The sequence below is a fragment of the Xiphias gladius genome, chromosome 20 (genome assembly GCF_016859285.1).
Source record: "Xiphias gladius isolate SHS-SW01 ecotype Sanya breed wild chromosome 20, ASM1685928v1, whole genome shotgun sequence".
Lineage (NCBI taxonomy): Eukaryota > Metazoa > Chordata > Actinopteri > Istiophoriformes > Xiphiidae > Xiphias > Xiphias gladius.
In genome coordinates this window covers 24,307,896-24,378,789 of record NC_053419.1, presented here as the reverse complement: position 1 = coordinate 24,378,789, position 70,894 = coordinate 24,307,896, and the positions used below count along the sequence as shown (strand labels likewise).

The following is a 70,894-nucleotide window of genomic DNA, read 5'->3' as shown; positions in this document are numbered from 1 at the left end:
ATTAAACTGGTTTATGCTTCTGTCTAGACTCTCACAGCACCTGGTTCAGGTTCGGGAAAGATCCCGGTCTCGGGTTTAATACAGAAAAAGTTCACAGTGACTTCAGACACAACCTGATCACTCACATTGAACCAGAACCACCATCTTTCCCAAACCGGAACCAAAGGCTGCGGATGTGAACCCTGGTCTCTGGTGGGACAGTCGTGTGCTTTGTGCACCTGCCACCCAACCCCATCCAGCTCCTGGCGACTCCGGTGCCGTTGATAAATGTAGCGTTTCGTTCAGTTAAAAAACAAACAAAACAAAAAAAACCCCACATTTCTGGGATTATTGATATATTGTAGTATTGATTCATGGGAGTTCTGAACAGATCATCCCGTGTCCGGTCTCATGGCCCTTCTGTTCCGGGTCACGTAGCTGCTCCAATGTAAGAATTCACAGCTATTATTTGTTATGACTGAATATTTATAGATTTTCAACCGTAGATCAGTCAAAATAAATTTCATGACGTCACTTGGGGCTCTGGCGAATTCTGATGGACATTTTTCACTGCTCTGACATTTTAATATTATTATTCACATACTTTTATTCAATTTTCAGCAGCATATAAATCGGCAAACAAACCATACTCATACGTACAAAACAGAAGGACACTGTAAAATTATGCACATTGATAAGCATTAAAACCTTTTCCTTGATCCAGAAGTAGTCTGCTCCAGCTGGTGGAGTTATAGGTCTGCTGGTCTTCAGGTCTTCAGCCCAGCCAGGGTTTATGAGGTGGTGCTGCATCTTTTCCCATTTGAGAAGAGTCAGCAGTCGAGGAAGCAGTGTAAAGTAGGACACAACTGCAGCTTGATTAGTGGAGATCTTTAAGTTCTCGGGGACCAGCCTGAGTATGACTGGATCAAATGGGTTTGGATCAATAGCTGTGCTTCATACATCAGAAAGGGTTTTTAAGAAAACCCCTGTCCACAAATCACAGCTGAAGGCAGGACCAAAACATCTGGCTGTGGGTTGACAATTCTCAAAGGCTGCACCTAACGTTTATTTTCGGTGTTGATTATTTGTTTGGTCGAGGACAATCGCTCACAGTCCAAGCTCAGGTCATCAAATCACCAACAGTCCAAAACCCAAAGAGAATAAATGTACTAAAATTTAACACAAGGAAAAGCATCGAATCCTCACATTCGAGAACCTGGAACCACCAAATATTTGTCATCTTTGCTTTAAAAATGACGTTTTAAAGATTATTCGATTACCGATTATTTTTCGATCAGCTAATCAATTCATCAACTAATTGTTACAAGTCTGCAGTTCTCATCTACTCGTGAAAATAGTTTTGCCAATTTACTGCGGGTCAGATGGAGCCTGTAAGTGAACTCTTGTAGTCTAATGTGCCTATGTACATATTGATGAGGGATGAACCCAGTGGTTCATCCAGAAAAGTTGCACTTGCACCTTTACCACAAAGAGCACTGAGCTTTACTGTTTGATTAGCATCTTTATTGACTATAAATAAAATTATACACTTTATTACAGAGCCGGTGATTCGCACTGTAACTTTATTGTACGAATCAGGCACCAATAAAATAATTGCTACTGATACAGTGGAAGAAAACCAGGCTATGGGGAACAAGAGAGTAACATCTGGACATTTCAGGGCGAAGGAGAAATAAATGATCCTCTGGGTATTTTTGTAAACACTGGACACCTACCGGTACAGTGCTGGGAAACAAACGTGAAGTTTGGAGAAAATTCTTATTGTGTAACTAAAGAGTAAAATAAGAGTTAAAATAATAATGACTATAATCCTCGTCAAACAAAGATTAGCCATGTTTGATTCGCCTACCTCTATATGTTCTATTAGATTACATGACTCTCTTATAGTTTCTCTCTCCTCACATGACACTAAAAACCTTCCCCAGCTGTGTGTGTGACACGTTTTGGTGTGTTTCCGCTCCAGAGCACCTTTTATCAGCTGCTGCAGTGCTGGACCTAGATGACTGCTGGGAACACATTTCCAAAACTAGAGGGCCCTTTCTTGACTTGTCTTTATTCCAAATCATACAGCGCAGTAAAGACGGGATAGTCCCAGGCTGTATGATGAAGCGTTGCGCTTTTTTATTTTTATTTTTTTATTTTTTTATACGAAAAAAAGGGGAAAGATCCGGTCCAGTACTTTTTGAGCCCTGAGTGCTGTCTGCAGGTATTCTTTCAGGCTGCAAACAACCCCAGCGACCTCCACGAATAAGCAACCTGTATGTAGCCTGAGGGTGCAAAAAAAAAAAAAAACCCCATGGCAAAACATCTGCAAAACCACTTCCTGCTGCTCATTAAGCTCATGCTTTGAGCATATGGTAATAATTGATGAGCGCATCAGCATTTTTATCAACTACTCTCTTCTCTCGTCTAAATGATGACGGCTGGACAGTAGGAGGACAGTGTTTAGAGAGATGACAGTATCAGTAAAGTCAGCGTGAAAACATAAAAAGTGAGGGGCACATGTTCCCCCGCATCCCCAGTGGAAATTTACACCCTCGAATGAACCAGACAAGCTGCGAACTGAAGAGACATTTCTGATAATCGTGAGCCCAGTTCCTCTTTATTTGTCCGACATTTTAAGAGGCAAACAGATGAACCGATTAATCAAGAAAATAATCCCTAACTGTATCCATAATGAACCCAACACATTTCTCAGTCGGAGGGTTGAACGATGTAAACTGCTCCTTCTGCATGACTGGCTGTCCAACAGTGATGGTCAACGGAAAAATTAGCGTCGCGCTGGGTTCGGTTTGCTGTCCGCTGACAAGCGGGAGGTTATGGGTTTCATTAAGCCTAAAAGGAAGGACACGCCAAAATAGTCTGACTAGACCTTCACAGAAATCCTCGATAAAATCGAACAAGTGAAGAAAAGGGGAAAAAAACATGCATTGTGTGGCGAAAACTGCATCGGCAAAGGAATTACGGCCTTCAGGCAGGAATTAACATGTTCCGATATAAGAAAAAGATACGTCCTACAGTCGGTACACACACCAGTCAGCGAGGCAAACACCACGAATACGGCTCAGGGAGACTCGCGTCTCAGCCTTGAACAGTGGCTCTCTGCACATAAAGGAGGTGGTTGATGGGATCTGTCAGCCAACATTAACTTCTGCCCAGTCTGACTCCGCTTGTCTCTAAAAAATGTCCGTTGTAATTATGTAATGGTCAGTGGCCAATGTCAGTCAATGGTACAAAAGAAAACAAGCATGTAATTTGGTGTAAACTATGATCTGCTTGGTGCTAGATGGACTCAGTCCTGCTCAGTGTCCGATTCCGGCTCTGGACCTTCGTCTGAGGGGGTCTACATGGTCTCCCCTTGTTAGTGGAACTGCTGTGGTTTCCTTCCACATTCTAAACACATGCAGGTTCAGGTGAGCTGGGAAATTACTTTCCATGTGGCGCCACCTTTAGGTTCATATTAGAAGTTTTGAGTGAAATATCTCAACAACCTTTGGATGGATTGTCATAAAATTTGGTTCAGACATTCTGACGGACGATTCATTCCCTCAGGATGAAGAATGATAATAATTATAACTTTGCTGATCCTCTGACTGACCAAATACCTGCAAAGCCAACCACATTCCCATCAGCCTCAGCTGTGCTTTGGTTTAGTACTTTAGAATGCTAACATGCTAAACTAAGATGGTGAACATGGTAAACATTACACCGGCTAAACATCACCATGTTAGCATTGTCATTGTGAGCATGTGAGCGTGCTGATGTTAGCAATACAGCTCAAAGTACGACCTCACAGAGCCGCTGACAAGTCTTGTTTAACCTTGACCATGATCTCTTCCAACCTTAACCAAGTAGTTTTAGTTGATTAACCAAATCTTCATCCAGTGATCCACCAGTTTTCACTCCTGTAACACTGCCAGACTCGTGACTGAAATCTTTAAAAAGGGATTGAAAATCACTGCAGCAGCTTTTTTCTTTCCCCACATTCTTCTTTCTTGTCAAAACCTAGCGCCTACATTATCCACAATGCAACTGGACTTCTGACAGTTGGGCTTTAGATTAGGGTTTGTTATGTTAGCAGTAGGCAATGTAGCCTGGATCCTCTGTCCTACAGCAGGCTACAGAGGTCTGGTACGTTCCCTTCTTTCTAGCTCCACACCCCCAGATTTTCTTACTTTTCAAAACTTTTTGTAAAATTCTTGCAATCCACAATATTTGTACGTGACAGCTATGGTATGGTTAAGGTTAGAAAAGGATCATATTTAACCTAAATGAACTATAGTTGGGGAATGGTCGAGGTTAGGCAGCTAAAACACTGGGGTTAAGATTAGAAAAATATCATGGTTACTGCTAATGAAAAGGCAAAGTTTAGTTCAGGTCTGTGGTGGGATGTGAACCCCGGTCTCCTCCGTGAAAGTCAGATGTGCCACACATCTGTCCCGCTTGACCTCCCCACATTTTTCTTTTCCACTCTTCTATAGAAAAGGCACAGTATTTCCCGCACTGACACTGAACGTTGGCAAGTCACATAAATCGTGAAGCGCAGGGTCACCCAACGTGGACATAAATCCTGGGGCCACTGGGCTGAGAAAATGGATGGGTAAAGCTAAAAACTAAAAAATGATGCAGGAGTCAGGTTTTTGCGGCTGCACCCTGTGATCACACATGAAATAAAAAAGCGACTCAGTTCGTATCTTGGTTTTGCAGATTGATCGCTGGATGAGAGCTGTAATAGCTGTCACAAGCATTTGTGAAAAGCTCGTCATGCTTCTTTTTAATAATTGGCAGAGTGTGGGAGGATTGTTCTACTTATTCATCTACTCATTTCCACTCTATTTATAAGGACGGAAAGGATGCGTGCAAGAGTGAATGGCAGAGCCGAAAGTGCCAAGGCCAAGCATCAGACCGTGTCTTGACACACTGCTGTACGGTGTTTGTGCAACAGACTGAATAAATGTAGCCCCACATCCGTTCTCAATCCGTCCCTCTCTGGTCTCTCTAGGTGAGCTGCCAATCAGGCAGATCGCTCATCAATAAACATTTGGCTTCTAAAGAAGGAACGACCACAGTTACTTTGGATCCGTGTGGTAATGTGTTTCTATAACTTTTTTCCTCCGTCTTTCACATGTATTCAGACATTTTGTTATCTACCTCCGACTCAGTATCCCGTAAATTAACTGCGGAGACAAGGGCCACAGAAAATATCTTGGTCTTAAAAAGGGTTATTTTATACCCCTCCTCTGTCTCTCTTCTCTCTCAAACAAGCCCCCATGGGTCTTCCTTTATACAGTATGTTGGGAAAAACAGTGGCATTAAAAAGTTTGGGGACCCCTGGAGAAGTTACTGTTACTGGGAGTAGGTAAGTGAGTAGACGATGTAACTGATTTCCATAAAGTTAAAGGTGACACATTTTATTAATATTTTTATCTTTGACAAGTACCACAGCTTGTAAACGCTTTTTGTAGCAGCTAAGAGTCTTTCAGTTCTTGTTTGGGGATTTTCACCCAGTCTTCTAGTTTATGTGTGTCTAGTTCTTGGGCCGCTTTGCAGGATATTTAGGTCAGGGGACTGTGGGGGCCATGGAAGAAACCTCAGCTCGCACCTCTTCAGGTCGTCCATCGTGGGTTTTGAGGTGTGCTAAGGATCCTTATCCTGTTGTAGAAGCCGTCCCCTTTTCAATCCACAGCTTTTTTACAGATGATGTGATGTTTGCTTCCAGAATTTGTTGGTATTTAGTTGAATCAATTCTTCCCTCTACCAGCGAAATGTTCTACTGGCTGCAACACAAGCCCAAAGCACGAGTGATCCGCTCCTGTGCGTAACGGTTTGAGAAGTGTTCTTTTCATGAAATCCTGCAGCCTTTTTCCTCCAAACATACCTTCACCTCATTGTGGCCAAAAAGTTCCATTTTAACTCTATCAGTCCACAAGTTTGCAAACTTCTGATGCTGAATTTTGTGGCGACAACGTCGGAAAAGTTTTCTTCTGATGACATTAAGGTCGTATTTGTCGCTGCACGGTAGAACAGTGTGCCTCTGCTCCAGAGTCTGATAAATCTTCCCGAAGGTCTTTTTTGGTCAAGCGGGGGTTTTGATTTGCCTTTCTAGCAATCCTACCAGCACTTCTCTCTGTTTTCTTGGTCTTCCAGATCAAAACTTGACCTCCACCTGTTAACTACCACTTCTTAATGACATTACAAACTGAGGAAATAGTGACCTGAAAACAGTTTGTTATCTTCTCCTGCTTTGTGGCTATCAGTTATCGTAATTTTCAGAGCTAGGCCGCTAGTTGGAGGAGCCCACGGCTGCAGATTGATGTGACGAGGTTTGATGAGCCAGAGTATTTATGAAGCTTGGAAATCTGCATCACCTGGTCTTTCCTAACGATGACTGTGAACAAGCCTCAGCCCTGACAAGCTGATTAAGGTCTGAGACCTTGGTGAAAGTTCTCTGAGAGCTCAGATCTCTTTTTCTTTTTTCCACTCTAAAGTTGTACAAATCAAAAATAATTCACTAATCTTGCTTAAAATGTTGAAAAGAATGTTTCACCTTTAGCTTTATGCCTTTTGGAGATCAGCCCATCTTCTTGGCACTTGGCTAGGGGTGCCCAAACCTTTTCATGTTAGAATAGGATTATAACAGGGAGCAGAGGGCACATAAGGGGCTGCTGGGCCCCTGGCAGGATTGGCCAGAGGCTTCCTGGCTTTAGTCAGAGACCAAACTGCCACCTGCCGGATGAATGGCTGAGCAGACCCCCCCCCATGTCAGCGCCAATGGCGTGAACACACTCCCCTTGTCGGGCTCTGGAAGATCTGTGGAAGATTTCTAAGGGCTTACGCCTTAAGGCTACAGCCTGACATGAAGATCAAGGCTAATACCTCAGCGGGAGGTCTCTGTGTGCGATCTGATACCATGATACAAGTGGGTGGAACACGGCGCCGTATTTGATGGAAACATCATTAATCATCACGCCCCCTCCCTGCGTAACCAGGACGACAGTGGCCTTCGTTTATCGTGGCATCGTGGCAACTAACACGAAATGAAGCGCTGAGATGACGATCAGGAACTGATCTGATTTATGAAACTTTGTAGAAACAAACGCAGTGTCCAACGTGACAGGGATGCACGCACAGAATCTGAGAGATTCCTGTCCCCCCCCCCAAAAAAAACAAAAAAACAAAAACAAAAAAAAACATGTACGCTCCCAGATCCATTTGCATGCTAATTATGGTTATCTCAAAGCTGTTGGTGGAATTGAGCACAGATTAGCACCTTGCAGCTGCTTTTAGCAACGTAACAATCACCCTGACAATCCTTTTTCACCCAAAACAAAACAATACAATTACACGAATGAGTATTAAAGCAGCATTATTTTTTGCTAATTTCCAGACTTGACTAAACGGTTTCATAGTTGAAGCATCAAAGCAATTGGATTGAGAGGCTTCGGTATTTGTAATCACTTTGTCACCAGAACACAAATCCTAACACAGCTCTCAGACTGGATGTGAAAGTTATCGGCGGTGAGATCGAGATCAGCTCGATAAAAACGCTTCTTTTCCAGGGATTAACATCACAGACTAATTTTAAAACCAGATCAGGCTGCCAGCAGACCTTATTTAGATAAGACTGTGACTGGGGAAACTTTGAAGTAGCATCAGAGGAGGTGGGGATTGTTGTAACTAGAGAGGATGAGGTTGTTGATGAGTATCTTGTTTGATCTCCGGCAGCCTGTCTTCTGCTGTGTGGGATTGCATAAGGCAGAAAAAAAAGGGAGGGAGAGATCATGTGTATTTGTGTGTGTGTGTGTGTGTGCGCGCAGTATCATTGCTGTACTGTTTGTTGAAGACATTTAGTTGTGTACACTCCCACGGTTTCTTGCCTGGCATCCAGACTGCCGTCACTAGATGGAGATGTTAAAAGGACTTTGAAATGACCGTTTCGACCTCTGCAAATCGCCATCAGTGTTTAAAGAGATCTACTTCCAGCTCTCGGTCGGGATTGAATTTTTAAACATTTTAATGAGGCTCAACAATTGCAGCAAATCTCGACACAGTTCCTGGCAAAATGTGGTTCAATAATTCATGAAGAACTGCAGCCCTGCACTTGATCTGTGTTTCAGGATTATAACAGTCTGTCCAGTGTGATGGAAAGTGACGTGTGAATGTGCCATCTGCGTCAAAGTGACAAGCATACCAACAGATTTTCTTGCTCTTTGTGCCGTTTCGTCCTTGGCTTCGTCCTCTCCCATGTTTTTTGCTGCAGCCTCTCTCTCTCACTCCTCCCGGCTTTATATTCATTGTGTGTAGTTATTCTCCTGCGAGCTGTTAAGACACTTTAGATCCAAACAGACATTAAACCTCAAGGATGATTTCACCCGCGCTGACCGACCGGGCATTTCAACAGTCCCTCTCCTACGATGTGGGACTGCCAACACGGACAATGTCGTCTGAATGTGTGCAAAACTAAAAGACACAAAGTCAAAACTAAAATCAGTAGTGAGACTAATGGATCAGCTGGAGCCTTCTGATCATAGAAATCATTAGATATCTGCCAAAGCTTCGCTCAAGACATCAATATGTAACCTCAGCAATGCCTCTAGGACTAGGCCCTTCTTCTCTCTTTCTACATAAAGTAAACCATGATGTAGTTTAATCCAAAAACGGATTAAATGGCACTACTATCTGGCTGTCCCAGTTCCACATTCAGAAAACACTGAAGTTATTTATATCTCTGCAGCCAGAACACACACACTAACCAGAAAACATTATTACAGCGCCCTTGTCTAGGTCTCTTTATTGCCTACGAATGTGCAAGGTGGTGAAAACATTTCAAACGTTCGGATCATTGGATGCCCTCGGCCTACACGAATGCGTCAACCCGCAAAACCTGCAAAACACTCAGATCTCACACAGACTCAACTCGAACACGACGAAGTACCTAGAAAAAGGTCGAGAGGATTCCAATGTAATTAACTGTGGATAGTCACGGTCCCCAGAGGATGAATCCTAGAGTGAAGCCGAACCAATGCATTTGTTAAATCCCTCCCCCGAACAGCAGGTTTACCATTAACGATTAGCAACGGTAACTAGGCTCGGCAGGTGTGTCAGTCACTTCGCGTTTTTCTCCCTGTTCTCCAGTATATGCGGTGCTGTATATGTATATATTCTCTCTTTGTCTATATATCCACACACACACACACACACACACTATTTTTTCCATCTTTGTATTGAAGATTTGTGATGATCCACTCCATTAGCCTTGAGTGAAGCTTTATGAAAATAGATGATTTAATTCTCTCTGTGGCGTAAACTATGAATTTTTAATGGCTCAGAGATAATTAACTCTCTTTTTTTTGCGTATTATATTTGTTTGCTGGTATTTTTTAGGATGACATGTTTGGGAATTGTCATTAGAGATTTTGATATTACTCAGAGAGAGACGCCTGATGAAAGAAGTACTTTTGACTGTGAAGAAGACTTGGCAGCGCGAATACTCTGATGGTTTGTTAGGACATTTAGGAAAAGTTATTAGCCTAATGTCAGAGTTTTTATGGGAAAAACGTAGCAGGCATGTACAGTAAATATGTACACGTATCGTATATGGAATAGCAGAGAGTGGAACGCAGTACACAGGTTTCAGCCGTAACTTACTGCTGCACAAATTCAAGGTTAAATCATTAGATCCCAGCTCATAAACTACAGTGTAAATATGTTGTACATAGAGGATATCAATAAAAGACTTACTGGCTACCTACTCGTAAGTAAGGGGAGAAGTACGGGGGTAACAAGTTTGCATTTAGGAGGCAGCTATGAATAAATAGCACTGTACAAATGCCGTAATTATCTGGTGCACATCAAAAAATTCCAGGGTAGAGACAGGACCAACCAGGAGCGTAGGAAAAAAGGTTTGCAGCTTTTTCTGAGGAATTTACGGTGCAATTCATTTAAAAACTGGAGGACATAATACTTGATTCATGTCCTCTGGATCTATTCAGAAATAGATAAGAAATTAACAGGTGAAGTTTACAAAAGTCTTTGTTACAATGTAGAACACATTTTCTGAACCAAGATTCAAGGAGAACTGAAATAAATTTAAGACGGAGGTGTTATGGGCAGACACAGCCGAGGAAACTGGGCAGAAGTTACAGATGTTTGTTACTAGTTCACAGGTAGTTTGAGGTGGTGACTGGGAGCCAGGGGCTGGGCTGTTACGGGCAGAGGGCCCAGACTGAAGTTTAGGAGAACGTGGAGGTCGGGGAGACGGACGGCAGCATCGGTTCAGCAAGGACAGAATGCTCAGTAGCAAAAATAAAAACTAGTACAAGAAGAGGCTGGAAACGTAGCCATTCTGTGGCAGAGACGACGATGTGGCAGGGTGGGAGCAGCAGAGCTGAGCATATAAAGAGGCTCGATTACGGAGATGGGATGCAGCTGGTGGAGCTCTGCTCCGGCTCCGGCACACCTGTGGGCAATTACAACACCCGCAGGCACGCACAGAACACAGAGGGAGAGGGGGGGGGCACTCAGGGAGAGGCCGAACCGGAGGTGGAGGGCGTGGCTGTGGATGTCCCGGGAGGGGACGCTGGAATCTAACGAGAGAAAGATAGAAACCTGGGATGGCACTCAGTAGACAACACCTCCACCAGGGCCAAGTATCGATAGGAACACATTTCTGTATCCACCCCTTTAACAGGATCTGCCCCAAAATGTAATGGGTTCTTCCCTGGCCCATGGCCCATCCCCACACCTAGTTTGGTGCAAATCGGTCCAGTAGTTTTTGCGTAATCCTGCCGACAAATGAACAAGCAGACCGACAGACACGGGTGAAAACGTAACCTCCCTGGCGGAGGTGATGATGTACAGCAACTACTGTTCAACAGCTAAAGTTCATAAATATGGTCGAAAGATATCAGGCACCTGTCTTAAAAGTGGGTTCAAACATTCACCGATCCACACTTTCTGGGTTTGTTTCCAAAATTCAGAAGACTCGGTTTGATATAGAACGGTGGTTATCAAAGATACTGAGGCTGAAATAATAACATAATATTACAGGATACAGTGAGGTGTCCACAGAGTTGGGTTATTCTTTTTTTCATCCATAGTATTTGAGAAACTTTCACTCAAACACACCCTCCCACACGACTACACTAGGAAAAAGAAATGCAGTGTTATTATTTGGAGGAAAGAAAAGACAGTAGCCGTTGACAAGAATGAATTAACTCAGTTCAAAGTCGTGCGGGGAGAGCTGTGAAGAGCAATGAGTAGCCTCCGTAGGAATGTGGTCTCTAAACTTAAACCCAGTCTGAAGTTGTCTGTCTGTCTGTCTGGTCAGAATCTAAAGGTCCTAGCCGTCATGTCACCATTTCAGTTGGTGAGGGATTAAAGTTGAGCGTATTGAACAGCGATGGACCGTTTTCAGGGACCTGTGTCCACGATGTACGTTTGTGTTCGTTCATATTTTCAGCTATGAAGACACCGAGGGTTGAGCTCGTTTGTTTTTGTGGGGTAAGTGTGTGTGTGTGCAGGTGGTCTGTGTTTTGTCGGTGTGGGAGGTGTATACGATGGGCCGGTTATATATATCAGGAAACTGAGACGTGTGGAGACGGTGCGATTTCAAACACGCCGTCTCAACACAAATACAGCGTCACAGCTGCAGCCGTGTGTCCGGTCAGGTGAGGTAACGTGAGGCCCCCGTCGTCGTCATGGGGTACCTCCCGCCCTCCTCCACCTCCATGCGAGCTCGTGTGCCGCATCTCTTAATAAGCTCATTGAAAACACATTAAATTCAATCAGCGAAATTCAAGAAATATGGTGCACCGGCCAACATGTACAATTTATTCTCTTACGTAAAGTCATCGTTATATAATGCAGAGTTTTGCACGATACCCATGCAGGAACACACATTAATATATTCCGGCTTTGTACCAAAACAAAATGTGCCTGAATGTCCTTGAGAGCTGTTTTGAATTAATATGTCAGATCTGATGCTTGTGTGTTTGTCTTCAGCTTCCCAGTCAAAACACCATCCTCACATCTGGAGCTGAGCGCTGTGTCACGTGGTTACATACAGTGTGTTTATCATCACCCACTTGGATCATGTTTATATGGAAATGGAAACAGTAACCTTTAGCAAATCTGATAAATATCTGAAAAACTTTTCCTGTCTGCCCATGACTCAGTTCTTCATGACAGGACCTGGCTTTGTTTACAGTGGTTTATTTCTTTTTCTAAGCTATTATTAGCATTAGCATTATGGTTAGAAGCGGTAGTCCTTCTCAAAGTTTGGCAGCGATGGCGGAGACGTCTATGACAAAGCCAAGAAAGCAGGGGGCAGGTGGGGAATGACATCTTCGCCGTGCTTCTGGTTTCTGGACCGTATTTTAACCGTCGGGACATTACAGGATGTTTTGTGTCAAAGCCAAAAGAGAAAGACTATTCCAAGGCATAGTGGGGATCACACGGGTGTTTACTTGGGCACAAATGGGACCGTTTGTGCCCGAGGTGAAACAACACTTGAGTCCAGTTCTGGACAGTGAAGAAGAGGACAGTGGAGCTATGTTTGCAATTCTGTTTCCGACAAGTAGGGCAAACTGGTTGAACTGATGCGCCATGGGCGGCCATTGTAGCCCACTTGTGCTCCTGTGTTTTGATGAATTTTTTATTCCACATAACTCACTGACGCAGACCTGTCAACCAGTCCCTGTAAACATGGTTTGTTCAGGGATGAAACATCGTATCATCCACGGCAACTGGGTCAACCCAACTATCTCTTCTCTTACCGCAGGAGTTCTGTCGGTTTTTCAGCACAAGACGCTCTCAGCTGCTTTTAGCTGGATCTCTTAGCACCACTTAGGCGTGTATCACGCCTAAGTGGTGCTTAGGGGTACACTTTGTGAATATGGTCTCTGGTTTTTGGAGCATTTCTGCAGAATGGGGCCTTTTTTTCAAGTAATTTGAGCCAAGTATGTAGGTCTGAACACACAGCTGAATGTTGCACTTGAGGTGACTGAGATTATATTTACAAAACAAGCTAGAATTGATGCTTGTCTTCTCATCTGCATGGAGATTGGTCTCTTGTGGGAGCTGTACTTGGCATGAAATATCTTGATGTCTCTACTCTTGTCTGCGTGAAACGCCGCCTGTTTTCTTGAAACACCTGTAAGACTGTTGTCCTGTCTGGGTGCTTTACCACCGTACAGTTCTGCCCTTTCAGGTAAACAGATCATCCGTAATAAACACACAAATAACTGTAGTAGATGAGTATAAAAATGAGTATTGCACAATTTAGGGGAATGTTCACTTACACAAGCGGAGTGTCAGCGGAGGTTTGTCTGAACAACGGTGAAACTCGTCGGTTTAGCTGATAAAATCCCATCCCTCATATCCTATAAAATGACTTCAGATAAGGAAATCTATAGGACTATATCACAATGATAATGTAAACTTGAAATTTAAAGTGAAACTCCACAATAGCATCACAATTTTGTGTGTTATCTGAGTAAAACTTCAAATTAAAATGCAATAATCCAAGTAGCATTTTCATTTTCATGGGCTCGTATTGGCCTTTGATGACCGTATTAAAATGGAGGCTGGAAAACCTGTCACACCCAGCCGAGCCGTGGGCAATGTCCGAATGCAATAAGCGAAACAGCGCCCCCCGTCTAGCGCATTTACATTTGCACGTCGCCGCCCCCTTTGGGTGTCGAAGTGAAAACGAAAATGCAGTCTGCCTCATCGAGGCAGGTCGTCAGCTACGACGTCAGTCACTCTCGGTGGGCGGGACACCGTAGGCTACCCGCCACCGGGACCGGACTTTGTGGTCGTGGAAGGCCCCCTACGAGAATGAGAAGATGCCAGTTGGATTATTGCATTTTTCATTTTAAGCTTGTGGAAAATTAAAAGACTATTGTTGAGTTACATTTTCATTTTCAAGTTTACATCCTCATTTTAACACAGCCACCTACGGGCTTCCATACTCACATAGCACACCTATATCATACTGCTATATCGTGTTCATATATCACATGTAAAGAACAATTGTGTAAAGATATTACATAAGGACGTCACGTGAGGATGTTTTCATAGTCTTTTGCAAAACATTTTCACGCAGACATTTTAAACGGGCCCGAATTTGTGTGCGTGCTCGTGCAAGAGAGAGACGGGGCGGGAGATCCGCACTTCTTGATGGGTGCCATCGCGAGCGGGCGGACGGCGCCAGTGAGTCAGTGTGGATGCGCTCTGACACCTGTGAGTGTGTCTCATCCTTTGGCAGCCCAGCCCCTCGGGGGCCCATGAAGGCTGTCAGAGGAGAAAGACGCTCGGAGAGGGAGAGACAGACAGACTCTCCGGAGAGGGAGGCTGGCAGAGTGAATGGGCAGCTGTCAACTGATTGTATCCATGGGCATGGTCTGCATGCGCTGATGTGAGCGAGGGTTTGGAGAACGTTGTCGTCAGCGGATGTGTGCTGTGACAGCAGAATAGGACGTACAGGAGAGGCGTGTCGTTAATTAGCGGTGTCTTAATTAAACAGTTCACCCCGAGCCGAGAGTGACTTTTCCTCAGGGAGAAAGCAAGTGGCAGATAACTGTTAGAGAGGAAAGCATGTGTCTTTTTTATCAACATGCATTTATCTATAATTATTTGCATATGAGAAACGTGACATGTTGTATGTTTACATGATTGTATACTTAATGTGTGTGTGTGTGTGTGTGTGTGTGTGTGTGTGTGTGTGTGTGTGTGTGCGTGGCTGCATGCATAAAGGTAACTGGAGTTTGGTAATATAAGGAATGACAGTTCATATTATGATGTACCTAAGTACCGTCTGTTCCGGCCCTTAAAGGCTGGTATTGGCCAAATGATGTAAGCAAAGTTATTATTTACTTTACTAATCAATATTCGTTTATATATTGGCAATTAATCGAGCTATGTGTAAGATGAAAGGACCGCTAATGGTGACACTAAAGAAACACTCACCCAACTGTTCTCCAACAGCTTTTTAGCCTTTTTTACATTGGCGAATTGTTTTGGTTTTACAGCCCGCAAATGCACTTCTTTCCAGCAGCAACGGGCGGATCGTTGTGGATATATTTGTACTTGAATACTTATAACTAAGTAAGTGTTTGCTAACATATACAGAGGAGGGGAGTGTACTTTCCATATGCTAAGACAAACAGTTAATTACCGAAAAAACTATAGCTCCCGTGAAAAATTACCAGCTTAGCAGCGCGGGTGACACCGTTATCGTAACTTCGTTTCATCTGTTTCCATAGAACTTACCAACGCTCCCTATTAAGGTGATTTTTTTTCAACTTCTTTAGTCGTAACCTCTACCGTCTAAAAACGTCTACAGCGTTCAGTCCGTGACTGTCCCGCTGTTACAGACACGCGAACTAACCACAAACACTCGCCTCGCCTCTTCTCTCAAACCGTAACGTTTAGCCCTCAAACGTCAGGGGCTGACGGGAAGCGGTCTTCGCTAAAGGCCCCGAAAAACATGAAGGAACAACGTCCCGCCATCCTAATCCAAACACACAAATCGAGCCACAAGACAAGCTGTTGAGAAAGTCTCTGTCCCGAGGCCGGATTTTTAGCTATCAGCGAGGTTCCAAACGTCGGTGGGATTTTCAGGGAGGTTTTCAGACCACAGGAGTTCTGTCTCACTTCAACTCTCGCAAAGTGTGGTGGTATTTCTGGTGTATCCATTTTAGGTCTTTTCTGCCTTCGGCCTTTGAGCTCTGCTGTCTGCTGTCTGTCCACAAGACAATGTGATTGTTCAGTGGCTTTGAAGTAAGTGGTCTCTCAGGCATGGCTCTAGGTTTTGTATTGAAAATGTAGCTCGCACTCTGTGATGATTTTAGCAGACACACAGTCTGCAAAATGTTGAGTCTGTTCATGGTGAACCGGATTGCATAACGCACCATTAAACCAACCATGGTGTGTGTTAATGTGTGCGTGCGTGCGGATGGTGAGGTTGGTTTCCGCCGGGAAAAAAAGGGACACGAGAAGCTCAGGGCACAAATCCTGTTATTTCTGTCAAACAAGAGTGTGACAGGAATAACTGGAGCTGTTAATACGCCTTCATTTTGGTCCCACTTTCCTGTTCAATCGGTCGATCAATGCCCTACACAGATCCACCTCAGGTTCTTTCGTCTCCTTCCCCTGTGTCTCCGTCGTCATCGAGAGCCTTTCACCTCCTCCATTATTTCTCAGCATTGTCATGTTTTCCGTCTTTTGCAGGGAAGCACTGATGCTGAGCTGATCCACCGGGATGCTGAAAGTGAAGGGAAAAGAGGACGGCATCTATATTTGAATCACTCCTCTCCTCAGCCTCAACCCCTCCACTCCCTGAAGACTCCCCACAACCGAATATTGAATATAGTATTTCACCTGCAGTCTGTTTTCTCTGCCCCTCCGGCCTGTCATCTCTGCTTTGAGCCGGCCGCATACTTTTAGTTAAGAAAGTTCACCGGCAGCCTCTGGGCTCTGGTCCCGTTGAATCCCGATCCCTCACACACCGCCCCCCTTCACATCAAGCCTTCCCTTCCCTCTCCTCTCCTCGCCATGTCCAACGACAGCGGCCCTCTTGGTAACTGGGAGGCCTCCGATTGGGCAGACACCTCTCAGTGCCCGCCCTCGGTAGGCGGGGCGACGTTCTTGATTGTGGCGTACAGCGCTGTCATAGCAATCGGGTTGCTAGGTAACGCCGGCCTGGTGTTCATCATCGCCCGGCAACAGGAGTTGCGCAACGTCACCAACATCCTGATCGCCAACCTGTCATGCTCTGACATCCTGATGTGTGTGGTGTGTCTGCCTGTAACCGTCATATACACACTGATGGATCGCTGGGTGCTGGGAGAGGCTCTGTGTAAGGTCAGTGAGCCACACACACACACACACACACACACACACACACACACACACACACACACACACACACACACACACACACAGTCCAAAGCTAAAAACAATTTTCTTTCCTACTCCCAGTTACGTTTCCTTCACATTTCAGTGCCACTCTCCGATTAGGCGCCATGTTTATACCGTAGCTGTAATTAATGGCTTCATTAGTGCTTCACAAATCATTTACTAACGATGCATTGATCAGTTACAAGACATTAAGGAGAGCAACTTGTGGGTTGCCAGGTTGTGGAAAATCCTCCTCCAGCACAACACTTTGTCTTTTTACCTCTAATTCAGTAGAGACGTCTCCTAATGGACTGTTTGTCCACTTCTAGAAAAGGGCTGCAGGACATCTGGACCAAAATCCGTGTGTCCATCCATTTGTTCTGTTTTTTTGTTTTTTTTTACCTGTCCAGGTGACTCCCTTTGTTCAGTGCATGTCGGTGACGGTTTCTATCTTCTCCTTGGTCCTGATTGCTCTGGAGCGTCACCAGCTGATCCTCCATCCCACCGGCTGGTCCCCCGCCGCCGGTCACTCCTACCTGGCCGTGGGGCTGACGTGGCTGGTCGCCTGCTTCATCTCTCTGCCCTTCCTCTCCTTCAACATCCTCACCAACGACCCCTTCCAGAACATCAGCCTGCCTGCCAACCCCTTCAGGTGAGACTGCTCTGACCAGATATGTGTTGGATATTTTTTTTTTTTTTTTACCTGCAAGGTAATTTCCCTTTTCAGAGAAACACACCGACATGAGCGTGTGTGTATGTTAATTACATGTTCAGTGCATTATCCAGCCGATTCGAAACCTGATCCCTCTGGTGCCTCCGCACTCGGCTGAGGAACTGTTAATTCCTTGTTTCCTCGTGGCCAGTCCTCCATCCTTTACAACATTCAAGGATCACTCTGGTATTTTATTTTATAAGTGTCCGGCTCAAGGCTGGACCAAGGAGGGGGGGCCACACATGAGTTACAACTAAAAATGAAATTACAGTATAGACTGATTCATTTAAAAACGTATTTTTGCTGCCGAAGCCTTAAATGATGAATAACGGGAGTGAGAAGGACAGTCGCTCTGCTTCTTACATCAATTCAATTCATCAGTTCACTTCAGAATTGATCCTTGATTTAATATGAGACTGGCAGTTGAGCTATCTGGTCTTTATTAAACTCACTGTATGCCATTAATACAGCATATTACAGTCCTCTGCCAGTATGAGAATAACGAAATGATCGAGTAATGAAAAAGGGTGCGGACCAAGTTATTTTCTTCAGCTGGCCAGAGTTGACTTTAAGTTTTTCAAAGCGCCACAGTGTGTGTTGGCTGGCGGGCGAATCTTCTCGGGCTTCTACACGCTCTTCACTTTCGTCTTGCAAAGTTTATTACTAAGTTTGTTTTTTATTAAGTTATTAAATCTGGTTTATTCAGACAGCGGGACAGAGATGATTAAACAGTGTAGATGATTAAACAGCATAGATTACAAAACAGAAATTAAACCAACAATGGCTTTAGTTGAAAGTGCTGGTGGACGTCATGGATATGGAGGAAACTAAGTTATGATAACGTAAGTGTGAGGTCTGGAGAGCTGGTAAACTTCGATGACAGCTGTAGGTTGGTTTCATAACAAATTCACCGTTGTTTTCTTTTAACTTTGTTTCGTAGCACAGAATAAAGAGAGAGCGAGGTCTGTAGCACATGATCAGTCATATCAGGATATGGGCAGTAAGGTCCCGGGACGTTTCGCTTTTTCAGAAATGCTCAATGAGCGATTGGGGTTAGTTACAGAAGCTAGTGGAACGGAAGAACTATGCCGCCCGAAACGAATGCCACGGTGTGGAGATAAATGATATCTTCCATTTACAGTCTCGTCTCTCTCTTCCCGTACGTTAACCCTCCATGTCTTTCTTGTTCAAGGGACCACTTGATCTGTATGGAGCTGTGGCCGTCAGACAAGCATCGCCTTGCCTACACGACCTCGCTGCTGCTCTTCCAGTATTGCCTGCCATTGCTGCTGGTGCTCCTCTGCTACCTCCGGATCTTCCTGCGGCTGAGACGACGCAGGTCACGCCGCTCGACCTTCTCTCATTCTCATTAAAGCCCAGTTCTTTCACATCGCCAGCTTTAATCCATTGTGTGACAGCATGTTTGTGTAATTACTGTACATCGAGCTACAGTTTTCTAGATGCTCTATTTATCCGTTACATTGGCGTAATTCGGCCTCAGGCTTGGTGTGGTATTTCTCGGTGGATTGTCTGACAGTGGATATCTTGCTGCAGGGACATGCTGGAGCGCAGCAGGAGGACTCGGGGAGCCCAGAGGATTAACGTGATGCTGTTGGCCATCGTCATAGCCTTCGCTCTGTGCTGGCTGCCGCTGAATGTCTTCAACACGCTGTTTGACTGGCACCACCAGGCCCTGCCGGACTGCCAGCACGACGCCGTCTTCTCAGCCTGCCACCTAACAGCGATGGCCTCCACCTGCATTAACCCGGTGGTGTACGGCTTCCTCAACAGCAACTTCCAGAGGGAGCTGAAGTCGACGCTGCAGCGCTGCCAGTGCGGCAACCGGGCGGCAGAGAGCTACGAGAGCTTCCCTCTCTCCACGGTGGGCAGCGAGGGAATGACGAAAGCCACCTCCCTCAACAGGATGGGATCGGTGTGCGCTCCCTCACCCAGACCCGAGATCAGCTCAGCGATACCGGCAAAAACAATACCAGCTAACACCTCATAATGGGCACCACCGAACCCTAGGGGGGGCAAAGGGCTTGTGAGTGGTTAAACGCTGGAACAGTGCGTAACAGACATTTCACAAACGGCTGTCTGAGATCTCTGAGCAAGTCGGATACAACCTTACGCAACCTAAGCGAAGAGGCTGGCTGACGTAGCTTCAAGTCCAGAATAAGAGAGGCAAAATCTTGTAACGAAACGGGGCACGGAGACAAAGCAGAAGAGAGCTTGACCATTTGCTAAGCCACGCCCCCTTGGTTACTGTTGCTGTGGGTTTCAGTGTCTTTAGTCTAGAGTGGTCGATGTTAGTTCCCATGGACGGGGAGTAGTGATGTCACATGACCAACCGGCGCGTATGTCACGACCATACGGCCAGCGCGCATAGTGCTCGCGACCTGTCGCCGCGATTCGCTTTGCGGACTCTCGCTCTTGCGTTTACGGTGCTAGAGTTTTCCTGAACTCCGTAAATCCGATCCCGGTCACGTCACATAGCTGCCTCTGACTGTGATCTGAGATCTGAGATTATTATTGTGTAAACCGGCTACATCTGACACCAGATGCCTCCCTTGCCTCGTTTCTGTCCTCCTTTCTACTATGATCCTACCTGTCTTATCCTAATGGCGTGTCTCTATGTAGATCTTAGAGTTATAGCAATAGTAAGAAAATTTAATTTATTTACGCTGTGTAGTACATTGGAACAATTGTTTTTACAAGGCTATGATAATATATAATAGGTCACCGCTCTAGACAGGGTATGTACATATTTTACTTCATGTAAATAATAATTGCTATTATCATTAGGGACAAAGGATACTGGCGGATGAAACGTTACATTTCCATCGTTACGTTTTCAGTCAGAAAGAAAAGTCAGTCTTTTAGAGCCAGAAAAGGGAAAGAGTTATAACCACAGAGAGATGCGGCACGGGATTCCTATGTCTGATCGGACCGCAGGGCCTCTGGTCAAGAAGATGTAAAGACGGAGCGTGTTCTGCCATGACGTATTCAAACGGTCACCATGTGCTAACAAGATCATGAATGCTACTGGAGTTAACGTTCTGTAGCGTGGTATCATCTTGAATCTGCCGTCACAAGTATTCATATTCAGAGATTTTTTTTTTTTTCCAAACATCAGAGCTGCAGCACGATAAAGTGGAAGGACTTGAAAAGAATTCGTACAAAAAGTTTTCTCCATTGTAGTGAACCATCAACAACATTATCAACATTATAGCTGAACATCATGTCCGTGAGCATCTACGTAAAACTGCGATCGAACGTCACGTTGCCGTCATCGTAGAAACTTCTGTAGTTGCTGACGGTCGCATATTTACATTTACAGTTTTTCAATAATTTCTTGGATCCGTTTGTCAACCTGTTGGCGAGACTGACAGATAAGAACGCAGGACGTCAAAGTCGCCACCTCTGCCACGACGCGCGATGCGGACCGCCCGCGCAGTCACGGTGCAGGCGCCGGTTGGTCGCGTGACGTGACGTCACTACTCCCAAGCCTTGGGCACTAACCGCTACGATTTGAAAATGCGATATTGCCAAAAAAAATGTATCACTGAAATTCACATAGGATCCACGATGTCAGAGAGAGGTAGGCAAAAACAGCTTCTCATTTTTAGCCAGCGGTCGTCGATTTTGTCAGTTCAAAATGGCAGATTGTTGGAGATTATACCATGTATGCTAACTAGCCACATACTTATGTAGTTAGCTAATGATGTGCTAACTCTTAGCCTTGGATGTAACGCTAGGTTACTGCAGTACAGACAGCGAGCTATAGCTAGCTAGGCAAGCTAACGCTCGCAACTTACACAAAAGCAGATAAACACACAGATGAATTCATTCTCTACATTTTTGCTCGTGTATTTTTGGTTTTGGAAAGGCAATAAAAAATACAAAACCGTCCAAACTCTCCACATACAGAGCATCTCTTCGACAAGAGCCGTGCGTAGTTACAGACCAGTTATTAAGCTATTTTTGGACAATCGCTGTCCCATGAGACGGGGTTAGCAAGATCTGTTGTCAGCGCTGACTCACGACAAAATATGGAAAACGTGGATGAGACAAAGATGAAGAAGAAAACTCAGTCAGAGTACGATAAACGGACAATTTCTGAACCTGAAGGAATCATCTCTACGGTGGAAATGGAAACAGCTTATTGTCATACATGTGTTTTATATGTACTTTTCAGAGTGTAAATGACATCTTTATACTGAACACTGTTGATAAGCATGCCCTTAGTGAGCATTTTAAAAGTGTGGCGGAGATGATCGCTGCCTGACGACTTAAATACAGCGGAGGTAAATGAGGCTGCCAAACGTTAATGTATATGTACAACTCATAAGCTGCGAAGCTGGTCATTATAAACCACTGAACGAGCGCGTCTAGAGAAAGAGATTTTAGAAACTTGAACGGATTCTCTCCTGTTTTCAGTGGCTGAGTCGTAGACAGGACAAAGTGTAGTTCTTATCGATGCCACTCAGCCTTACTTTTTTTCTGAATGAGATGAAACTTTGTGGGAATGTTCAAAACGCTGAGGACTCGGCGCGTTTTGTAGCAGCTGCCGGGCCCGACACCAGGCAATGGACTGAAGAGTCAGAGGCAACCGACCAAGAGGCATTTTCAACATGCGATCCCTGCTTTATTTTTGTTAAAGCGCTCGGTGGCGCCCCCCAGTCTCCCCAGATCTCCTCCCAGCTCGCTGTTTTGAAATCGTGGTTCCAAAAGCAAGATGTTAAAAAAGACATTGTATCCTAAAGTTCACTTTCCCTTTGCAATTTTCTGATATATTTTTTGGTTTTCTGTTTACATCACAAATGCCAATTTAAGCTGATCCGTTGTACCTTTCACTCTGATCATTTGTATTTTTGCTTCTCCATTCTACAGTTTTTACTTTGTTTTATTTCAATGAACATTTCACAATATCCAAATGTCGTTTGAACACCCGGATTCCGTTTTCAGTTTCCCCGGTGGTACCTGACTACTCTTAGTAGTGGTGTAGAATAATTATTGATCTCCATTTGCTGCTTGATTTTCCATCTTACCTTTCAATTTCTTTTTTGGTTAAAATGGTCCTCCATAAGCTGGGAGGAACGTGCGGGACGCTATCAGGGAGTGTGTCTGTAACTAACTGTTTCAGTCGGTGAGTTCTTTGCGCATCCTCTCCTTTGCTGAATTCTCTGTCTAGTTTGTCAGTTCACTGTGGCCGTGTCATTAAAACAACTGTGGAAAATGTACTTTCTGTGTTGTGTGGTCTTGTGGCGCGCAGCGTTTGTACTAAAAAATCTCCAAATTGGAAAAGAACAATTTACTCTCAGACAACAAGATATAGGATCCTTTAGGTAAACATACTTCACACCTTGCTTTAGTGAGTGTTTAGTGAGTATTTCACAGCGCGTGTCCTCGCAGTCCCGGCTGTCATTACCAGCCATCAGCCGGGACCAACGACCTACCTCTGCGCCGGTGCTGCTTCCCGGTATTGTGGGCGTGCTACAGCAGACATAGGCCCTGGTCCTTGGTTTTTCTAAAGTAAGACTGGCTGCCTGTAGCATATGGACAGGCGCGTTGCTCCAGCGGAGGGCTGCTGCGGCTGCCCCCGGGAGACTTTCCCAAGGGCAGCCGCAGCAGATGGAGGCCAGGCTTGACATAAGGCGGTGTCTGGTAGGGCTTTGCAGGGTAATGATGGGGTGAAAGAGCTCCTTTCCAGGTAATAGATTTATAAATGAGCCATTCACAATAGACACAGTGGAAAAATATATTTCACATAATAACCTTTAAACCTTCAATGTTTACTTTCTGGGTTTCTGACACGCTTTTAAGGGCACCTCACAGTTTTCCTCAGGAAAATTGAATTTGTTCAGCGATCATGGATATGGCTCAGCTGTCATCCTGTGTGGCCTAAAGGCCTGAAAAAGTAAGCAGCAATATTATTACTACTTAAGATGAATTCCTCAGAGTATATGTGCGAAAACTCACAGGCAACATATGAAAACGGCACTGAAGATAACGTTTTTGGACAAAAAGCTCCTGCAGTCAGCAAATAAAGGTTGGGTTGAACCACGTTTTTTAGTTTGCTAGATTAGTAAATGCATCTGTTTGCCAGAAAAGCAGTGAGTCACGGGGGATGTGGTGCTATAATCACAGTCCTGCTAGAGATTTTTTTAATGGCTTAAGCTTGGGGCAAACCTGAAGACCAGCTGACAATTAAGGAGAAAAAAGTCCTGGAATTTATCGGTGTTTATTTTCAGCGTCGAACTGATGCTAACTGGGCAAAGCATCAGAGGGTTGATGCTGCACCGACATTTCTGTCTGGAGCGTGGCCATGTCTGTAGGGTCGTCTGGATAAAGCGGGCCTCGGTGGAACAGCAGCTGCAGAGTGTTTTTTAGGTCTACTGTGGCATTTCCAAACATTAGATGCACACGTCTAGGGAGAGCTATAGATGCCCATCCCTGCCAGGAAAAAGAGATTAAAAGTTATGCATAACAGAATTAAATGTTGAGTCAAAACTATGACATACTAAGTTAAACTTATGAGATAGTTACTCTAAATTTGAACTTCCTGTCTATTAATTTCCACTTACTACGAGTAATTTTGTTTTTATCCTAACTTATCGTCTCTCTTTTTTTTTTCTTTTCCCAGATTTGCTTAATCCGGGGGATGTAAATCCTCAATCTATCTCCGTTTAGCAGAGGTGTGTCGCAGCAAAACAACAGATGTTTGGCTTGTCTGTTCCGTTAGCGGCTCTACCGTCCCCGGATGAAACTGTGAGGAAAACAGGACACGGTGGAGCCGGGGACGGAAATCCGTCCCCCTGCCTGCTGAGCAGCTCGTTGAGGGCCCACACGGGGCCAGATTTAAAATTTGCGGGTGACAGACTGGTTCAGTTGGAGTCCCTGCTCACTGCGGGGGGGAAATGACAGGGCAGTGTTGACGCCGCTCCTCGCCGTCAGCTAAGTGCGGATGTCAGCAGCGGACACATTTGTTTCCAAACAGCTGACCTCTCTCTGCTCCGGCGGCTGACACCACGCCGAGAGGAGTCGGAGCTGGAGAGGTCGGAGGAGTAAAGACTCCGCAGGAGCGTACCTTCTCCAGCCAGGACAGATGTTTGACAACAGCAGCTGAATTTTCTTTACGGAGCTAATGACAAGAGTTTGTGAGCCCAGTGGCAGTAATCATAAAGGGGAGTGAAGCCAATGATGGGCACAATAAAATCAACTGAAAAAAAAACGGGTTTCAGTTTTAGGCCCGGACCTCTGATATTGTTAAAGCAGCTACAATAGATATTCTTTGTAATAACAATGGATGAAATGTGAAAGGCGTGTCTGGTGGTGACGAATCTGCAGCTTCCCCTCGGCTTCACGGAGCTTTACAGTCGGTCTCAGCTCATTGTTAATCTGTCCAGACCAGAACTTTACTGCTCCGGTTCAGTCTCACCGCTCTCACAGCCTCGTTTTCAGCCGCGGCAGGCAGATGTTTTCAGAGAAACAGCTGTAAAAAGCCACTGTCTACTGCCCGCTCAGCAGCAAACAGCAGACAGACACAGTCAGAGACCAGCTGGCGAACGTAGCGGAGCATTTAGCAGCTAAAGACCCAGATGTTTCCATCAGGAGCTGGTGGAGACCAAAACCAGAGCTAAGAGAGAGGGAGTACTGGACTTAGATTCATCAGGTGACACAGACACCAGATCCAGATGAAGGATCTGCTCTGCTCTGCTTTGTAACTGCTGGATGATAAGCAACTGTTTGATAACAAGTTCAACATACCAACTTAAAAGGTCATGTTGTGTCCGTGTTGTGTTTGTTTCTGCTAAAAACAAGTGGACAAAAGCATCGGTTAGCGCAGGTTTTTCCATCCCAGTGCAACACTCACATGCCATATGTGCGCTGAAAGAGTCACGGGCCACTGTCATCGTTCCTCCTGTTGCCGTGGAGGAGGGACACGTCGGCAGTCACATGTGCGTTTGTTGCCAGGACAAAGCACCAGCAATACGCTTACACACAACTGCTGCCGTGAACCCTTCTGATGCCTTTTAGGATCATTCTGGTTTATTACAGCTGGAGTCTTTTTATCATAGTTTACTTCATCATTTCTTTTGCAGTAACAGAACCCCAGTAAAAGGTGCAGGTTAAAGACCCAAGTCAAAAATGCCCTTGTCTTGCTTGGCAACAGCTGAGCCAAACTTGGCAACAACCTCTGCCCTGGAGCAGGAACAATTCCCCCACGTCATAATCACTACAGGTGAAAATATTTTAGGACATCTGTAACCCATATCAAAAACATATGCTATTAAACGGCACTTACTTACTTTTTTGAATTAAATTGGTTGGTTAGTTGGTTACAGGAGGTTTTAGGGTATTGTTGGTGCAGGTGGTGAAAATAGGACTTTACATCATATCTATAAATTGGTCTTTGAAGCAAATTGTTTTTGGAAATCTCTCTCTGGGTCTGGTCTGACTGGGCTCAGGTCTCTCTTTTTTAAAAATCAATTTATGCACGTTTGATGTGGGTGGACCTTTCGAAGGATCGGTTTCTGATTGAGGTCAACAGTTTGCACTCACGCGGGCAAAATCAGCAGTATGGTCCTTCAACCTGACAGACGGCTTAACGTGCAATTACTCCGACAACTTAGAGTCAGAGTGGTGGTTGAGTCTGGCGAAGAGTGAATAGAAGCCTCAGCAAACGGCTCCCGGCACAGTTAAAGAGCACAGTGACCACCCAGTTAAGTGGTGGCTCATTAGATGAATTTCACTGCTGCTGTATTTAAATCCGGGTGTGTGTGTGTGTTTGCGTAGCAGAGTTTGAATTGTGTACGTGCAAACAATTCACAGGGTGACTACTCAAAACAAACAAGCGTAATGGAGCTCGTGTTTGTTACACACTTGGCACTGATGGATGTTTGATGTGAATCCAAATACTGTGGGTTTCGCCGTGTTGTTTCACCGCATCGCCATGGATGTTGATCCCCACGTTTTTCGCAGACCGATTAGTCGCGTATCTGGTTCCAGATCGAGGGGAAATCTGACGTGCTGGCAGCGAAGAACCGCCGAAGGCAAACAAGTTTCGCGCCAGCTCCTCCACCGCTTCTTGCTCGCTGCCGTGGGCGTGGCGGCAGGTAAACACTGGACCTGCCGTCCGACCGCCGTGGCTCTTTTCCTCTGTCGACTTATCGGCACGACGCTACTGGCGTTCCGGGCAAATGTCCCCCCACTTTCCATCAAGTTTAAAAAATTTTAAATGAGGGTCCAATCCGCCTGGAAACTTCGTTTTCACGTCCTTCGTTGCCTGGAATCCCACAGTGCCTTGCGAATCGCATCGCATGCCTATTCACTGTAAATGAAGCAGGGCAAACCTCGTGTCCCAGTGGGCCTTTACAGTCAGACGACCCGTATTATAAGACCTGAAGGTAAATCCCGCCTTTCAGTCACAGAGTCCGACTCCCTCCAGTCAGATGGGTCATTTTGTCCGACAGCATTTCTCACTGTTTTCTCAGCTGTAGTTCTTGTCTGTTTCTGCAGTGACCATCAGAAAATCTCCCAAGTTGAACCGGGCAACCACTTTAGTGCTGACTGACTGCAAAAGACTCATTATAGACGACCCACAATGCAACACTCTCTGTCCTGGCCGTGCGTCATCACATTTATTCCATCCACAAACATGTTCACAATCCAAACTGTAAATACTAAAGGAAAATGAATTAAATTTCCAAGCTTCCCTCCAAATGTGGCACAAATTTGACCCAAATTTCAAGAAAACCAGTAAAAGAAATTGCAGATTAATACTTCTCTCCATTTACCACTGTTATCTGGTTGATTCTGCAGTCGCCACCGTTAAACCACCGCAGAAGAAGAGGACGTGGCGAGACGAGGTTCGTTAAGAGAGCTGCAGTCGAAGCTCGGTCGATGGGGAACCGCGTGGAGAACGTGATGGAAACCTGACGTTTCTGTTGGTTCCATGTGTTGATGCGAGGAACGTTCCAGCCTCCTCACGGCTCCTCACAGACCCAACGGTTTCCTCACCTCACGCTTCATCTACGTCAGCGTTTCGTCGCCACGTCTGCTTTATCTTTTATCCACACAACGGCTTTTAGACCTCGGACGAGAGGAAAAACCTTTTGCGACATTTGCGAGATCCCTTGCGAACTCCCAGCGTTTCCACTCAGGTTTTTCTGATGAAATTTGAAAACGGGCATCAAAACAGGTGGATGGAAACCCTGATAAACTTGTACCCATCCGGACTTATCACAGTGTAAAACTGGGCTTCACGTCAAGACTGTTCCTGCTGTCACGACTACATTTGCTCACTGAACCAGATATACAGTTTTGTGGCGTGTGTGTGTGTGTGTGTGTGTGGCAATCAAACTGGTACGTCGGGTGTTTAAAGGACGGCTTTCACGAAACTTATTCCACCACTCTTCATGCCAGCCTGGTAGATGCTCCTTCACTCAATGTGTGTGTGACTTTCACAAATAGCAGCCGTGTGTGTGTGCGTGTGTGTCTGTGTGTGTTTGTGTGCTATCACAGGTAACCAAGGAAACGGGGGACGGGGGGAGATGGCGGTGCTTTCTGTTTTACCATTCAGTCACAAGGGGAGATGGAGAAAGAAGAAAAATCTCTCCTGTCTCTGCTCCCTCTCCTCTCAGGCAGCTTCACTTTTTATCTCCAGTCGACATCTTTGTCTGATTCTTCTTCTCTGAAACAACTGACCACTTAAATCTCCTCTGTTCATCTCTCTGTTTATTCGTTTTAAAAATCAAACTAATGCTAATGTATGCAAAGTGAGTCACCCATGCGAAAGCCAAGCGAAATCCCTCTGCAGTTGGAGCTTGCTGCGTTTTCCTGGCAAGCTGATCCCCCCCCTCCCTTGTGCAGTTGTGTTCAGTCTCAAATTGTCTGCTGCTGCTGCTGCTGCATTGTGCGAGCTGCCTCTGCCCCCCCTCCGGCAGCCCTGTTGTCAGGGACTTGAACAGCTGGTGGGGAAAATCTTATCTTATCTCTGTGTACTTGTCAAGTTAAATCACAGGGATTCCTGCGGCATCTTCAACACACACACACACACACACGCGCTGCAGCATAAATAAGACAAATCATCACTCGAAGTGACTGTGCTCATCAGACAGAAACAGGCACATTCTCTAGGATTTCCTGCAAAGATGGTTGCTGGCCAGTCCGCCGCACTACTTCCTCAGAAAAGGATCTGCCGGCACGGTAAGCCTCCGTAATTGAGGTTTACAGGGATGGTGGGGGGGGGCGATGAGCCGGGCCACTGCCGGACAGGACAGTCCCCCCCGTGGGAAATCAGCCCGAGCCCCTGATCCGAACGTGGTTTGTGGCGTTTTGTCCTTCCAGTCGTCTGCGCGTGCAGAGAATAGACGCCTGGCAGCTGGATCTGTCTGATGCCGTGCTGCGTGTTGTCCCTCTTCCGGCCGCTCGGCCTCGGAGGTCGTCTCTTGTCTTGTCACCATTGTATCACCAGCGCAGACTAAAGAGGCTTCACGTGCACTGCATTCAGAGAGTCTGCAGACCCCCTTCACTTTCGTCACATTTTGTTTTACGCTGCAGCTTTATGCTGCTCCCTCGTCAGTCCACCCTCCACACCCCGTCATGACAAAGCAGAAACAGAATTCTAAGAATTTCTGCAAATGTATTCAAAAGAAAAAAACTGAGCCATCACATTGACGTAAGTATTCAGACGCCATTATGACTGACCGCGCAGGGATCCACATCTGGGTCAAGCTGCCGGCTGACCTGATCACCCTGCATGTTCATCCGGGCATCCACAGCCGGAGTCGGCCTAAGAAAACTCAGAAAGCAAAGCGAGATGGAGGATTATCCTGCGGACCAGTGGCGTTTTGAGGTGGAACTGTGGACAGATGCAAGACCAGAACGTTTCTGTATTTACAGTTTGACATGATACACCGCCTCACATTTTCCACACGGCTCAAACCCGGTGCTAATCCGACTGTTCTCGCTTCAGTTTGTAGGTGCAGTCAGCTTGGGTCGCTGTGTTTGCCGCCTCGTCTGCAGACTCCTGCTGTTTGTTGATCCTCTCGGAAAGGTGTCTGAGATCCTGAGAGGCTGTTCATGACCAGGTACCAGCCCTGCCCAGCGACGCACCAGAGGCAAAAGACAAAATAACCCAAAACAACATGTTTTCCCGGAGAACCGCTCCACATTTAATCTGTGATTATTTTTACCCGGTGTGGTTTATTACAGGCTCCTGCAGCTGCTGGCACTGAGGAGTTTAATCTCAAATTTTGTCTTCTAAAGTCAGACTTTCAGTTCTGCCCTGTGAAGATAATAATATCAAATTTGTTCCATCTGCTTTTATTACCAAAGACTATGGACATGTGTGGGGCTGTTTTCCCACTCAGGGAACTTCACTTTCTGGGGGGGGGGGGGGCAGGCTGTCCCCACGTAGAGACCTATCCAGCCAAGAGCAGTTAAAACACCAATGAAAAAAACTATTCTATCAGACACTGAGCTTCAACTGTAGAACAGAATAAAGGAACAGAATAAAACCACACTTTTTTCTGCTGCCAGCAGGTGGCGCTTTGCCTCACTTGCCCCGAATGACACGTCGCCCCCATGGAGGACGATCGCAAGTCATTTCATTTTGATGGCTGTGATTATGTGTTTATGCGAAACCGGACGAGGAGCAAAGTCGAATGGAGGAAGAATGTCGGCGGAGGCAGAAAGGCAACGTTCCTCGAGGAACTGGTGGAATGAGTTGAGCTCCTCTAAAGCTCATTAGAACCACAACCTGTCGTTACAGCATTTGGGGTTTTGTACAGACTGAGCTGGACAGAGCCAGGCTAGCTGTTTCCCCCCGTTTCCAGTTTTTATACTAAGATAAGCTAGCTTTCCCCCGTTTCCAGTCTTTATGCTAAGATAAGATAGCTTTCCCCCATTTCCAGTCTCTATGCTAAGCTAAACTAGCTGTTTCCCCCCTTTTCCAGTCTTTATGCTAAGCTAAGCTAGCTTTCCCCCCATTTACAGTCTTTATGCTAAGATAAGCTAGCTGTTTCCCCCCAGTTTCCAGTCTTTATGCTAAGCTAAGCTAGCTGTTTCCCCCCAGTTTCCAGTCTTTATGCTAAGCTAAGATAGCTCTCCCCCCGTTTCCAGTCTTTAGGCTAAACTAAGCTAGCTTCCCCCCTTTTCCAATCTTTATGTTAAGCCAAGCTAGCTGTTTACCCCCGTTTCCAGTCTTTATGCTAGGCTAAACTAGCTGTTTCCCCCCGTTTCCAGTCTTTATGCTAAGATAAGACAGCTTTCCCCCATTTCCAGTCTCTGTGCTAAACTAAGCTAGCTGTTTCCCCCCGTTTCCAGTCTTTATGCTAAGCTAAGCTAGCTTTCCCCCCATTTACAGTCTTTATGCTAAGCTAAGCTAGGTGTTTCCCCCCCGTTTCCAGTCTTTATGCTAAGCTAAGCTAGCTGTTTCACCCCAGTTTCCAGTCTTTATGCTAAACTAAGCTAAGCAGCTGCTGCTGTAGCTTCATATTTATATTTTTTATAGACGTGGGCGTGGGATCAATCTTCTCACGTAACTCTCAGCCAGAAGGTAAAAAAGCGAACTTACCAAAAAATGTCAGACTGTCCCTTTAAAACATGCTCACACAAAGAAAAAAACGAATCCGTCTGAAAAAAGACGACAGAGACAACGGTAGAAGTGTTTATTAGTTGTATATTCACACCTCCACTGTCGTGATGTGACCGTGGGATGTGTTGCGCCGCAGTAAATGTCTGCCCAGGAGTGCGACGTGTGAAATGTTCCAGCATTCGGCAGCGCGACCTGAGGCCACTTCACAAATCAGTGAGCTGAGCGCGATTTCTTCTCTCATGCGTACAGAGCAGAGAGGGTGCTCACGGAGGAAGTTAGGCGCATGCGCTCACACACACACACACACACACCCACCCACACACACACACACACACACACACACACCCACACACACACACACACACACACACACACACACACGCTGAGCTAATTAGATAATGTTAGACTATAATGGGAGACAACAGACCACCAACAGGCTTCATCCTGGTTTGAGGCTGTTATTGGATGTGAATGGGAATCAGTTGGACGGGATGAAAAACTTGTAAGTCCTCCCCAGCAGGGACAAGACCGTCTTTGCTTTTTAAAATTCACTTTTAGCTACAGATTCACCATGTTTTTTTTTACAAATTTCACAACAGAGAAGTTGGGGACCGAGGTCTGTAATCGGTAATTAACTTGCTGACGGTTAATAAATCCTGCTTTATGGACCAGTCACCAGAAGAACTACGTGGGGGTTTGCGGGTTGTGGAAAATCCCCCTGCAGCGTGACGCTTTGCTTTTTAATCTCTTTAATTCATCAGGGAGACGTCTCCTATGGACCGCTTGACCACTTGACCTTTGACCCTCTGGAAAAACTGCCGCAGGACGTCCGGCCGCTCTCCTGCGTTTACTCTTCAATTACACGGCAAGAAAAAGGTTGTCAACCCCATTTTTCCTTAAACTTCACTCTCGTTTCCCAGCGCTGCACCTGCAGGTGCCCAGTATTTACAAAAATACTCAGATGCTGGTACAATTTATTTCTGCTCGTTCCTCATCGTCTCGTTTTCTTCCACCTGTAGCTACATTTAAGCACCAGGAGGAACCGGTCGGTATTTGGCCGGCGGCTGATTTACGCCGTAAGGCCGGGCGTCGCTACCCTGCGCGCTCGCCCTCTCACAGTGCTGCCGGATTTTAGAGGGCACATCTCGAGGGGAGAGATCAGAGCGCACAGCGGATGCGCGTCACTGTGCCAAAAACGTGTCCAGTACCGTGCGAGCAGGCCGCTAAATATCTGTGCTCGTTCAATAGTTCACGGTCAGGGAGCAGAAACAGGCAGAGGAGACTGATTAAATCCCCAGCGTTGTGTCTCCCCACCTGTTGACTCGCTCCTCTCACCTCCTCACCTCATGAAAATGTGGCCAACTTCATATGGTACCAGCAGAGGAGCCGTCTGCGTTTCTTCGTCGAACGGCAGTCGCCGGGAACGCTCGCTGTCCATGTGCCCAGAGAGGTCCCAAGATGGAGGAGAGCCCGGGTGAAGAGAAAGGAGGGGTGGGGGGGCTGGACGCTCACGTGCTCGAGGGGACAAAGAAACGGATGCGGTGGTTCTCAGAAGGTCTGGACGGATCTCACTGGGTCGGGGTTAGTGTACGCGCTTGGGTCTACCCACCCAGCCGAGGTGTTGCTCTAATTCAGCCTAGCCTCCTCGATATGAATGGGGTGGACAAAATAATAGAAACACCTGTCAGTGTAATGCGGCACAGTTCACCGGGGGCACAAACCGCGACCTCCACGGTGATCGCCTGACGCCCGGCGCCTCCGCAACGGCTTCAGCACAAACTGAGCATCAGAACTTCCAGGAAGGAGGATTTACCGCAGGACCGCGGGATCAGACTGGTTTGGTTTTAGTTGGGAGGGTGTAATAAAGTGGCTCAGGAGCGGGTCCGACCCACATTATTCACATCGATGCCGTTAGACTGACATCTGGTGGCGACCAGACATACAGCACGACTGAACACAAACCATCAGAAATATCATTCCAGGTATTAAAATTAAAGTCATAAGTAAATAAGTATGGGAATTATTACACACTGGGAAGTAGTTAAGGCCTGATGAGATGAATCTGACCGAACTGTTGCATTTATAATCCTGGGAAATATTTAACAGTGTGGGGATTATTTTTCTAATAAGAGACAACGGAGGGTGTAGTTTTTATCTCCAATCATCATCACAGAGTCTCCTGACGTCCTGAGCGTCGAAATCCTGTCGGGATTTTAAGAAACTTTGCAGTTAAAATGGAGCAAAAAATATCGTTTGTTAGAAGCTCTGTTTCAAAACCAGAACCAGCGACACGATCCAACAAAAGTCGAAAGTCAGTTCTTCTCAGTGGCCTCAGAGTTTTTATGTTTATTCATATATCATGGTTTTAGTTTTCCGCTGCTGCCTTTTCCTCCGTACGTATGCGAGGGGGACATGTGCTGTTTTGGGCCCTGCGGCGGCTTCATCACGTATTCAGACCCCGTCGCGTTTTCCACACTTCAGTTTATACATTTAATTGGACTTTTTTGAAAATGAGTTCTACACGTAATAATCAGTGACGTCTCGTTCATTTTTGTTTGCTTTTTTCGAGAAGCTGTTTTTTTAGAAATGGAAGTCTGTCTGAAATTATGTGTCAAAAACTATCTGCAGCTCATCAGCAACAAAACCTGATCCGTACTAGAAATGCCTACAAACACTGTGTGAAGACACAGGGGCCGTGGCTCTGCCATTAGCCGAGCTGCAGTCTAAGGTCTAAACGGGGATTTAGTCTACGTTGCGTTAAACCTAAAAGTGGAAAGGGTCCGAATCCTCTCTGAAGTATTCTGCTTAATGTTTGTACCGTCTACGTGTGTGTACGGGATCCTATCTACCAGCCAGACGAGTCCAGAAACAAGTGAAAAATCAATGATGAGACATTCGAGCAGCAGCCATTAACTTATTTATTATATTGAATTTACGAAAAGTAAAAGCAAACACTTGAATAAACAGTTTTGTACATTTTTAGTCTGTTATCCTATGGTTTTTGTGGTGGTTGTTTTTGAAAAGCATTCCACTGTACACAAGGCTGATGACATTTTACAACCTGTTGTATTTTTTATTTTTTTTCCCAACCATTTTCAAAAACACCCATAAGCAGACGACGTGGACGCTCCGGCGCTGACGCGGTCGGAGTAAGGCGGACACACGTGTGGACTTCACTGCCAATGAGATGCAGGGAAATCATAAGACCCAGACTTTTGCTACTACGTGGGGGGGGGGGGGGGATACGAAAACGAATCATCAGCCATGTCAGCTTTCTGTGGCCTCTCAGTGTTTATTTATCCAGACTCCAGAGCCTGGCCTCATGTCTCTGTGAGCGACGGTGGAGATCTCTAACCGAGTTTCTAATAGAGGAGTGGTGGTGGGGGGTCGGGGGGGTCGGACAGCTAGTTTTTTTTTTTTTTTTTTTTTCTAAATCATATCGGCTGAATGTTGTACTCAGAAACATTTAAAGGGGAAAAAAATCCCGTATTTTTTCCAACCTGGGCCTCTCGCTCGTTACTGACTCCACTGTGACTCTGGGTCACGCTAACTTTTCACTCAACACCTGTGTTCTAGTCTGAGACACTCTGGCAAAAGAAGACACATTGGTGCAAGCAGCACTGGCCTCCGACAGCTTTCTAAACACACTTCAGTTTTACAGGAGTCGTTCCAAACACTTGAAAAGGAAAACAAATGAAAGTTAGGAAACTATTGGGATACTTGATTTATCATTTAAAACAATTTTCAAGCAAAACTGCCAAACAACAGGTTTAGGTTCTCAAATCTCCGTCATGTTGGACAGTGACCTGAATGGATTTAGGGTTTGGACAGTTGGTCAGGTCCTTTAAAGAATTCAAGATGACACCCTGATCTCTGGGAAATCACAAAAGGCATATTTCACCATTCTCCTACATTTTCGAGAAAAGAATCGACATCAACATAAATGTTAAAAATATGGCTGCAACTAACATTTATGTTAATTATCAGTTAATGTGCCGATTAGTTGTTGCTTGAAAAATGACTGAAACAATTATCAAAATAGTTTCTGATTATTTTTCTGTCAATCGACTAATCAACATCCAGTTGTGTTTGAAACAATTTCTGTAAAACCGAAGGTTGTGCGGAAAGTTTTAATTGGCTCACTGTGCTTTATTTTACCAGAGTCGCATTTACCAAATCCCCAAAAGATACAAGGTGTTGAGAGCAAAGGAGGACCCAGAGTCGGAATGGCCCCGGGTTGTAAAATAACGGATTTCACCTTTAAGTGTTCATCTTGACTGCTGTAAACGAGGAAACCAAATGTAAAAAAAACTCCAAAAAACCAGGCATTTCTTAGTTTTAATCCCATCGGCTGAAACAAAAAGCCGACAAAACGACCAAACTGAACAATAATCGCCACAAACACGTGATGTCATGTTTACGTAGAAACATTTCATTGGTAATAACCTCAGAGAAGATAATAAGAGGTGACGTCGCGTCCTTCAGTTGGATGATAAATTAACCGCATCAACTTTTAGATAACAACTGTGCATTTTAGGCCAGATATATAATACAGTGGTTATCGTTACCTCACTAGCACTATATGCCGCTCTAGTACTTCAAACCTTTGTTCTGTACGAGCTAATGCGTTACAGAAACTTTGAAAAAAAAAAAAAAAAAATCTACAAAATGGACATCAAACAAAAATCTAAATCTTCGGTTTGGAATGGAAATTTCAACAGTAGCAAAAAAAAAAAAGAAAAAAGAAAAACATTCACGTTTATTGACATTTCATGATATTCTACACCTTGCAGGGCTTTGTAGGCAAGAGAGCAATACCAATACTTCAATGTGGACTAAATTAGAGAATAGCATGGCCTGCAGTAAGAGTCCACAGTGCTAACCATTGCCCTCTGAGATACCCTGACGGCCCTCTGTCTGTCAACGTTTCGGATGTTTGGGTGGGAGCTGATGGGTGCTGTCACCGTCAGCAGGAAGAACAGGGAGAAAAGGAGGCGCATGAACGAGGAGGCAAATATGGAAACACCCACACATAAACGTACGGTTCTCTGGGTGGGGGTGGGGGGTGGGTGGGGGTAAAGCAGTAGGCTGACAGTGGTTTCGAAGAAGAGGACAGGTGCAGGACTATTGGAGTCTCCGACAGTATGATGGGGGGTCTGAGGGCAGTTCTGGGGGCATTCGCGGGGCGCCGGCCCCTACTAGAACGTCTTCCTGTGGATGGCACGTGCTCTGTCTTCTTCGTATTCCCGCTTCGACACCCACATCTTTTTGAAGGTGTCCAGTGACGCCAGGATAGAGCCACTGCCGGGAGGGAAGAAAGGGAAGATTACAAACTTTGTCACAAAGGTCGCAGAGCTACAGGGAGAGATCAGGGTCAATACTGGTGACAAATGTGTGTTTTACGAATCTTCTGATCCACAAACGCAACCTAATTTGAATAAATATAAAATACATAATTACATTTAGAAATGAAATAGGTAAATACAGCCTAGCTGAGTAAGAGTCGGTATTGTACATATACTGTGGCAGAAGCACACATCTGTCAACAGTATTGAGACTCATTTATTTCTCTCCATAAAAGACACCGACATAACTGCAAACTCAAGTGGTAGAAACAGGTGAAGAAAAAGGTTTGAAGACATCGGCTCGGTCTATGAGAAATTCTGTATTTTTCACTACTGTCTGACATTTTATAGACTAAACGATTGATCGAAAAATTATCGACAAGAAAGAGTTGCGGGTCTGATAGAATGTGATGGAACTACTGTGTTTCTGGAGAATTGACGCCGCCGACGCGCAGGACGACGGGCGTGGGTGTTTTGACACGCATCGCATCACATCTGGGCTTTCACAAGCACCACTTTTAATTGTCAGCTGCTGTCGCAATCAAAGCTAAAGTTAGCTCTGTGTGGACAAGCCAATATTCTGTAGCTCAGTTAAAGAGCGGCATTTCAAGTATCAGCAACTAAAAACAGTTTTCCTCACAAACACGTGGTCAGGCACGCAGGTGCGTCTGCGATTCGCCCTGGCGGAGCACTGACCACACCCACACCAAAATTAAAAAAACACACATCAAGCAGGTGCCGTATTTTTCATTCGCAACAGCAGATGTCACTGAAAGGTGAAGAGTGTGAAGCTATGACTGGATGCTGGGAACTGCATTCTTACCCAATCCATGTAGAATAGAGCCTCTCTTGGGGAGCAGAGATCTGGACAGAGAAATAAAAAGCACCCACAGGTCAATAATACACATCTTTGCAGAGCACAATACACAGTGCTGACTATTACCATCATGACCATCACTATGAAGAGAGCCGTGACACACCCCTAGCCGGTAAACATCAGGGAGCACCTGTCAGTCCAGCCATATAAGCAACAGCACTGATTTCTGGACCCACCTTGATCTTCACGTCTTTGGGTGCAAGCTTCTTGACTTCAGTTAGTAGTCTTTCCCCAAAACCTGAAAGAAATCAAATGGAGTCAGTGCGTGCGCGCGGCTAAAAGACTAAAAGACGCCGTCTGCGTCGGGAAACATCGCAGCCCTTTCACGGAGATGACCATCAAATGTAACCGAAGTATTAGCTTGTTCTGATGCAGGTTGCTCATACTCAGGACAGGACATATTCATGAAACCTTGCAGGGTGAACGACACAGATAAACAGACCAACAGCGCTGCGACATAAAACGCAGGCCGACGCATGGTTGTCCAGCGATGTGGCACTGCCAACAAATTACAATTACCACGGCTGTAGCCGCGTTCCAGAGCTGCAGAATTCTGTCTGTGCTACTAGTGGCTGCTCTCCGCCGGTAACTACAGATGCCCGCAACAACGTTTGACACGGCGCTATGTCAGAGCCTTCAGATGAAATTATGATTTCCAAATCTGAGCTGCCACGAGCGTGTCTGTGACGTAAATTTGTTCATCTCCCCAGGTCTGCACGGACATCCGCGTGTGGAACGCCCACTGTAACATGTACATGCGCCTCCGCGTGTGTGTTCTGGCTGGCGTTTTCAGCGCACGCATACCCAGCATCGCTGAACACCAACCTTTGATCAATGTCGATCCCCCACACAAAACTATGGTGGAGAAGAGTGTGCGTCGGAGGTCCATATCGGACTTCTGGATAGCGTAGGCCAGGACCTCGTGGATCCCCGAGCTCTCGTCTCCGATCAGGTCGGGTCTGAAGAGCAGCTCTGGAGCACGGAACCTGGCTGGACCGATCTGAAAATAAGATTTCGGGGTTTGTGGTCAGGATGGGGGGGGGGGGGTTTCACTGATAAAAAAAAAAAAATGGAAATATTCAACCTCTTTCCAAAACACGTCTCAGAATCGATTTGACTCACATTTAAAGTGCTTCCATCTGGGAGAACATACTGAGCCTTCTCTGTTTCTAAAGTCTCATCCTTTTGGGGGTTGAGAGAGAGATAACAGGCTCTCTGCAAAGTTAGAAACACATTGATTAGACAAAGTCAGAGTTATGCATAGTTCATGGTTCACAACGCCGCACACCTACCCCCTTACCTCTTTGACGGTGCGCACAACCTCAAACTCTGCGGAGGTGTTGAAGTTGTAGCCTTCCTTGCGCAGCAGCAGGCGGAGGTACCGAGAGACGTCTCTTCCGGCGATGTCCACGCGCATGATGGAGTGCGGGATGGCGAAGCCCTCGTAGATGGGCACAACGTGGGTCACACCATCCCCTGAATCCAACACAACGCCGGTGGTACGGCCTGTGGCGTACCTGCATGGAACAGACCATAGTCACACCACATTTACTACAGACTGCACAATCAGTTTCAGCACTAACCCACCCGCAGTGTTTTCTACGATGAAAAGACACGAAGCCATTAAAGGATAGGTTCACATAGTGAAGTCACGTGCCCATCTGAAGACTGAAACAGGTCTAGCATGGTGAAATCATTCCCCTGTTTCTACTGGACAATAGAAGATCCCTTCCTAGTGTGTCTCCATGTCTCAGTGCAGGTGATAGAGGACAAAATTCACCATCCTCATCCTGTGCAAAAACAATTTGTTCCAAATCGGTTTTACCTGTTTCAATGTTCTTATGGGCACCTGACTGCTGTTTATTAGACACACTTGGAAAATTGTAAACCTTTCCTTTCATTATTACTATTATTATTTAAATAAATATGTATGTTTTTGTCTTACAACTGTCATTCCACTTAGACTTGGCTACTGTGCAGTAAAGACTGTGGTGCAAGTTAACTGTCATACAGTATGACGTGATTAGCAACGGGCCTTTTTAACAGCACTAATAAAACATTCTTCACCTTGAATGGTAGGTCAGCCGTAATGTGACTAACCGTAATAACACTGTTTTCTGTAGTCACATCACTATACAAGCTCCAAAAATTGACTGAGGAGATGAACTTGATCAAGTGGATATCGGGTGGCTATTAGTGGATACGCAGACAGAGCAGGGAGTTCTTACAAGCTCAGCACAGCCTGCATGGAGATGAAGAGAGCAGGAACGTTGAAGGTCTCAAAGAAAACCTCTGCAGCCTTCTCCCTGTTCTTGCTGGGGTTGAGAGGAGCCTCAGTCAACAGGACAGGATGCTGCAAAAGATGCCAAACGCAAAGATGCATGATCGGGATTACACGCTCCAGAATCAGAAACAGGTGGCCGCGTTATCATGTAGCAGGAGGAGAGGAGCTCACCTCCTCTGAGAAAGTCTGCAGCTGCTCCTTGGAATACACGTACTGCCAGATCCTCTCCATGTCGTTCCAGTCCTTCACGATCCCGTGCTCCATCGGATACCGCACCGACAACAAGCCCCTGTGTTCCTGATCAATACAGAGGTGGCGAGACAAAGCCACAGGATATTAGTAAGGCGGAAAGCAACACTGACAACACTTAAAACTGACGACGGAGGCTTGAATGTGTTTTTGAATGTGCATTTCTACACAACTTGTGAAGTGTTTCTGTGTGTGTTTCTTCTCTTATGCTCTGTGGACGAAATGTTTGAGTCACATGCTTCAAAAACTGCAGAGACCATGGAAGAAACTCTACATACAATGGCTGTTGTCTGAGTAAAATCACCACTTTAACAGAGCCACTGAGGAAATAAACTCACATGACATCTAGACTAGTGCTTGCCAGCAGACTCATGGGAGACAAAATGGAAGAACGTTATGGGATCTGATGAAAACTGAGCCTTCTCTGCCTGGTTTAGACGGGTGGTGAATCAGGAGTAACATGAACAAACGACAGAAGTCGTGGACAAAAACCTACAATCTGCACGTGACCTCCAACATGACGAAGACTTGTTTCCATGAGGCAAACAAACCAAATCCAAAATAGAGCTGAAACTCAAAGTCGATCAATCGTTTAATTGACTGACAGAAAATTCATCTGCAACTATTTTGATAATCAATTACTTGTTTCACTTAATTTCATTCAATATTCATTTTTTAAGCAAAAATGCAAAATACTTCCCACTTCCAGCTTCTCGAATGCTACAATTTCCTGCTTTTCTTTGTCATATATACTATTAAACTGAATATCTTTGGGTTTTTGACTGTTGGCCTGACAAAACAAGATATCTGAATATATCACGTCTGCTCTGGGTGGTTATAATGGATATAGTTCATCACTTCATAGAAAAGAAAAGATGAATGGAAAGAAAATTAACTAGCTGATTATTGACTAATCAGCAAATCAGTCAATAAGGAGAATAATCAATAGTTGCAGCATAGTTTCTAATGGCCCTACAATAAGGCGGAGCTACATATTCATCCGAGCAGTAGATGTGGAGAGTAGATCTGTAATGACTCAGCTCCCAGGATTTTTGTTCATATTGGTACAAAAATGTGCAGTCTAGCAGTCTTCTTCTTCCCTGCCTTTGTTGGCACATTGCAAATATCGTGACATTTTTGGCTCAGTAGCTTGATTGATACCGATGATGTTACAATAATCTTGTGTAAAACTTGCAGGGTTTGCCATGAATATTTTACAGTCAAATGCAAGAAAGTATTGCAAGAGCTCCAAAGAGTTTTTAATGTGTTTTACATCTTTCCTGGTAATTTCAATGGCACAGCTTCAAATCGCCGGTGTATTGCAGACGGGTGAGGGAATAAGGGCTGAGTTTTTTTTAATTCTCAGCTGCATATGTGGTTAGGTTTACGGGGATAAGGGCTTAGGGAATGCATTATGTCAATGAGTGTCCTCACAACTAATGTAAGACAAGTGTGTGTGTGTGTGTGTGTGTGTGTGTGTGTGTGTGTGTGTGTGTGTGTGTGTGTGTGTGTGTGTGTGTGTGTGTGTGTGTGTGTGCGCGTGTGTGTGTGCGCGTGTGTGTGTGCCTGTGTCTGTGTGTCTGTGTGTGTGCGTTACCTCTGCCTTGGGTCCGATGAAGAGGTCTCCCTCCAGGGCTCCTGCCATCACGCGCACATGCTTGGGACGCCCCACACTGTGTCACACACACAGAAATAGATATTCAGACAATATAAAGTACTCATAACACAAACACATATGCAGAATTGATTAAAAACACAAAATATCTGATACTACATTAGAGCTGAAACAGTAAGTTGAATAACCAATTAGTTGATTGACAGAGCATTAATTGGCAGTTACTTTGATAATCAATTTATTTGGATTGGAATAAGATACCTGTACATATTTCTTCTTAATTTGGTTTATTTAAAATGTTTTAGTCTCTAACCTTAAAACAAAGTAAATGCGTTTTCAGTAACACCATCACTTACTCTCTGACTGACTCGGCTTGATCATTTTTATGACAGGTGGAACTCTCCTGTTTCTGTTATCGAGTGGATTGTTTTATTTATTTATCTTTTTTTGCACTGTTGTGTTGCTGTGTTGTTCCTTGTGTTCTGTATTGATTTGTTTCCTGTTCGTGCTTATGCTTGTTTGTTTGTTTTGGGACCCCCTTGAAAGCAAGATGACACATCTCAAGGGGTTTATCCTGATATAATAAATTGGATTTATATCATTTTTTGGGTCACCTTTTAAGCAGAAACACCAAACTGGGCTTCTTAAATGTGCTATTTTCTGCTTTAGTCTTTTTTATACCATTGTAAATTTTATATCTTTGTGATTTAGACTATTGGCTGGACAAGACATAACACCGTGTCTCAAAATATCAGTTTATTTTTCACAACTTTCTGGCATTTTATAGACAAAAATATACTCAATCAATAAACTAATCAGTGGATTAACCAATAATGAAAATTGCTGTAGTTTTACATTTCATATGAGCCTTGTAATGTGAGTAATGTGGGAAGACGTCAAGGAACACTTACTAGTTAGGGAAGCAGTATTTGGGGATCTGGTCACCTGCAAAACCAGCCTTGATAACCCCCGAACCCTGCAGAAAAGAGAGATGTGACATTTGAGCCCAACATCACAGTGTTATGGTTGAATTAAGAGCTGTATTTGCTTCAATCTCTGTGCAGTGTGTTTGAGAAAGAGGGAGGTCATAAGACACCGCCAGAGGCCACCAGCAGTCACACACACATGTTCAGACACCCCCTAGCAGCTACCAAAAAACAAGTGCCCCACATCCCTTCTGTCTCAAGAGCTACTTTGTCAAGTATGGCTTGCTTAAAACAGTCTGTTCTGACCCAAAGTCTGTTTCTGTTTCATTAATTTGTGTTTCCTCACACCCTAACTTGATGCCCATCCAAAACCTAAACTAAGCCTTACCTGTAGAAAGCAGCACCTATGCTGCATTCACACAATGTCGACATAATGGGAAGAACAGGAAAAATAATTCTGACTTGGGAGCGCATTATTCCAAGGTGTTTAGCCCTAGCGGTTCAAGTGAAACCAGATACAAACAAACAGTGTACAGCTGCTATGAAATGAGCTGAATGGATTGTATTGGTGTTGATATTAGATTTTTACTTTGGTGCTGAACTTGCAGCCATTGTGCATGCCAACAGTTTGTTGACATGTCTGTAGCTCGTTTCACCATGTGGGAGATATTATCACTCTAGTGTCATTTTTTGACACAAGAGACTGAAAGGTCAACCGAGTGCTGACAGGTGAGGTGACTCTTTCTGTGTCTATCTGAACATAATAATAGGGTCACAATTTTTAGTTAACAGCTATCAGCAGTTGTGACCCTCCCTTTTGGCAATGCCTTTCAAAATAAAACACGTGAAAAGGTACAATAGAAAACATTCGCTGTGGTGATAAAGCTGAAATTGGCAATCAAAGACATCCTCTTTGCATCATGTTTACTTGCCTTCGACTGCAATGCTAACATCCCTGTGCCAACCAGGATTTCTGCAGGGTTCACCAAATCACATCCAGTACTTTTAAAGACCTTTTTAATACCACACAGAATGTAATTTAAAACCTTTTACACCTTCACACTGGCCAAAGAATGACAGAAGACCAAGGACAATTAAGGCCTACAATTGTTTAATGGCTTCATGAATTAATATTTGCTTTCTGTCTTTACCTGTATATACCAGTGATTCCTATTAATGTAAATAATCAACTCAGGAGCATAAAAATGATGGATGAATTAACCAATTTAGAAAGAATTAATTTAAATGAATCCATGATTTTGCTCAAATCTTGACCTGCCCATCGTGAGCAGATGATCTTCCAGCTCCTGTATCTCGCGGTAGTTGTATTGTTTGCTGCAGGTCCTGATGGGGCTATATAACACCATTAAAATAAAAAGGAGTGAACAGCCTCCTGCCGCACAATTCACTGTCACAACAACACACGAACTACAGCAAGCAGGCAAAATATTCAACACCTTTGTTCATCATTTGAAAGAGATTTTTGAGGGAACTGAAGTCAATGCTTTTTGAGACCTCTCACGTCCCGCAGCTCCCCGTTAACGCACCGTTTCTCAAGGCATGGCTGCTGTTTGCGCTAGCTACACACACAGACGTAGACAGTCCGCATCCTGTAGAGCTGAGGGTTCAGGATGACTCTCACACCCTTGCTGACAGCCCAGCATGCTACGCTAAGTATACAGCGTTAATACAGTCAAGATCTGTGATGATCCAGCTGCGGCTCCGCGGACAGCCAACACTCAGGATCAGACAAAACGAAGAATAGCTAGCCGGTTTAGCTACCGCCTGCCAAGGGCTAGACACGTCAAGAGACGCCGCTACAACTACTAGCAGCTAGAGAGGCTGTTAGCATTTTGGGTGGGACCTCGTAAAGCAGTGCTGGTAACTATGGCAGGTTGAATGAGGGCGGCCGGGGCCGGCCACCGATGTTTTAGCTGTAACACAATAGTTAACGCAGCTAACAGCTAGCCAACGGTCACCGCCAGCGGCCTCGGCTTGGGTGTGGATGAATGACATCATACTTACATTATCAATCACAACCGGCTGGTTAGCTAAAATGTCATAGGACTCCATGACGGACTGGGTGTTTTAGATATGTTTCTATGGATCCGTGCGCGTATTCGTCCCCGTTTAGTGTTTTAATCATGTAAAAAATAACGCCCCGTCACTCCGCACTCCGCCGCTCCTCTGTGTACTGCTGCCGCTGAGGGCCGGCCCGCCTCCTACCACAACAGCCGATCACGTTGACGAACGCCTTGACCGACAGACGCGATAACCAATCACGGCGTTATGCGGAGTGGGCATGCGTACTAGCTTTAGCTGTCAACGAGCCTAGGCAGCGGCTCTGTCAAGCCTGTGGCAGCAGGGCTGCACCTATCGATGGAGTTCACGATCGATTATTGTCTAGATTTATCGATCAATCTATAAAATATTAGAAAACAGTGAAAAATGCACATCCTAGTTTCTAGCGTTTTTTTGTCACAAGCAACTAAATAGAGTTTAAAGCATGAAGTCTATAGATATATTAATACACAGTTGATAAAGAGTTTTAATCATCAAGTTCAACAAGTCTGCAGGTACAAATGTTAATAAGTCATTAATAAAGGATTTAAACGAGTCCACGGTTAATAAATCCATTTTGGTCCAGTTGCAACCCTGCAGCCGTGTTCAGTAAACATGTGGTTAAATGATCTCACCAGCAAAGGGGTTTTTTATACAACCTAGAAAACCCAGGCATAGTCTTATTAATTCCTTATGAATATGAATATTTATATGTATATATAGAAGCACTAGTAAATAATTCATCAGCCATCAATAACAGCATCAGTATATATACTGATATATACATATAATCCCACAGTGAGAGGTGTTATCCTAATAACAGTAATAAGAAAATGAAGAACAGCGATACGGATCTTAAAGGGTAACTTACCACCTCCTGAAACTCTGGACTTCACCGACCTCCAGTGGTTTAACTGCTCGCCTTGCTGCCGAGGTACAGGTGAACGTCGAGACCCTGTGACATCACTGATGGGTGTGGTTACAGGCGCCAAACTGCTGCCCCCATTGATACGCAGTGAACAGATTTTTTTTATTTTAAAAACTGTCTTTCAGCCCAGTGTTAAGTTCTTCTTTAATGTGCAGTAGTAAAAGAGGCAGATAAAACAAAGCCTGAACTGAAATGAATTCTAGGAGTCAAATGAGGATTGTTTTATCGCCTGCCATCAGTGGAAGAAGAATTCAGATCATTTAGTTGAGTCGAAGTAGCAAAGTTAAAATCCTGCGGTCGAAATTTACTGAAAGTATCAAAGGAAAAAACATTCAATATGCAAAACGGCCTGTGTTGTTAAACTGTTTTACTTACTGTGCATTGTCATATATTACACCACAGAATATATTATATGTTGATGTTGTGTTTTTGTATTTGTTTTTTTACTTAGAATCTTAATCTGCAAAGTAACCACAGCTGTCAGACAAATGTGTTGGAGTGAAAAGTACAATATTTCCCTCTAACATGTAATGGAGTATAAAGTAATAAAGTATAATGAGCATAATAAGTACGGTCCTAGTGGCTCATAATTATACTTATGTACAGTACTGACTAACTAAAATATGATAGAAATAAAGAAAGAAAAAACAGGGCCTGTGTACTTTACACAGACGTATACATTCACGTAGTGTACATAACCACCTAGTGTATGTATAGTATGTAAGTAACTTATGATTTTCATTCAGTATTTATTTCAACACCAATTGTATCCTTGTTTTCAACTTCCAGAAACTGTTTGGCTTGAATATAGACATTATATATTGTTGTTGTCCATGTGTATTTATCTATTTCTTTCACCTGCTTGCTTTTACATGATAGTCATATATTCATGTTTCTACTTAGCTTTTACTTGACTATGTGTATGTATCTATTGTTTTCATCTTTTCATCTTCAGCTTCTGCGTAGCAGTCATGTGTTTATGTTTGCTTATTTTTGCTCAGCTTTGTTGTCCTTGTTTTTTTCCATAGGTTCATGTGTATCTTCCTGAACATTGTTACTGGCACTGCGTGTAAATACACTGACAGCCACTAGAACATGACCTGGCCAGTGAAGCCGATCCTGATTCCGGTCCTGGATCGTATTTTCGAAGCTGGAAGTGCCAATTTCCCCACGTCTCCCACGTACCCTAAATGCAGCAGGCACCGTCATAGCCGCCGACCAATCAGATAGCTGCTGAAAGCCCAACTGGGCGGGACTTGTCTTGGCCGGAAAGTCAATGTAACCGTCAGAGCAAAGCACTTTAGTTCGGATTTAACAGTAAGAACATTACAAATCCAGAGATACCGCTATTTTTCAGGTAAGTTCTGCTTTTACATCAGTGTCATACGGCTGTTTTGTAAACTGACTGCTAATGTCGTCAGCTATGTTATTGGCTAACGTAGCTTAGCTGCCGTTTACTAACTAGCTTGATGTAAAAGTAATAACTGTGTAGCTGAAGTTAACAAGCTACCTCCCGTTAGCATGAGAGCTTTGTTTTTGAGGTTAAAGCCGGTCAATTTCATTTAAAGTGACAATACAACTCAAAGTTTAGTTGGACTGTGTTCATTTTTAAAAGCTGGAACCGTAGCCGAATTACTTCATGAAAACATTTCCTATAAACTGGTTTCAGTTTCCAATAAGCAGAAAACAGCTAAGTAGATTTTCTCCAGTACTGAACTTAAGGTCAGTTTTACTTCAGTAAAAGCTTGAGTACGATACTTTCACTTCTAATGAAGTATTTTTAGACTACGGTATTTCTGCTTTTACTTTAAAAAAGGATCAGAATACTTCTTCCACCACTGGATCTTTTGCTTATGTGTAGTTTCAAGTAAAAGTCCTGCAACTATAAGCATTAAAATACACATGAACGTTAAGTACCAAAAGTATAAGCACTCATTATGCAAAATGGCCCATGTCAGAATAATGTCTATTATATTACTGGATCATAATTAGTGATGCATTAATGTGCGATCCTCACTAGTAAAGGTGCTTGTAATTTCAACTACTTTACATGCTGCTTGGTAGCTTAATCAATAATAATATTTCATAATTTATCAGTTGATTTATATATCGAATTAATAATCAGAATCTGCAAAGTAACTAGTAACTAATTCCTTCTGAAATGTAGTGGAGTTGAAGTATAAATTAGCGTAAAATGGAAATACTCAAGTAAAATATAAAGTACATCAGAATTGCTCTTAATTACAGTATTTGAATAACTGTCCTTGGCAATGATGTAATAACAGACGGACAAAGGATGAAGACTTTTGTGGTACTTGTACTTTACTTGAGTAATTCCATGTTTTGCTACTTTATACTTCACTACATTTCAGCGGCAAATATTTTTCCTTTTTACTCCACTACAATTATTTTAGAGCTTTAGCTACTTTGCAGATTCAGATTATTAAAACAAAATATAATCATCAAATAAATTATGATTACATATTAAGATACCCAGATGTATATAAAGAAGTTAAAATTAGCTCCACCTTTACCTGCTACAATAATACAATAATATGGTGTTTAGTATTCTGAAATTGGCCATTCTGCATAATAAGTACTTTTACCTTTGGTACTTCAAGTATATTTTGATGCTGATAATTTTATACTTTTACTCAAGTAAAATTTCGATCGCATTACTATTACAGAGTACTTGTACACCGTGGTATTTCTATTTTTACTTAAGTAAAACTAAAAGTCAGTAATTCCTCCATCCCTGATGGTCAGTAGTGTGCCTGAGTGCTCTGTCGCAGGTCACATTTGGGCACAGACTTTGGACTTGTAAGAATTTGGTTGAGGACAAATTTAGTATCACTAGTTTGCTGTTACTGCAGCTATATTCAGAACGAGCCAGGGCAAGCCAACTTTATTTGTAGAGCGCATGTCAAACACAAAGATATTCAAAGTGATTTACATAATGCATTGAAACATTTTTTTTAAAACAAGAAATAAAGACAAAAACAGCATAAAAGCGTTCAAGTACAAATTAAAGGAACAGAAACCAAAGGCGGATTCTGTCTTCACTCAGGGTATCTGCAGGTCTTCAAAAGTCTTACAAGTTTTTTTTTGTGCCTGCTGTGGGCAGTATTGTTATGAAATTATTTTGTATGTGATTTTAGCAAAAACTGGCTGAAAAATCTCCAGTATTATTGTTCCAGAGGTCTGAGTTTAGCATGTGGACCTCAAATGTATTATTTTTTTACTTTTATCAATTAACCCCTCTGTCCTTCCATCCATCCATTTTCTGTTGCTTATCCAGGCCCAGGTCATTTTTAAAGATATTATTAGTAGGGCTGCAACTAACAATTATTTTCATTATTGATTAATATGCTGATCATTTCGTCAATCAATCAATTAAACCTTTATTCTATGAAACATAAAAAGACTGTGGCCTTCAGAGCGTATTCAAGTGTCGGACCAACTGTCCAGAACTCAATTAATTGTTCATATTCAGTTTACTATCAAGCAGCAAATTCTTCCATTTTAGAAGCTGAAATCAGGGAGTGTTTGACATTTGTTCATTAGTGTTGCTTGAAAAATGACTGAAATGATTAATCAGTTATCAAAATAGTTGTTATTTTTCTGTCAATTTACTGATCAATTAATCGACTAATCAGTTCAGCTGTAATTATTAGGAATCACTGTTATACACAGCTGGAAAGTATTGACAAAAGTGTGGTACAAATGTCAATACATGCATCCGCCTGCTGAATAATTTTAGGCCCCATCGTCCCTACTGGTTGTCACTGATATCTTGTTTTTGACATTATGATCGAGAACAGGTATTAAACTCTATTCCATGTGGTATTAAAAAGTCTTAACCTGCAGAAACCCTGTTCACTCTTAACCCTTAAGTCAGATGAAGTGAGGGCAACCTTCAGTGAGCAATTTTCATTGTTTAGTTTTAACAACTTTATATAATGTTATATAACGTTTATCAACAATGCATGTTTTATAAGATGATCCATATGATTTATTTGTAAAATTAATATTTCCAACGCAACTAATGAAATTAATGTAGTGGAGTAAAAGGTAGATTATTTCTCAGAAATGTAATTGTATAAAATGGCAACATTCAAATAAAGTAAAAGATTGTACTTAAAGCTGCTCTAATCAATATTCATATATTACTAACGGACTATGTGTAATGTGAAAGGTGTTGATCATAGTGACGAATCAACAGATAATTATCTGCAACTGCAAAAACAGAGCTAAAAGAGAGTGAATTCTGGACTTAGATTCATCAGGTTGACGCAAAGACCAGATCAAGAGGAAGGATCCTGTTGCTCTGTAACTGCTGGATGTGCTTAGTTACATTACACCACTGTAAATGGCCCCTAAAACAAGTGACTGTGAGCTGTATGCATTTGTGTGCATGTCCGTGTTTGTGGGAATCAATCAGTCCGCAAATGTTCATTTCACAGGTCCTTGCTGCAGTCTGATGGATTCATGAGAACATCCAAGAGAGCAGAGTCTGTTCAGTACCATCATGGCCCTTGCTGAGGAGCAGCCTGAGAAGTAAGACCCCACCCCCTGAGTCCGTGTCACATCAGGGTTATTGCACCATTTCATCCTGCCGTGATTTATTATTTTCGTAGATTTCAGAAACACAGTTAAACTTGGAGCTCATTCATATTAAGTCATTATAGTTCTTAAAGTTAAACTCAACGGATTTAAGTATGTAGCCTTTAGTGTGTCCAGAGGGAACCCCCTCTCTGCTACAGGCTACAGGCTCCGGCAAACATGAGCACCCACTAGCGATACACACCCTACTCACTGAACCGAACTGTTGGTGGTCGAGTTGCATTGTGGGTAATGTAGGCGCCAGATTTGACGAGGAAGAAGATTGTGAGGAATAAAATATCTCTGGTTCTGTTGCATCGATTTTGAGCCCCTTTTTTAAAACTTTCCCTCATGAGTCTGACAGTGTTACAGGAGTGCAATGCTAAATCAGGTAAAGTAATAACTCTTTTGAGTCAAACTGCGGAGAAAGGAAGACTATCTGTACGTGACTTGTACAACAGGTCTACACCACTCATGAATTGTGTTAAGTGTGTTAAGGCCCCTTTATACCCGTGATTATGGGCTGTCTGAGACGTATGTTTACAGTTGTGAGGAACAAGTGGTCAAATCTTTTGCTGGTCAATCCAAAACCGATGTCCTGGATCTCAGTGTAAGACACATCCACCGACACATCCACCGATTTGGCGACCAAAAACATCCAGCGGCAAAATTCAGACGGTGTCAGAAATATAGGACCGAATTCTCACAGTGTGCCTGCTGCTAGATCCCACGTCTACGAATCAACCAATCAGAACACGAGGTGACTCTGGCATAGAACAAAACTTTTAGGGGTTGTGATTGGTTCCTGCTATAAGCCCAGGGAGCGCTGGAGCTTTCGATGGTTAAAGTTCTGTTCACAATTGAGCGTTTCTCACCGAAACTGATTGTGTGTATCCACGAGGTTGAACATGTTGAATGCATTTCCTTCCCTGTAAAACAATCTTTTAAAGAAAAAAAAATTAAATCCAGCATTGCTCAGGTTCATGTTTACTAGCTTGCAAGCTGCCTCTTCCCTGACTTTGATGGTGCATCGTTGTGTTTTCTTGGTGTGTTACTGTAAACTACAGACCAGTGTGTAACCACTGGTCACCCGCATAAGCCGCCGCATGTGTGTCCTGATGCATGAGATAAACAAAAGACAGGGAACTCCACCAGGAACCTTTAATGTTGCCTCTTAGTAACACAGTCTACCGTAGTGCTGCGTGTGTTTGTTTCATAATTAGAATGACATGCTCAGTAACGACACACATTGCTCCATAGGCAGTTAGTAAAACACTGTTTCCATCTTTGTGTTCGTGTGTGCGCGTGTGTGTGTGTGTGCACGCGTGCGTGTTCGTGCTATCCAGACACTGTTGGGTGTGTTTTGCCACCGAGAGAGATGACCACAGTGCAGAGTGGGTGAGCCCCTGCAGGTGTAAGGGCTGCACTAAATGGATCCACCAGTCCTGTCTGCAGCGCTGGATGGACGAAAAGCAGAAGGGGAACAGCGGAGGAGCAGTCAACTGTCCACAATGTGGAACTGAATACCATGTTATCTTCCCCAAGATGGGTGAGTTTCTGGCGTCCGAGCCCACTGGTTCCTACTGAAGACGTGAATCTTTGGACACAACTCACAAATCTACAGTTTCATTTTTAAAAAATGATGAGTAATTCCCCAAAACAGCTGCTCACTGTAGTTTTTAGCAAACAAGCACAATAGTTTTTGGACAGCGATGGAGCTCTGTGACACGTAAAGAAAAACGTAGGATATGACTGATTCTCTAAGTGACTGTGTGGTTTCTTGTCTCTCCTCAGGCCCGTTGGTGTATTTCCTGCAGCAGGTAGACAGAGCTCTGTCACGGGCCAGTCCCTTCGCTGCTGTCGGGGTGGTTGTCGGGACGGTGTACTGGTCAGCCGTCACATACGGAGCCGTGACTGTCATGCAGGTCCGCAGAGCTATTAATAAACTGCACGGAAAGAATATAAAACCAGAGAGCGTCGTAGTCTGCAGTAGCTTCACCTCTTTATGTTTTCCCGCGCAGGTTGTGGGTCATAAGAAGGGGCTGTATGCGATGGAACGCGCTGACCCACTGTTCCTGTTGTTGGGTCTGCCCACCATCCCCGTGGTGTTGGTCCTGGGAAAGATGATCCGCTGGGAGGACTATATAGTGAGACTGTGGCAGAGATACTCCTACAAATGCACGGTCCCGACAGGTATATAAACACACACATACATCCCGTATGGCATAATGTACACTTCAGTGTACCTTTCAACCGTGACAAAAAAAATGTTGTACTACTACTACTACTACTACTACTACTACTAACAATAATAATAATAATAATAATAATAATAATGATTATTATTATTGCTATTGTTATTGTTATTATTATTAATGACGATTTAATAATACAAATGATTATCATGTGAACTGTTGAGGAAAATGAATTTGAAAAAGGAAATCACTTAATCTTCAGGTGTTTCCAAAGCCCCCTGATTTTATTTAAACGTAAAATAAATCTAAAAAGCAAAAACATTCAACATCATGCAGTAACAGTGATCGGATAATATCATACAAGGTAGTTTATGCACAAATTAAAAATTGAGTCCTGACCAGACCGTCTGTTTTACCCCAGGTAACAACCGTTACCTGCCCCGTGTCCCTGTTGAGGGGCCCAGTGCAGGAGATCACCTCTCGGTGTCCAGGACTCTGTGTGGAGCTCTCGTCTTTCCCTCCATCGCCAGTCTGGTTGGAAGGCTGCTGTTTCGACAGGTCTCCTCTAATCTGCAGCGCACAATACTGGTGAATATACCTTATGTACTGTATATTTGAGGGTAGAAACGCCCTGTATTTTGCTCGATAAAGGTTGTATCCTAATAATCCAGTCTAGCGTGATTGAAAGCTGTCGTATTGGGGTTAATTAATACATAAAGTCAGCAAAAACATGCAGGGCTCTGTTTACGTGGTGCCACTACAACCAGCACAACCAGTTCTCTCTACAGTTTGGTATTTGTCCAAAGTCAAATCAGCTGGTAACTAGGTGGTTTTATCAAATACAGCAAAGTAAATACTTGGAGCAAATGTGGATGAATAATGGATAATTGCTTAAAAATGTAAATAAAGTATTTAATTAATCACTATAGAACTGAACCGATTACCCGATTAATTGATTAGTCAGTCAGCAGAAAAACAATCACCAACTAGGTTGATCATCAAAATAGTCACTTTATTTTTAAGCAGAATTACCAAACAGTCTCTACTTCTCCTATGTGCGCTTTTCCTGCTTTTCTCTGTTTTCATTCGTTGTAAACTGAGTCTCTTTGGGTTTTAAACTGTTTGGACACAATTTTTTGACATTTCATAGACTAACTGATTCATGGAGAAAATAATCAGCAGGTTGATCATAAAAATAATCTTCAGTTGCATCCTTCAACTAGTGGATGTGTTTAAATTGGCTTCAAAAACTAATATTTAATGTGGCTACAACAGGAACATCTGTACCCTCAAATGAATGCGTGATTTTTACAGTACCTGTCGTCCGCCGCTGCTTTATACCCAATGAAAAGTGTCTCCTTCAGCTCATTAAATCCCTGCAGCCTCTGAAGGCAGCAGGACACGTGTTGATACATCTGCAGCCTCTGATTTGCGAAGTGCCGTGACAATACACACGGCTGTCCACTTACCTTCATTAAATCCCCTGAAAGTGACACCGGGCTTTTGCAGGATAAACACACACATCAGACTGGTCGGCTATAAGTCGGTATTCTGTTGTTTACGCGGGACTCATCAGATTACCGGAGCTCATTAGTCCAGTGCACCACAGCTTCCTTTCCTGCTTTCCTACCTTGAGGGGTGTTTCATGTTTTATTCTGTAAAGCACTTTGAATTGCCTTCTCTCTGACTGGTGCTATATAAATAAACGTGCCTTGCCTTTTCGAATTGCAGTGCAAAAACTAGTGTATCACATCCGTTACAACGTGATCTGACCATTCATGACGTGAGACACAGTAGAACTAAGACTGAGAATCGAGTCGCGGTTGGACAACAGTGTGATCTCTGGAGAAGCCCTCAGCTGTTTTAGAGCAATGAGACTGATACTGCGATTGGCCGAGAGCGCATTTATTTATCAACGCTCCCTCTGATCTACGTTCAACTTCGTCCAGCTCTTTTGCACTTTGCTCCACTGCACCTACATGAACCAAAAGAGCAGGTGGGGAGACGCAGTCTGTGCAGCTAACATCTACTGCTTTGTGCTGGTGATTGAATTTGCCCCAAAGAAACGGGGCCCTCGGTTAGGCAACTGTGCTATTTAATTACTCATGTAGAGTCTCGTATTTGGACCAGAAGTCACTCAGTTTCAGAAGCACATTATCGGGCCATTGTTTTTTTTCATCGATTATAGCCGACACCATTCTGTCCTCCTCTTTCCCCACAGGGTGGCATCGCGTTTGTGTTGATCAAGGGAGTCCTGAAGGTGTATTTCAAACAGCAGCAGTACATCATGCAGGCCAACAGACACATCCTCAACTACCCTGAAAGGAACGGAGATGGACAGAATGAAGGTGGAGAGGAGGACACAGAGGACAGTGGAAACGAGTAGTTTTATTAATGTGGATAGAGCCAGAGATGATGGTACAAAACAAAATAAATTTTACCACAAAACTCGATGCAGAACTCAGGTGGGTGCTATTGTAGATGAGGAGAGCGGTGTCGATGGGAGTGGGTGTGTTTGGTAAAAATGAATTAGCTTGATCTACCTGACGTGGAAATAATGAAATGGGGGGGGTGCTGCGTGAGGGGATTCAGAGTCAAAAAAGGTCCTTCTCAGAGTCATAACTTGGTCAGATCTGAACACACAGACATGAGGCACATGTTGCTATGATGATTCAGTCTGACTTCCACCTCCTGAGGAAATGATTATCTCCGATGTCCCTCCAGAATAAACTTCCAGAAATCCGCCTTGAAATGATTTTAGAAAGAGAGAGGATGCAGAACTTGCCTGAGAATCGTCAGGTTTTTAAGTTTTCCTCAGTATCACATTAATCCAGTGATAGCTGTCTGTACATTCATGGCTACACTACAAACAGGAACTGATCACAGTGGATTCAGCTTCAACTTTCAATGGGGATAATTTGACAAATATAGAAAAAAAAAAAGGGCTCAAAGAAGAATAGCAGGACTGACCTGTAGCTGGCTTTTATGGGGTCTTGCTCTCCTGATTGTTTTAATTTTTTCTGCCGTCATATTGGTTCCCAGACAGGCCTATATGTTGGTGTTTCCATCATTAGCAAAAGCACTTTTGACATGCCCCATTTCCACACTAAAGTCAAATTTCACACTGAGCTGATTCAGAAAAAAAAAGAAGAGAGAAAAAACTCAAGAGATTCACGGTAAAATACAAGGACGGGATTTAAATGTGAGCAGAAGCAGCCAGTCTACAGAAAAACAGGAGGTCATTGTGGCTGTAATTATTACTGGGGTGGGGGTGAAAGACTTTTGACATTTGATCCGGATGGAAATAATATCAATGACAAGAGCTGGTAATGTTCAAACCACCCTACCTCCGCTAGAGACGTAAATCCAGTCTGAATGGGGCTGAAGTCAACTCTCCGCAGAGTATTAAACTATAACACGAGGGCCACGTCATAATTCGCTGGACTGCAGTGTACTACCTGCTGACACTTCCCAGCTCTAACGCCACTTTATTGCATGTGTTTTTTAAAATCTGACTGTTTTTCTACTAACTATTCTCAAACGGACTGTTTCATAAAAAAGTGTTGGTGCTGTTAGTAAACGCAATCAGGTGACCTACAACTTTCAACACACACAGGCAAATCAGTTCCACCTAAGCGCTGTGATACCTTTTTTAATAGTTTGCACCAGACCTGCTGAATCAGAATTGCTTGCAGCCTGAAGTGTAGGGTGATACAGGGATACAGCCAGTAGAATGGAGACTCAAACCAGTCAAACATTTCGTCGTTTTATTTGACAATGTGAGCAGGGTGTGGTTCTTGGGTGAACGTTTTCACTTGTTGCACTTGCTCTTGAGGCACAGCTAACCCCGGGGTTAAGACCCCACGTGGCCATTTGATATGCGGACGAGATCAAAGGAGATTAAAATTTGTTTGGAATTTGTTTGTTAAAAATAAAAGACTTGTCGTTGGTATGGAGCTCTCGATGTTCTTGACAATAGAGTTTAAAAAATGCCATGTTCAAATTCATTTCTAATTATCGGGGTCAAAAACAAAAAAGGAGCTCCTGGGCCAGATAAGGTTGAGAAAGTATTCGTTTTCTCTGAAAACTGTGTCCTCTGCTTTTGCCAAATGAACACGCTCTGGTCTTTCCTTGCAGTCAGTGTATGTGTACTGTGGATTAAAAGGAGCTTTTATCTTATATCTTGGGGAATGATTTGTTTAATAAAGCTGATTGTAAAACAAATTTTTCAGTCTCTTTTATTCTACATTTACTCAAGTACTGCACTTAAGAACAACTTTGTAGAACTTGTACTTGACTCGAGTATTTCCATCCCACTATGCTACTTATACTTCTCGCTCAACTACTTTTATCCGACAGCCGTAATAACTTTGCTGATTCAAATTATTCATAGAAAATATAATCAGCTAATAACTTAAGATGTGATGTTATAGATTAGGCTCCCTGGCAGTGTATGAGGAAGTCACAAATAGCCCCATCAGCTGCAACAGCAAAGCATTAATGCATCCAATGATATACTGTATGTAATTCTGGAATGGGCTTCTTCATAACGACTACTTTTACTTTTCTTACTTTGAGTGTATTTTTATGCGCTTAGTAACGTACTTTTACTGAAGAAGGATTTTGAATGTGAATATGAACAGTGGCAATTCCACTATTACTTGAGTGAAAGAGCTGAGTCTCTCATCTGCTGCTGGTGTCAAAACTGGTTTGGGCGATTTTTTTTTTTTTTTTAATTAGAAAATTAGTATGAGAATATTAAGCACTGAACCAGATGAGACAAGTTCCTTCAGGTGGGTCGGCTTTGTTACCTGGACTTTCCACATTCAAATGGGAATGGAGGGAGAAAAACAATTAAAACAAAAACAAAAAAAGAATAAACACTTGGATCTTGGAGCTCATTTTCCCTTTTTTGTTATTTTCCTTTTTCCATCACAAATTTGAAATTTAAAGTCGTCGGCTTGAGCTTTTAATTTTCGCATTTCTCTTTTTGCTTTTCCTCTGGATTTTTTCAATGAGACAGAGGGTGTCGATGTAATTTTAAAAAACCTTTTAACCAGGTCGTTGAATTTTTTGTGAAAAATATCAGTCAAAATAATATTCAATTATTATTCTAAGATGAACATTTTATATTTGTTAAAACACGTCTGAGGGGAATGTTTACGTCTTCTGTCATTGTTTGTGTATGTGTGTGTTTCTGTGTCTTAGAAAATTGTTAAAGTCATCAGCAGACCATCTATAGCAGACTGGTATTAACTTGCTGTGAGAGAGGAGCTGGTTAAGCAACCTCCTGTTTCAATAATGGAGTGTGTATTGTTCTGTTATAGATTATATTATATAAAGTAATATATGATATATTACACAACATCTTATATTTAATCTACAGTATAGTGGTCGGAGTGTACATTGAAGAGACTGGAGGAAAATAAAAAATAAAAATATTGATTTATTTACTGATCCTCAACGGAGATGTGGAGGTCCCGCCCACTGGGCTTACTGATTGGCTGTTTTGTTTCATCCGAACAGCCGATTGGCTAATTCGGCTGCACCGAGCGATCGAGCAGAGTCAGGAAGGAGAAAGCGGGGAAAGAAGTGCCTGTTGCCAAAATAACAAAAACAAAACATGTATTTTGGAAGAAACTCGCATCATTTGACGGTTTAATCGAGATTATTTGGCCATGAGAAGAGTCACACTGTTTGTCAACGGAACCTCCACAAATGGGAAGGTAAGATGAGAAAGAGACAACGGGGAACTAGGTGTTGGTTAGCGTCCGCAGCCTGTATCCATGCTAGTCAAAATGGCTAGTTCGCCTCGGTGGTAGGAGCTCATGTCAAACATTTAGTCTAATGCACGGTGCCGCGGTGTGTCATCGGCGTTACCATACAGGTGGTGGCCGTGTACGGCTCCCTGGAGGATTTACTGTCCGTGGCCAGTTCGAAACTGGGAATAAGAGCCTCTAGTGTTTACAACGGGAACGGCGGCCTGATCGACGACATTGCGCTGATCAGGTAAAGGCGGACGGACTGCGGCGTCGTGTTCACTGGCTCAGCTCGTTCCGCCGTGGTAGTAAACGCTGTGTGTCTCCGTTCCTGGCAGAGACGACGATGTGCTGTACGTATCGGAGGGAGACTCGTCCGAAGGTAAGAGGAAGCATTCAGACGCTTTAAAAATACCGACACCGACGATGTGAGGAAACTCCGTTACAGGTAAAAAGTCCTGCATTCAGTCACTTATCAGACACTTGTCAGCAGTAAAAGTACACACAAGTTTTACCGGCTTCACTAGTTTAACTATCAGCAGTAAAAGTACAAAAGTTTTACCAGCTTCACTAGTTTAACCAGCTTCACTAGTTTAACTATCAGCAGTAAAAGTACACAAGTTTAACCGGCTTCACTAGTTTAACTATCAGCAGTAAAAGTACACAAGTTTTACCAGCTTCACTAGTTTAACCAGCTTCAGTAGTTTAACTATCAAAAGTAAAAGTACGAAAGTTTAACCAGCTTCACTAGTTTAACCAGCTTCACTAGTTTAACTATCGGCAGTAAAAGTACAAAAGTTTAACCAGCTTCACTAGTTTAACTATCAAAAGTAAAAGTACACAAGTTTTACCAGCTTCACTAGTTTAACCAGCTTCACTAGTTTAACTATCAGCAGTAAAAGTACACAAGTTTTACCAGCTTCACTAGTTTAACCAGCTTCACTAGTTTAACTATCAGCAGTAAAAGTACACAAGTTTTACCAGCTTCACTAGTTTAACTATCAAAAGTAAAAGTACACAAGTTCTACCGGCTTCACTAGTTTAACTATCAAAAGTAAAAGTACACAAGTTCTACCAGCTTCACTAGTTTAACTATCAAAAGTAAAAGTACACAAGTTCTACCAGCTTCACTAGTTTAACTATCAAAAGTAAAAGTACACAAGTTCTACCAGCTTCACTAGTTTAACTATCAAAAGTAAAAGTACACAAGTTCTACCAGCTTCACTAGTTTAACTATCAAAAGTAAAAGTACAACATTTTAACCAGCTTCACTAGTTTAACTATCAGCAGTAAAAGTACACAAGTTTTACCAGTTTCACTAGTTTAACTATCAGCAGTAAAAGTACAAAAGTTTTACCAGCTTCACTAGTTTAACTATCAAAAGTAAAAGTACACAAGTTCTACCAGCTTCACTAGTTTAACCAGCTTCACTAGTTTAACTATCAGCAGTAAAAGTACAAAAGTTTTACCAGCTTCACTAGTTTAACTATCAAAAGTAAAAGTACACAAGTTCTACCAGCTTCACTAGTTTAACTATCAGCAGTAAAAGTACAACATTTTAACCAGCTTCACTAGTTTAACTATCAGCAGTAAAAGTACACAAGTTTAACCAGCTTCACTAGTTTAACTATCAGCAGTAAAAGTACACAAGTTTAACCAGCTTCACTAGTTTAACTATCAGCAGTAAAAGTACACAAGTTTAACCAGCTTCACTAGTTTAACCAGCTTCACTAGTTTAACTATCAAAAGTAAAAGTACACAAGTTTAACCAGCTTCACTAGTTTAACTATCAAAATAAAAGTACACAAGTTTTACCAGTTTCACTAGTTTAACTATCTATAGTAAAAGTACACAAGTTTTACCAGCTTCACTAGTTTAACTATCTATAGTAAAAGTACACAAGTTTAACCAGCTTCACTAGTTTAACTATCAAAAATAAAAGTACACAAGTTTAACCAGCTTCACTAGTTTAACTATCAGCAGTAAAAGTACACAAGTTTAACCAGCTTCACTAGTTTAACTATCAAAAATAAAAGTACACAAGTTTTACTAGTTTCACTAGTTTAACCAGCTTCACTAGTTTAACTATCAGCAGTAAAAGTACACAAGTTCTACCAGCTTCACTAGTTTAACTATCAAAAATAAAAGTACACAAGTTTAACCAGCTTCACTAGTTTAACTATCTATAGTAAAAGTACACAAGTTTAACCAGCTTCACTAGTTTAAAAAGTACACAAGTTTAACCAGCTTCACTAGTTTAACTATCAGCAGTAAAAGTACACAAGTTCTACCAGCTTCACTAGTTTAACTATCAGCAGTAAAAGTACACAAGTCACTAGTTTAACTATCAGTAAAAGTACACAAGTTTAACCAGCTTCACTAGTTTAACTATCAGCAGTAAAAGTACACAAGTTTTACCAGCTTCACTAGTTTAACTATCAAAAGTAAAAGCTAGTTTAACTATCAGCAGTAAAAGTACACAAGTTTAACCAGCTTCACTAGTTTAACTATCAAAAGTAAAAGTACACAAGTTCTACCAGCTTCACTAGTTTAACTATCAGCAGTAAAAGTACACAAGTTTTACCAGCTTCACTAGTTTAACTATCAGCAGTAAAAGTACAAAAGTTTAACCAGCTTCACTAGTTTAACTATCAGCAGTAAAAGTACACAAGTTCTACCAGCTTCACTAGTTTAACTATCAGCAGTAAAAGTACACAAGTTTAACCAGCTTCACTAGTTTAACTATCAAAAGTAAAAGTACACAAGTTTAACCAGCTTCACTAGTTTAACTATCAGCAGTAAAAGTACACAAGTTTAACCAGCTTCACTAGTTTAACTATCAGCAGTAAAAGTACACAAGTTTAACCAGCTTCACTAGTTTAACTATCAGCAGTAAAAGTACACAAGTTTAACCAGCTTCACTAGTTTAACTATCAAAAGTAAAAGTACACAAGTTTAACCAGCTTCACTAGTTTAACTATCAAAAGTAAAAGTACACACGTTTTACCAGCTTCACTAGTTTAACTATCAAAAGTAAAAGTACACAAGTTTAACCAGCTTCACTAGTTTAACTATCAAAAATAAAAGTACACAAGTTTTACCAGCTTCACTAGTTTAACTATCAAAATAAAAGTACACAAGTTTTACCAGTTTCACTAGTTTAACTATCAGCAGTAAAAGTACACAAGTTTAACTAGCTTCACTAGTTTAACTATCTATAGTAAAAGTACACAAGTTTAACCAGCTTCACTAGTTTAACCAGCTTCACTAGTTTAACTATCTATAGTAAAAGTACACAAGTTTAACCAGCTTCACTAGTTTAACTATCAAAAATAAAAGTACACAAGTTTTACCAGTTTCACTAGTTTAACTATCAAAAGTAAAAGTACACACGTTTTACCAGCTTCACTAGTTTAACTATCTATAGTAAAAGTACACAAGTTTTACCAGCTTCACTAGTTTAACTATCTATAGTAAAAGTACACAAGTTTAACCAGCTTCACTAGTTTAACTATCTATAGTAAAAGTACACAAGTTTAACCAGCTTCACTAGTTTAACTATCAAAAGTAAAAGTACACAAGTTTTACCAGCTTCACTAGTTTAACTATCAAAAGTAAAAGTACACTAGTTTTACTAGCAAGAAGTACCTCAAGATCAAAACCAGAAGTCAGTTAAACAGCAGCGGCGTACCAAAAACCAACAGTGACGAGGAGTGACGCACCATCAGCCATTTTGATCTTGGCATCAGTCTGGTCAGTTTCCTTCACCGTGTCCCAGTCACCTGCAGTGACTCTACCTGTGTGTGTGTGTGTGTGTGTGTGTGTGTGTAGATCCTCAGGATGACCTCACAGATCCTGAGAGGGGTCAGACTCACACCGATTGGCTGACGCTCAACGTCGGTGGACGCTGCTTCACCACCACGAGGTAAATACGGCTGCTGTGCATGGAGGCCTGTGAGCTTTAAGCTGCGGTTTCACTTTGCTTAAACAAAACCTGCAAAGAACTGGGCATTAGTGGAACATGACTGCCTTCTCTAACGGTATGGTTTTATTGTAAATAGGCTGCGTTTGTGTGTGTTTCCCCAGGAGCACCCTGGTCAGTAAAGAGCCCGAGAGTATGTTGGCCCACATGTTCAGGGAGAAAGGTGACACGTGACTTTTTAATCTCTTTAGCTGAAGGGAAACGATGCATCTCTTTGTTTTGCTTCAGGTCTGTCCCTGTTCATTTTGTATTTAATTCAGATGTCTGGGGGAACAAGCAGGACGCTCAGGGGGCGTACCTGATAGACCGCAGTCCAGACTACTTTGAACCCATTCTGAATTATCTGAGACATGGACAGCTCATCATCAATGAGGGGATCAACCCACTGGGTATTAGAGACGCACTTTCACACATGTTAACACGTCCCAGATTACCGTGCTTTCTTACCTTCCTTACTCTCGCTGCAGGTGTGCTGGAAGAGGCTCGGTTCTTCGGTATTGAACAGCTGGCTGAGCAGCTGGGGACCCTCATAAAGGTGTGCGAGGGGAACCCAGACATTTTGCTGAATGAAATGTGTATTCAGTGCCAGCAGCAGCTTGACATGTGTCTCTCCTGTACAGTCCTCCCAGCCGCCTGACGACCATTCTCCTCTGACCCGCAAGGAGTTCATTAGATTCCTGTTGGCCACGACGACCAAGTCAGAGCTGCGGTGTCAGGTACACGGAAGATAAACACACACAGGCACAAATGTCCTTCCAGATAAGACACGGGAAGTATATGTTTGAATGCAGGTTTAATACATGAAAGACTTTAAGACAAGATATAAAATAAACCACAGGTGGTATAAAAAAAGACACATAAATAGGGTTTTGAAAATAATAAAAGAAAATTGAAAATAAAAATAAGCTAACGTTGAATAAAACGGATCAAAGTAAAGAGAGCTGCAGCAGAGCAAAGACGCTAAATGCTGGGAGGTCTGAACAGCTCGTAATGTAGCGCTACATCAGCCCTAAATAGAAGCTCAAAGTGAAACACACGCACAGTCCCTCAGACGCTCTGTATGTCTGTGATCCTACAGGGTCTGAACTTTAACGGTGCAGATCTGTCCCGTCTGGATCTGCGCTACATCAACTTTAAGATGGCCAACCTGAGAGGAGCCAACCTGACCCACGCCAACCTGAGCGGGGCAAACCTGGAGAGAGCAGACCTGTCCATGGCGTGTCTCGATGTGAGTCGCGTTTGGTTCGTCATCGCTTAGCTCAGATCAGCATTTAATACCAGATTTGAAACACGTCCCAGACTAAGCTCAGCGTTACCTACTCTCGGGGTATCTGCCTCTACTGAGTACTGATCTGACACCAGTGCTTTCTTTGCAGCATATGTAGTGGATGGATGGGAACCACTGGTCTCATTCTTGTGGAAGTTAAAATGAGGCTGTAACTGTAAAACATAACTTATCAACTACTAATGGAAATGTTCTGACACATTCGTCCTTTTTGCACATTTGAATGATATTGTTTTAGAGTTTTTGATATTGTGTCGTTACAAAGCGTCGGCCTCAGTAAAATGTTTACCATATCCTGACCTGACACACAATCACATTCAATCTGTATCTGTATGTCTTCATCTCCCCTCGTCACCTGTGTGTGGCTCCATCTTTTTTCTTTTTGATTTTCTTTTTTTATTCTACTTCAGTTGCTGAAAGTTAATCATTTGTAACATCAGTCCTTGTTTTCTGAACATGTAATAAAAACCAACAGTCACTGCGTCCATGCCAGGTTTCAAGACAACCCTCTGACAAAAACTGCAGAAAATATTCTTTTTAGAAAAATGATATTGAGCCAGTTGTTGCTCACATGAATAAATAGCAAATAGCAGATTAGGAGTTCCACAGTAAGGCCTCACTGACTTTACATTAAAATGCATTTATTGTGAGGCACATTCAGGAAGTAGTGAGTATCATTAGCAGCTTGTCAAAATTAGCTCGACTGCAGCAAATGATCAGAGCCCAAAAGACAATTTGAAAGAATTTAATGTTGATGTGGCCAATTCCTGATCCACTTAAAATGTCAGTATCGGGGTCGGGACTGATCCAGTGGAGCGAATCGGAGCATCAACACTAAGCTTCTTCATGTTGTTTTTATACCCACCTCTGTCCACACCAAAACTCCTGAGCAACAGTAAAACAGCTAAATCTGGTGTGTGTGTGTGTGTGTGTGTGTGTGTGTGTGTGTGTGTGTGTGTGTGTGTGTGTGTGTGTGTGTGTGTGTGTGTGTTGCAGGGAGCCAATCTGCAGGGAGTGAAGATGCTGTGTACCAACGCTGAAGGAGCTTCACTCAGAAGCTGTAATTTCGAGGATCCTGCTGGAATCAAAGCCAATCTGGAGGGTGAAGCCGCCAATCACACTTCATCTTTAGCTTAAACCCACCTAAATCAAGTTTACGTTGAACTTGCATGTGAACGTGCGCGTTTACGTTCTCAGGGGCAAACCTGAAGGGTGTGGACATGGAGGGAAGTCAGATGACGGGGATCAACCTGAGGGTGGCCACACTGAAAAACGCCAAACTGAAGAACTGCAATCTGAGAGGAGCTACACTGGCCGGGACGGACCTGGAGGTGAGAACACACACACACACACACACAATACCAAAACAGAGTAGGCCGACATCAGTCACAGACTACAAGTAGCCAAGAGCGATTATCCACCTGATACGCCACGGACAAATAAAACACGTTAGTGGAAACCTTTTTAAAACTAGTTAAAACATACACACGATTGTAGCTGCTGGGATTTAAAGCAGCTATAACTGATATTTTTAAAATGAAAATGTATCAAATAACAGTGGAAAACAAAATGACAATGTGAGAGGCGTCTGTGGTGGTGATGAACCTAAAGAGAATTATCAGCTGAACCTGCAGCTTCCCTCGGCTTCACTGAGCTTTACAGTGAGCCTCAGCTCGTTGTTTCTGTCTGGACCTCAGCTTTACTGCTCTGGTTCACTCTCCCCACTCTCGTACGGCAGGCAGATGTTTTCAGAAAAAACAGCTGTAAAAAGCCTCTGTCCACTGACTGCTCAGCAGCAAACAGCAGACAGACACCAGTCAGAGACCAGCTGGTGAACCTAGCGGAGCATTTAGCAGCTAAAGAGCCAGATGTTTCCCTCGGGAGCTGGTGGAGACCAAAACCAGAGCTAATAGAAGAGGGCGTACTGGATTCATTGGGTGGCTAACAAGTTCACCATACCACCTTAAAGGTGATGACATTTCAACGCTGAATCTCCGAAGCCCATTTTGTATTTGTTTGTTTAACGATATAAGGACGGGATATAACCCTTCACTCACAGGTTTTCCATCTCTCACCACTTTAAAATCCCATCTTGAGACCAACATTTTTTTAGAATTGCATTTGAGTCCTTGTATTTATTAATATGGCTGCTTTAATTTAGTCTGTTACAGTTATTTTACCTATTTATTTTTGTTCCTAATTATTTAATTGTATTTAAATTTCTCTGTAAAGCACTTTGGTCAACACATGTTTTTAAATGTGCCCTATAAATAATTTGACTTGGGTCTTAAGGACTTTTATTTTGGAGTGACAATAACTGATATTTTGCATATAGACTCTGTCGTGCTACCAGACTTCGAACAAATGTATCAATTAGTCTATATTTAATATTTATCTATATAGTCTATATTTTTTTAGCATCTGTACACATGCCAGCGGCTGCATCAAATTTCTGTGCTTGGATTTTGAGGTTTTCAGTTGGTCTTAGGTCCTAGGACCCTCTGAAAACCTCCTAGATCTAAGGTCTGTGGTACACTCAGGTCTTTTAATCTATTTCTCCAGAACTGTGACTTATCAGGATGTGATCTTCAGGAGGCAAACCTGAGAGGCTCCAATGTGAAGGGAGCCATCTTTGAGGAGATGCTGACTCCTCTGCACATGTCTCAGAGCGTGCGGTAAAACACCACAGTCTTCCACCTGGTGCTTTACATCACAACATACACTGCCAGTGCTATGGAGAGAAATTAGTCCTAATACTAGTCACTAATGCGCGTTTCGTGGTCCACAAGTAAAAACGAGAACATTTGTGAGTAAGTTATGGTGTTCACACACGTGTCTGTGAAATATTCTGCCTCGACTGCAATCAACAACTATTTTCAGGGTCTGTAATAATTGATTAGTTATTTAGTACAATAACATTTTCAAAGATCGTGAAAAATGCCTGTTACAACTTCTTCAGATGTCGTTTTTTTTCTGACCCTCAGTCCAAAACCCAAAGATACTCAGTTGATGATGATAAATAAAAGCAAATAATCATATTTGAGAAGCTAGGTAGGGAAATTGCTCATTGATTTTCTTTCTATCAACTCACTGATTGATGGGCTAATTCTTTCAGCTCTAAATTCTAAAAATAAATCCAACCCAACTTGAATAAATGTCAGTATTCTACATACAATATATTACCAACTTATTGTTTATTGATCGATAACATTTGGTTTTGAAACGCTTCCGGTGTCTATGAATTAGGGTCCCAGTCATGTCCTTAGTCTTCTCATATTGTGTATCTGCCGACGCTGAGTCTGGTCAGATGCTTATATTTACCTAAACCATGAAACAACAGCTGTAGATACTAAATCTGACACATCTTATTTTACATGAGCTACTTGATCCAAATACTGTTCAATACAGTCATTGAACATGAAGGATATTGCACAAAATATTAAATATGATGTTTCTGTTTGACTGGACGTGTATCTGTCCAGTTACTTTTCAACCCCTGAAACTTTGGGCTCTGTGTGTTAGATACTGTATCTCCCACACGGTTCTTTCTACCTTGACGCACACCGAGTCAAATCAAAGCCGAGACTTGTTACTGTAATGTAGTTTCCATCATTGTATTTCAAATTGAATTTGCTGAAGAGCAGAGCCTGAAGAACAAAAAAATGTGCAGTCTATTTCGGGTTGTCTGCCGTCAGTGGGCTTCAGTCCACAAAAGGTTTTCACAGTTGCTGGTGAAAATTTCTTGTGTTCTGGGGAAAAAAAAAAATCCTTTCCCGCATCCAAAATCCCCATAAATGTGCTGAAGGGTTCGGCGTGTGTGGTTTTTCACAAGCACCTGAAAGCAACATGCTTTTTGTGGATCAGAAAATGTGAAGAGTCTCAAAAATGTAACCCAGTCCACAGGTTCCAGGTCGTCTGTGCACACAGATTTGGCCTGTAAATACGTGCAGCCAACTCCACATTATAGTTTTAAACATGTATCTGCACAGGAAACCTTTCAGAAGCAAATTTTGATCTATGAACCTGCAGTTTGAAATATAAAGGTCAAATACTGGGTTGTATTTGTCCGTAGACTGGAAGACTCAGTTGTGAACATCATAATTCACTCATAAATCATCATACACGTTTGCCGGTCTTCTTTATTTTACGTTGTGCATCAGGAAACACACATTTGTCGGCAGTATTGACACTCATTTCGCTCCGTACCCTTCTCCTCTGCCCCTCTCTCCCTTTCATGATGACTAGTAAATGCCAAACCTTGTATTTTGCTCTGAACCAAACACCAACAAGTGTCGACAGTTTAGAGTTTCATTTTTAGCATCCGTCAGAGATGGACGCATGCTCTTTAACAGTCTGAAATAAGGTCTCCTTTTAACATCCTTTCTGCGTCTTCTTCGGGGAAATGAACAGTTGTACAGCAGAAACAGGAGTTTGTAGGTTTATCTGTGGGCTTTTGGGTGTCGTTTTAGATTGTTTTTAAAGTACAGGTGTTTAACGCAGGTTTATGATATTCATAAACCTTCAAAACTCATTTGATTAGATTTAAAGTTGTTTAAACTTTTAGTTAAATGTAGTCAATTCCATGCTGAGTCATGGAAAAAAATGAATTTCTGCTTCTTCAGCTTCAGGCTAGAAGCATTCTGTAATTTAAATACCTGCAGTGAAAAGGAAGATATTAAAAAAAAAAAAAAACATACATTACTATGCCTCCGCGCCGGCAACAGCCGAGGCCGAAGGCATGTCCATCCGTCTGTCCACCCATCCGTCCATCCGTCCGTCTGTCTGTCCATCCCATTCCCATGAGCACGAAACCTCAGGAACGCCTTGAGGGAATGTCTTCATTTTGGGCACAAATGTCCACTCGGACTCACGGATGAACTGATCAGAATTTTGAGGTCAAAGGTCACTGTGACCTCCATAGAAGGCGTTTTTGGCCATAGCTCAAGAATTCATACGCTAATTATGATGAAGTTCACCTAATAACTTTTATTAAATTCCTTCCCTACACACATTATATGGGTCTGGACAGACATGGGTGTAAACTGTAACTTGACTGGTTGGTGGAGGCAAACAACCACGAGGCAGATGTTGGGTTTTACAGGAGGGCTTCTGACCAGGCATTAAATGGAAGAGGTTGTTTTATTTTCTCAGAGGATGATGATAGTAACAGTATGTGAAACAGGCTATTTGAGACCAAGAACTATGAACTATACAATATATTCAGTCTTTGTGGAATGATGTGTATTTGAACAAGCTCCTCCTCCATCATATGTCCTCTGACTGTTAATAACAGGTGCTAACTGAAGCACTTTTTGTCCTGCTTGTTGTCTTAATTATATTGTGATAAAGATTAAAAGCAAAAATGCCTTGTACAACGATGCCTTGTTGTATTAATATCTGTAGTTTATAACAAGATGTGTAAAACTAAATTTAACGGTCAGATGTGTTTTGTTTTGTTTTTTGACACATTCAAATGAGCAAAAACGTGTGTTCGGACATCGTGCTGATGGTTCCTGTCATTGGTTTGATGTTTTTATAAAAAACCCATGATGCTTAATTATTACCTTGCCAAGAGAAAACAAAATATATTTTAGTAAATGTCAGCTCCTACTGAACAGTGGTGTATGTATAATGTTTTCATGTCTTTAAGTTACCGGTTACAAGAGTCATTGCACGTTTAGTGTAAACTGGTGTGAAATGTGAAACCACAGAGGTGCTGGACCTGGACTGTCTGTCTCATTCTTTTTCTGCTGTGCTCTTAATAAATGTTTTTCTTAAAACTTCTCTTGTTCTTCTGCATGTTTTGAAGTTTACCGGAACACACAGCAACTAATTCTGCATTACGATGCACGTAAGTAGTCGAGTAGAATGATGTAGGAAAAAGGGTTAAGTCATCGTTTTCTGATTCAGTTGTGTTCATTTATATTAGACCCATCTAACGTTTGGAATAAATGTAAAGGATAGTGAAGTTTGGTCATTGTATTGATAATATTGTAACGTTGTTTTTGATCATATGTCTCTTTATCTCAAAATCATCCGTCCACTTGCCGCACAGTTCCACGGCTGCCGGATGACCTGCCACGATACCCCAGCGGAGGGCAGTGTTGTCTCGGTGTCTGTTATCGGTTCGCCTGTTGAAAGTAAGAGGCAGATTTAAAAGCCAGCTGTCGGTGTTGGCGTCCCAGCATGAACGTGTGTACCACACTCAGAGGCAGAAGTACTTAGATTCTTCAGTACAACTAGTAATATCACAGTGTAAAAATACTCTGCCTCGAGTCAAAGTCCCGCATTCAAAATCTGACTTGATTGAAAGTACAGATGTATTTTCAGCAAAATGTTCTTTGACCTACTTTAAATACAGCGAGGTGGGTTAGTCCAGTGGTTCCCAACCTAGGGGCTGGGACCCTCCCGCAGGACCCCAGATAAGTCTAAAGGGTTGCAAGACAATGAACATGATAGGAGTGCAGAAAAAAACATGCTTGCTACACAAACATATATTTCCTGAGACATTTTTCCCTGGATAACTTCCTCAGGATCCTCAAAAGTACTTAAAACGGGGGAAACAAATTGCTCTTTCCAATGTAAGGTAACTTAAGAACAGTGACAGTGGGTCACAGGTAGACATTGCTTCATTTTAAGGGGCGTCAAGCCAAAAAGATTGTGAACAGGGGTGGATGTGGGATTTGGCAGGTGGGGGAACCCTAAGATCCGGTGTGGTCCTGTCCACCAGTCCACATTATTTTGCATGAAACTGCCAATCAGATTCACATACTTATTAATGAAAGGTGCCAGAACACTTTAACCCCTGGTTGTAAACCACTGGAGTAATCTATTAGAGTGCATCATATTTTAAAAACTGATAATGTTTTTAAAGGAAAAATCTTAATCTGCAAAGTAACAAAAATGTACTTTTCACCACTGACACAACTACGTCTTCTCATGACGCTGCATGTGTTACAAACCTCACCTCCCTAATGTGAGCATGCCCGTAGCTAGATTAATAAACCCGGGTTTAAAAAAAGCCCCACCGCTTCTCCAGGATCACCAGGGTTTGGCCTGATTGCACCGCATTTATATCACCTGGTGAAAGTGAACCAAATCTGAATACTGGTCGAAGGTGCCGCAGATTAGAAATCTTTACTGGATTTATCATGAGGATGTGAACAGAGAGAAAACACAGTGTGTGATTGTTTCAGGTCTGTTATGTGCTATGTCACGTGTAAATTAACAGGATATTTAAGAGTTTCAATTCGATCTAAACGATGTGGATTTTCAGTCCAGTGTGATAAGTCTGGTGTTATTCTACATTTTTTCTCATTGTCAGCAAATCCAACGATGTTTTAGAACGTTTTTTCATTACTTTAGACTCCTCACAAAAATATATGGGATTTGTTGATAAGAAGGAAAATATACAATATCACCAGATTTATCCTTTAAGTACCATCACTTTTTTCCCTCTTGGTGTTGATGGAATACACCGTGGTGGGCCTCAGGCCAAACCTCCAGATCCGGGCTCTAACAAGCCCTGAACCCAACCCTCCAGCTTCAGTTATTTTCTGTCTTGTTTGC

General features: G+C 43.0%; 4 protein-coding genes across 5 annotated transcripts; 3 read left to right on the top strand and 1 right to left on the bottom strand.

The window, feature by feature from the left end:
* Positions 1–16,557: 16,557 nt before the first annotated feature.
* npy8ar (neuropeptide Y receptor Y8a) lies at positions 16,558–19,622 on the top strand. Its single transcript, XM_040158102.1, has 4 exons — positions 16,558–16,866; positions 17,313–17,554; positions 18,807–18,953; positions 19,169–19,622. Exons 1-4 carry the CDS (start codon positions 16,558–16,560, stop codon positions 19,620–19,622), a joined length of 1,152 nt encoding a protein of 383 aa, XP_040014036.1.
* Positions 19,623–34,121: 14,499 nt separating this feature from the next.
* Positions 34,122–44,789, bottom strand: actr1b (actin related protein 1B). The gene is made up of 11 exons (XM_040156649.1): positions 44,539–44,789; positions 42,499–42,563; positions 41,570–41,645; positions 39,895–40,020; positions 39,668–39,792; positions 38,740–38,956; positions 38,562–38,654; positions 38,265–38,439; positions 37,616–37,677; positions 37,386–37,426; positions 34,122–36,518 (listed from the first exon to the last, which is right to left on the bottom strand). The coding sequence occupies exons 1-11, from the start codon at positions 44,584–44,586 to the stop codon at positions 36,416–36,418; spliced, it is 1,131 nt and encodes a 376-aa protein (XP_040012583.1). The 5' UTR covers positions 44,587–44,789; the 3' UTR covers positions 34,122–36,415.
* Positions 44,790–46,728: 1,939 nt separating this feature from the next.
* Positions 46,729–55,241, top strand: march5l (membrane-associated ring finger (C3HC4) 5, like). The gene is made up of 7 exons (XM_040157899.1): positions 46,729–46,859; positions 49,966–50,059; positions 51,451–51,653; positions 51,899–52,029; positions 52,126–52,297; positions 52,721–52,887; positions 54,521–55,241. Exons 2-7 carry the CDS (start codon positions 50,031–50,033, stop codon positions 54,683–54,685), a joined length of 867 nt encoding a protein of 288 aa, XP_040013833.1. The 5' UTR covers positions 46,729–46,859; positions 49,966–50,030; the 3' UTR covers positions 54,686–55,241.
* A 2,567-nt stretch (positions 55,242–57,808) lies between these two features.
* On the top strand, positions 57,809–68,961 carry kctd9b (potassium channel tetramerization domain containing 9b). Of its 2 annotated transcripts, XM_040157721.1 has the most exons (12): positions 57,810–58,025; positions 58,187–58,308; positions 58,397–58,440; positions 61,890–61,983; positions 62,145–62,203; positions 62,301–62,429; positions 62,508–62,575; positions 62,661–62,756; positions 63,119–63,268; positions 64,322–64,427; positions 64,523–64,656; positions 65,888–68,961. In XM_040157721.1, exons 1-12 carry the CDS (start codon positions 57,978–57,980, stop codon positions 66,002–66,004), a joined length of 1,167 nt encoding a protein of 388 aa, XP_040013655.1. In that variant the 5' UTR covers positions 57,810–57,977; the 3' UTR covers positions 66,005–68,961. The 2 variants fall into 2 exon arrangements, with proteins under 2 accessions (XP_040013656.1, XP_040013655.1); XM_040157722.1 differs by lacking the exon at positions 58,187–58,308 and having other exon boundaries at positions 57,809–58,025.
* The last annotated feature ends 1,933 nt before the right edge of the window (positions 68,962–70,894 follow it).

What these genes read in the sequence shown, in the direction of transcription:
- npy8ar (XM_040158102.1), top strand. Translation starts at nt 16,558, where the DNA reads ATGTCCAACGACAGCGGCCCTCTTGGTAACTGGGAGGCCTCCGATTGG. An exon ending in TGGGAGAGGCTCTGTGTAAG is followed by an intron (nt 16,867 to 17,312) that starts GTCAGTGAGCCA and finishes TTACCTGTCCAG; the next exon opens with GTGACTCCCTTTGTTCAGTG. An exon ending in CTGCGGCTGAGACGACGCAG is followed by an intron (nt 18,954 to 19,168) that starts GTCACGCCGCTC and finishes ATCTTGCTGCAG; the next exon opens with GGACATGCTGGAGCGCAGCA.
- actr1b (XM_040156649.1), bottom strand. Translation starts at nt 44,586, where the DNA reads ATGGAGTCCTATGACATTTTAGCTAACCAGCCGGTTGTGATTGATAAT. An exon ending in TCATCGGACCCAAGGCAGAG is followed by an intron (nt 40,021 to 41,569) that starts GTAACGCACACA and finishes TGTATTGATCAG; the next exon opens with GAACACAGGGGCTTGTTGTC. An exon ending in CTCTATTCTACATGGATTGG is followed by an intron (nt 36,519 to 37,385) that starts GTAAGAATGCAG and finishes CCCTCCCGGCAG; the next exon opens with TGGCTCTATCCTGGCGTCAC.
- march5l (XM_040157899.1), top strand. Translation starts at nt 50,031, where the DNA reads ATGGCCCTTGCTGAGGAGCAGCCTGAGAA. An exon ending in TGTTATCTTCCCCAAGATGG is followed by an intron (nt 51,654 to 51,898) that starts GTGAGTTTCTGG and finishes GTCTCTCCTCAG; the next exon opens with GCCCGTTGGTGTATTTCCTG. An exon ending in GAGCCGTGACTGTCATGCAG is followed by an intron (nt 52,030 to 52,125) that starts GTCCGCAGAGCT and finishes TTTCCCGCGCAG; the next exon opens with GTTGTGGGTCATAAGAAGGG.
- kctd9b (XM_040157721.1), top strand. Translation starts at nt 57,978, where the DNA reads ATGAGAAGAGTCACACTGTTTGTCAACGGAACCTCCACAAATGGGAAG. An exon ending in CGCTGCTTCACCACCACGAG is followed by an intron (nt 61,984 to 62,144) that starts GTAAATACGGCT and finishes GTGTTTCCCCAG; the next exon opens with GAGCACCCTGGTCAGTAAAG. An exon ending in TGGCCGGGACGGACCTGGAG is followed by an intron (nt 64,657 to 65,887) that starts GTGAGAACACAC and finishes CTATTTCTCCAG; the next exon opens with AACTGTGACTTATCAGGATG.